The sequence below is a fragment of the Quercus lobata genome, chromosome 11 (genome assembly GCF_001633185.2).
Source record: "Quercus lobata isolate SW786 chromosome 11, ValleyOak3.0 Primary Assembly, whole genome shotgun sequence".
In the NCBI taxonomy this organism is placed as follows: domain Eukaryota; kingdom Viridiplantae; phylum Streptophyta; class Magnoliopsida; order Fagales; family Fagaceae; genus Quercus; species Quercus lobata.
Genome location: NC_044914.1, coordinates 53,220,669 through 53,292,757, shown reverse-complemented (window position 1 = coordinate 53,292,757; position 72,089 = coordinate 53,220,669). Strand labels below are relative to the sequence as shown.

At 37.1% G+C, this 72,089-nt stretch overlaps 6 protein-coding genes across 6 annotated transcripts in view; 2 read left to right on the top strand and 4 right to left on the bottom strand.

Annotated features, from left to right (window-relative positions):
- Nucleotides 1-647, bottom strand: part of LOC115969616 (coiled-coil domain-containing protein 124) — a 3,413-nt gene extending 2,766 nt beyond the window's left edge. Inside the window, exon 1 of the mRNA XM_031089304.1 lies at nt 1-647. This exon is cut by the window's left edge and continues 41 nt beyond it. Coding sequence (XP_030945164.1) covers nt 1-520 — 520 coding nt within the window. The 5' untranslated portion in view covers nt 521-647.
- An 18,607-nt stretch (nt 648-19,254) lies between these two features.
- Nucleotides 19,255-24,698, top strand: LOC115968766 (rop guanine nucleotide exchange factor 1). Its single transcript, XM_031088264.1, has 5 exons — nt 19,255-19,876; nt 20,373-20,489; nt 20,580-21,112; nt 23,110-23,463; nt 23,934-24,698. Exons 1-5 carry the CDS (start codon nt 19,561-19,563, stop codon nt 24,366-24,368), a joined length of 1,755 nt encoding a protein of 584 aa, XP_030944124.1. The 5' UTR covers nt 19,255-19,560; the 3' UTR covers nt 24,369-24,698.
- Nucleotides 24,699-27,503: 2,805 nt separating this feature from the next.
- LOC115968727 (rop guanine nucleotide exchange factor 1-like) lies at nt 27,504-29,480 on the top strand. Its single transcript, XM_031088216.1, has 2 exons — nt 27,504-28,245; nt 28,716-29,480. The coding sequence occupies exons 1-2, from the start codon at nt 28,075-28,077 to the stop codon at nt 29,148-29,150; spliced, it is 606 nt and encodes a 201-aa protein (XP_030944076.1). The 5' UTR covers nt 27,504-28,074; the 3' UTR covers nt 29,151-29,480.
- A 366-nt stretch (nt 29,481-29,846) lies between these two features.
- LOC115967133 lies at nt 29,847-31,590 on the bottom strand. Its single transcript, XM_031086212.1, has 4 exons — nt 31,314-31,590; nt 30,485-30,974; nt 30,044-30,183; nt 29,847-29,886 (listed from the first exon to the last, which is right to left on the bottom strand). The coding sequence occupies exons 1-4, from the start codon at nt 31,565-31,567 to the stop codon at nt 29,847-29,849; spliced, it is 924 nt and encodes a 307-aa protein (XP_030942072.1). The 5' UTR covers nt 31,568-31,590.
- An 18,621-nt stretch (nt 31,591-50,211) lies between these two features.
- Nucleotides 50,212-50,874, bottom strand: LOC115967132 (putative F-box protein At2g16290). The gene has a single exon (XM_031086210.1). It carries the CDS (start codon nt 50,872-50,874, stop codon nt 50,212-50,214), a length of 663 nt encoding a protein of 220 aa, XP_030942070.1.
- An 18,211-nt stretch (nt 50,875-69,085) lies between these two features.
- On the bottom strand, nt 69,086-70,212 carry LOC115967131 (F-box protein SKIP23-like). The gene is made up of 2 exons (XM_031086209.1): nt 69,813-70,212; nt 69,086-69,735 (listed from the first exon to the last, which is right to left on the bottom strand). Exons 1-2 carry the CDS (start codon nt 70,210-70,212, stop codon nt 69,086-69,088), a joined length of 1,050 nt encoding a protein of 349 aa, XP_030942069.1.
- Nucleotides 70,213-72,089: the final 1,877 nt, after the last annotated feature.

Sequence of the window (72,089 nt, the reverse complement as noted above, 5' to 3'; positions counted from 1 at the left end):
CCGGCAAGGTATCCGCAACACTGATCTGAGCAATCGCCTCTTCAACCGACCTCGCCTCAATGATCGAATCATCGCGATTTGTATTCGAAACAAGAACCGTCCTCTCATACTCCTCCTCCTCCGCCGTACGGCTCTGTTTCTTCTTCCCCTCTTCAGCTTTCTTCTGCATCTCCGCTTGCTCCTCCTCGCGCCGCCGCCGCAGCTCAGCCTCGGTCACTTTCGAGACCGGAATCGAAACTCGGCTCGCTTTCTTGTCCACCTTCTTGCTCGCCGCCTTCTCCAGCTCCTTCTCTTCCAATTCCGCTTGCTTCTTCGCCTCGGCCCGCCGCGCCGCCGCTTCGGCCTTCTTCTCGGCTTCCTCCTCCCTCTTCTTGGCGGCGCGTGACTTCGCTCCCTCGGCTTCGCGCCAGTACTGCTCCTCCTTCTCACGCGCCTCCCGGTCTTTGCGCTCCGATTCGGTGGCGCTCTTCCGAGCCCTAGCCGCCTCGGCTTTGCTGTTCACTCCCATCTTCTTCGGCATCGTTTCGATCGCGAAACAACGTCGTCGAGAGGATAATCTCTCTCTCCGTTTGTGTGTTTTTGTGAGAACTCACCGACTGGTAAAAAGGGCGGTTTTGGATTTTAGAAAAAGTGGTGACTCTGGTTAAAAACTTAAAATGAAACAATAAAAAATGTTCTAATTTTTGGGCCAAAAATGTTACTTTTAATGGGCCTTTATTGGGCCTCTTATAATGAAGAGTTTATTCTTAATTTTATGGTTTTTTTTTTTTTTTGGGTAAATTCCATTAACCTACTACTCTGAGTTTTCGGCCGATGCCAAACAAGTCCAAGATATTTTAAAACTAATTAATTTGTTCTTTCCCTTCTGTTCTTTTTTGTTGGGTGCGCAGATGCTGCAATTCAGCAGCTCATTTGGCCACTAAATACGCAGTTTAATCTAAGCTATCTTTCTTTTTCAACAATGGCAATCTTTCACATGTCATTGAGTTAATCTATAAGGAAGATCGCCCTCCTTGTATTCCTTTTTTTTTTTTTTTTTCTTAATATCATTGTAGATTATCAAAAAAAAAAAAAAAAACTAATTTGGTCCCTAAGAGAGAAGAGAAAACTGACTATCAGGTCTAATAGTGTTTAGGGACTAAATTGAGTTTATAGACCAAATTGGTCAATTTTAAAATGTCTTGAACTTGTTTGGCATTAGCCCAAACCTCAGGGTAGGTGTCGGGGGCATTTTTTTTGTTGCCCACATGATATTTGGGAAGTCAAGACCGAGACATGAGGGCTGAGTACTTCAATGGGCCTTTGACTTGGTGGTTCTCTCTACTTGGGCCTATCCCTTTGCTTTCTCATTGTGAACCCTACAAAATGGACAAAGCTACCATATATTGCCATGGATTTTTATTCCATGTAGGCTTTAGTTGTTAGTAAAAATGAAATGTATTTGTGAGCTTTAATAAATATTTATGATAGATTTTGGGTAATAATTTCCATGGGCTTTCAATATCAATTTGTATAGTTTCTCATCATTTTTGCCATGCATTATTTTGTAAATGATATTTTCTTTGGGGCTTTTAAATAGTAACCTCCAATGTTTCTTGTGAATAATATTTACCATGGGTTTTAATAGAGGCAATATCCATGGGTTTCAAATAAAATATGGTAGCAACCACTATAATGGAATAATGTGATATTCTCATGGGTTTTTCTATAGATAATCATAATGGGTTTGTAAGGAGAATAATCACCATGAGTTTTGTAAATAAATATTATGAATATTGTGCTATAAATAGTGACCATGGGTTCTTATTATATAAATTCCATGGGTTTATAATATGGTTGAAATAAATAAATGTCATAAGTCTAAAATAAATAATCAGAACTTTTCATTTGATTTTATATTAGTAACACAAATTCATAATTCTCTATGGGCTTGATATATGTTTGCCATGGGATTTGGTAAAATGAATAATGTTACGTAACATAAATAATTACCATGGATTTATAATATAGTATGAAATAAATAAATGTCATGGGTTTAAAATAAATAATCATAATTTTTCATGGGCTTTTATATTAGTAACACAAATTCATAATTCTCCGTGGGTTTGATATATGTTTGCCATGGGTTTTGGAAAAATGAATAGTGTTACGTAACATAAATTGTTACCATGAGTTTTAAAAGATAGGTTCCATGGGCTTGTAATATTATAGTAATGAGATTAAGAATTAAAGCATTGTTTATCATTGGACTTTAAGTGAAATACTTATGATATAGTATTTTTCCAAGTATTGATAACCTTGGGCTTTTTACTATATAGTGCCAAGTAGCTAGCTTGGGCTTTTAATAGTACCAACGTAAATTGGACTTAGTTAAATAATTATAATAAAATTGGATAAGATATGAGTTTTTTAGATTTTTTGTGATAGTTTATATCATAACCCAATTTAGATAATAAAATATGAAATATTTGTGGTTAACATAATAATAGGGCAAAAAGTATATGTGAAAGCCCAATAACTTATTAGTAGTGTTTAAAAATAAATAGATAGTTCTTAAATAAAATTAGGTGTAAAAAAAGATTTACCCTAACAATAGGTTAATGAAATTTACCTTTTTCTTTTTTTCAAGAATATTATAAACACGTCCAATTTTATATAATGTTGATGTGATTGAGTGTAAGTGGTTGGTCCATGTAAATGAAAATAGACAAAAGATGACCACTTCTTACAATCAATCACATTAATATGTTGTGAAATTATGTGTTTTTTATTATTATTGTTTTTTCTTCTCTTTTCCTTCTTTGCTAGAGAAGTAAATGAAGAGGATTGATTGATGAGGGTTATAGGTGTTGTCGTTCTTAAGCCTTTTTACTAGGTAAGTATTTGAAGGGGATTAACTGATAAGGTTTATTTGTTGTTCTCAATGCCTACTTAGCTTGGCCACAAACTCAACAAAGATAGTCCAACTCGGTTAATACTCCGAACCCATTATTTTATATAATGCTACATCCAAAATAAGGCTACATGGTTGTTTATAATGCTGGGAGCAACCTTAGTGCTAGAGCTATAGTGTTATCTTTTATGGCCATTGGTGTTCTGTGTCAACAAGATCTAAAGCTCTAGTTAACATTCAAATTAAAGTGCATCAGGTAATCTGGTACATTCATTTGTGCAGAAAATTCAGAAGCTAGTAGATCAAAGCAGCCAGTAGTTGATTCGTGGAGGATTGCATGGAATTATCCTATTATTCCAAGACATGCTTTCATATGCTGTTTGGCACTAAGAATCAAATTGATAACCCATGACAGACTCATATGACTATCACTATAAGTGCTTTTTGTAGAGGCAGTGCTGGTCTGAAATCTTAAGTTGGGTTTTCAAAGCTTTGAGGGGAAAGAGTCTTAGATTCTTTTGTTTGCAAGGTGGCTTGGGCAGCTTCTGTGCATCACATATGGTTGCAAATAAATTTTGGAGAGAGCATCATTCAAACCATCAAATGGGATGTGAAATCTAGAGCTGGTTGCTGCATGAAGTCTTAAGACTCTGCCGATAGAATAGGACCAAATATGACTAAATTGGACTGAATAGAAGCAAAGTTGACCACATATGACCAAATTGGACTGAATATGACCAAATTGGACTGCATGGAAGCAAAGTTGACCGAATATGACCAAATTCGCCGAATAGAACTAAATTGGACCTAATAGGACCAACGTGGACTGAATTGAACCAAAGTAGAAAGAATAGACTGAATAGGACCGAATATGACCAAATTGGACAGAATAGAACTAAATTGGACCGAATAGGACCAAATTGGAGTGAAGAGAGCAGAATAAACCGAATTGGACCGAATAGAACCAAAGTGGACCAAAATAAGACCGAATAAGACCACACTGGACCGGAGAGATCATGATGGACCGAATTAGACCAAAGTGGACTGAATAAGACCAATGTGAACTGAATAGGACTGATGTGGACCGAATAAGACTGAAATGAACCAAATAGGACCAAAATTGAGATAAATGACCAAATGGAACCAAAGTGGACAATGCTTGAAGCAAATGTTACATTTTGTATATTACATTATTATACCTTATTACAAAATAATTATAAATCTATTACAGGAAGATTTAGCTATTTCTCTCTCTCTCCGCACATTACTTGTATCATATATCCAATGAATCATTAATTATTATATACCATTATTTGGGGAAGCGAAATTTTTAATTATCAATTTTGAAAAAATGCAGAATTTTTGAATGAGAAAATTTGACTAATATTTTTTCTTTCAAATATTTCAATAAGGAATACAATATAGTTCATTTCTTAAATCAAATAGTTGGAATTATTGAATAAAATTTTGCACGAAAAATAATATATTTTATAAATAACAGTTTTATACTAGTCAATTAAAAGTTCACTCACATAAATCTACGCCTAGTAAAAAACTCCTTTAACTCCCGAAGAAAACTCCAAATTATTCTCAAGATTTTCAAAAATCTTCAACCCTCCTCCAGTCCTCTTGGAATCCATAGGCAATATTCTCTTTGGGGTTATATGAGGTAGAAACAACTAATAAGTCTAAGGATAATTAGGGTTTTTTTTTTTTTTTACTATGGAGTGTCTATATATATATAACCAAACTGCACTTTTATTTTTTGTTGGGTTAAGATTTCTTCAACCCGATTAATTAATTCAATTACCTAAGTTAATTAATTAGGTTCAATTACATGCAAATCGTGGAGGCACCAAAATACTAAATGCAGCGGAAAATAAATTTGACATGATGATTTGTTGACAAATAAGGCAAACCTCGCAACGTAAAAACCCTACCGGGTGATTTTAAGATCACCACTCCCAAAAATCCACTAATAAACAATTAAGCAGTTACAAGTATAAGAAATCTTACTAACTATCCTTGGCCTATCCCGAAATACCAACCTACAGTTGAACCTTTAGTCCAATACCTAATTAGACTTGATCTTGTAGTAGCCTTCCTTCCCTTAATGCACAAACCTCTAATTTGTGACTAACCATCTTGCACAGATCCCAAGTACGTGACTAACTCCAGCAACTTGAACAGATGTTGTTGGCTGCAAAGTTTTTCACTTCATCAACAATAAAGATCTAGAAGCACTCGGTTACAAAATCCTATAGCGTACAAATACAATAGCTTCACATAGAGAAAATAAGTCTCTTGATCTTTGTATCCTTGTGAGATGGCCTTTAAAATAAGCCTTATATATGTCTAGGGTTGTGAGAAAAGAAAACCCAAACAAATATACAAGACTGGGCTGAATTTCAGATCTGGAAATTCTGAATTCGTAATTCTCGATAGATCAAGCTGCTGTCGAGCTATCTATCGAGCTTCACATTAAGTCTCGATAGTAGGCATCTATCAAGCTATCCGTCGAGCTATCTGTCGAGACTTAATGAACAGCTTTTATTCACTTATTTCTTTGACCAATCTTCATGTCTTTAATACTTGACTTGAACAACATGTTTCTTGAAGTACTAAACTCATCTTAGATTTACCCAATTACAAGTAAAGTGCATTTTGTCAAAGAATTAGCCAATTACACAAAATATGACCCTGACATTTTTTTTTTTTTTTTTTGAGAGAGTTTCAACCTATGGCGTTCGTTCCTGATGATAGTTCTTTATCATCAGACCAAGATACTAATCGGTTTTTGGTGTATGCAGAGATTGAACCTTAAATCTCTTATTTAACAATCATAAACTTTACTAATTAAGCTAACTGAAACTCACAAAACCGCCCTTTTATTGTTACCTCTATTTCATTTTCTTTTCTTTTCCTTTATCATTGGATTTGGGTATTACAATTTACACATGTAGATGATCCAAGTCCAAAGTTTTTGCAGTGTGGGCCAAACGTAGCCCTCATTAGTTGACATGGGGCACTTTGCTCTTTTACAATAGTTTGGGCTTCAGCAAATTGGGACAAAACCATTAAGTTTGGCGCTTTTGTTATTCTAATGATTGGAGAAATGAATATATATTTGGGCCCCTGGGGGAATATATTAGATTTTGCTATTGTTGTGAACTGATTTGGGTATTTGAAGAGTCTGTTTAGGTGATGATTGTTGATTTGGATAAATATTGATTTTCATCTTGATTTGTGTTAAATATTAGCAACGAGATGTGTTATACCATGTTATGTATGCTAGAGTAGATGCGGAAGGGGAAGCATAGCAGAGGAACACCGAGAACACGAGGGTTACGTGGTTCAGTCTTGACGGCCTACATCCACGGAGGAATCCCTTAAGGGCTACATCTTTATTATATGAGAGTGTAGTACAATAACTTCCTGTGTTACAATGAACCCTAACATGAGTATATATAGGCGACTAAACCCTAGATTACTAGTACAAGCAGGAATGGGCTTGGGCCTATTACATTGGGCTAATATGTCTAATATATATCTCTAACACCCTCCCTCAAACTCAAGACGGAAGCTCGATGAAGACTTGAGGTTGGATAAGCATGAGAAGATCACTTGAAGATGCCTTGTAGAATGCCTTTGAAGAAACCACAATCAAGAATGTGCTAATTATCCAATTTTGGAGCTTCAAATGAAGAAACGGAGGCCAAAATCGGAATCTACGCGAAAAACTGAGCAAGATAGGCCCTTTTGGAAATTTTGACTTTTGGTCAAAAGTCAACGCAAAAGTCAAAGTCAAAGTCAAAGTCAAAGTCAACTGGTCCAGAGTCAAGTCAACAGTCAAAGTGCTCACGGGTCAGATCCGGGTGGTCCGGGTCGGGTCGGTCCGGGTCGAGTTGCTGACGAGACGACACTGCTGACGTGGCTGATGACGTGTCGATGACGTGGATTAGGGCTGACGTGGACATGCTTGCGTGGCTGCTGACGTGGAGTGATGACGTCATCCAATGACGTCAGATGACAACAGTGGCAGTCTTCGGCGCGTGGCAGGCGCGTGGCAGGCGCGTGGGTGTTCTGCCGGCGCGTGGAGGAGAAGCCAGAAACTAGGGAGGCGCGTGAAGGCGCGTGTTATCTCGGTTGAGGCCCGTAATTTCAGGTTTCGTAGATCGGCGGACGAGGAGGCCGACAGGGCGGCGCGTGTACCAAGAACACGATCCGGAGGTCAGAATCTGAGGCGGCGCGTGGATGATTTTCCGAAGACAACTGTGGCGCGTGGAGGCGCGTGGCAGGGCTTCTGGTGACCGGATTTCTAGGTTTTCCTCACGGGAGGCCGAGGAGCACGTCTGTGGTGTCGGTTTCGACAGGCGAAGGCTTGATGTGCACAGATCTGAAAAGTTAAGTCACGGCTTTGCTTGAGTTTGTAGATCTTGGACACAGCACTGCGCCACGGTGGCTGCGAGATGCCGTGGAGTCTAGATCCAGCAGACAAGCATATGTGACTTTTGATGGTGATGTGCACGTGAGAATCTTCTTTGTTGTGTAGAGATGTTTGTTTGATGCCAAGAACGAAGTTTGGCTCTGATACCATGTTGAATATTAGCAACGCGATGTGTTATACCATATTGTGTATGCTAGAATGGATGCGGAAAGGGGAAGCATAGAATAGGAACACTGAGAACACGAGGGTTACGTGGTTCAGCCTTGCGGCCTACATCCACGGAGGAATCCCTTAAGGGCTACATCTTTATTATGTATAAGAGTGTAGTACAATAACTTCCTATGTTACAATGAACCCTAACATGAGTATATATAGGCGACTAAACCCTAGACTACTAGTACAAGCAGGAATGGGCTTAGGCCTATTATATTGGGCTAATATGTCTAATATATATCTCTAACACCCTCCCTTAAACTCAAGGCGGAAACTTGATGAAGACTTGAGGTTGGATAAGCATGAGAAGATCACTTGAAGATGCCTTGTAGAATGCCTTTGAAGAAACCACAATGAAGAATGTGCCAATTGTCCAATTTCGAAGCTTCAAATTAAGAAACGGAGGCCAAAATCGGAATCTACGCGAAAAACTGAGCAAGATAGGCCCTTTCGGAACTTTTGACTTTTGGTCAAAAGTCAACGCAAAAAGTCAAAGTCAACTGGTCAAAGTCAACTGGTCCATAGTCAAGTCAACAGTCAAAGTGCTCACGGGTCAGATCCGGGTGGTCCGGGTCGGGTCGGTCTGGTCGTGGTGCTGACGAGACGACACTGCTAACGTGGCTGATGACGTGTCGCTGACGTGGACTAGGGCTGACGTGGACATGCTTGCGTGGCTGCTGACGTGGAGTGATGACGTCATCCAATGACATCAGATGACAACAGCGGAATTCTTCGGCGCGTGGCGGGCGCGTGGAGGAGAAGCCAGAAACTAGGGAGGCGCATGATGGCGCGTGTTATCTCGGTTGAGGCCCGTAATTTCAGGTTTCGTAGATCGGCGGACGAGGAGGCCGACAGGGCGGCGCGTGCTCCCGGAAGACGATCTAGAAATCAAGAATCTATGGCGGCGCGTGGAAGATTTTTCAGAGGCTACTGCGGCGCGTGGAGGCGCGTGAGAGCTTGTATGATTACCAGATTCTCAGGCCAAGTGGATCGGTGGACGACAAGGCCGGCTTGACGGCGCGTGTGACTGAGATCCGAGCTGGGAGTCGAGAATCTTCGGCGGCGCGTGTGAGAGTTCCAGGAGCCATTGGTCGCGCGTGGTGGCGCGTGCGGCTGCCGTTGGAGGTCGGGTTTCTGGGTTTTGGTCGCGATATGCCATGGAGCACGTATGTCTTGTTGGTTTCATTAGGCGAAGGCTTGATGTGCACAGATCTGATAGGGAGAGACACTGATTGCTTGGGTTTAAGATCTGAACACAGCAGTGAGAGCCATAGCGGCTGCGAGATGCCGTGGAGTCTAGATCCAGCTGACAAGCATATGACTTTTGATGGCATTGTGCACATAAGAATCTTCTTTGTTTGCTAGAGATATTTGTTTGATGCTAAGAACGAAGTTTGACTCTGATACCATGTTAAATATTAGCAACGAGATGTGTTATACCATGTTATGTATGCTAGAGTAGATGCGGAAGGGGAAGCATAGCAGAGGAACACCGAGAACACGAGGGTTACGTGGTTCAGTCTTGACGGCCTACATCCACGGAGGAATCCCTTAAGGGCTACATCTTTATTATATGAGAATGTAGTACAATAACTTCCTGTGTTACAATGAACCCTAACATGAGTATATATAGGCTACTAAACCCTAGATTACTAGTACAAGCAGGAATGGGCTTGGGCCTATTACATTGGGCTAATATGTCTAATATATATCTCTAACAATTTGTAATTGGAATCTGTATTCGTTTGTTTGATTTTGTTATTGGAAATGGAGGACATGACCAACATGAGAACAGAATCAAACATAAATCGAAGAGGATTGATTGATGAGGCTTATAGGTGTGGTTCTCAAGCCTTTTTACTAGGTAAGTATTTGAAGGGGATTAACTGTTAAGGCTTATGTGTTGTTATCAAGCCCTTCTAGAAATTAACTTTAATTCTATGAGCTTTTTGATACACTGGATAAAATTAAATTATAGAACTAGAAGGAAAAGTTATTGCCCATAAATTTTCTATTTAGTTCTAGCCTTTCAAATCTATAGTCCATACTTGCTAAAGTGACCAAAGTACACTCTTCTTTTGCTATGTGAAAATAAAATATGGTTGAACTATATGTTCAAATCAGAACAGGTCATCTGCCCAGCTTTACCAAACCTTATCACCACAATACCTACTTAGCTTGGCCACAAACTCAGCAAAGATAGTCCAACTCGGGAAAGTCATGAGCAAGAATGACCTAATATGGACTTACCCAAAAAGCAATTAATTCATATAGTAATCACATTTCTAAAAGACTCTAATCACCTTAGTTTAAATCTTGTCTGCATAAAAAACTCGAATTATACCTTATAATAAAAATAAAATTATTATGGAAGGAAAGGCATAGACTCAAATCTCAACCCAAAAGAATATTTTTCATCTATTTATTTTATTTTTATAATGGTTGAAACTTAAATAGACCCATCATGTGGATCTATAGCCCAAATAGTAAAGGAGCCCTTTCAAAGCAATAGCTATTGGCACCTTGTAAATTGTAATGATCGTAGTCTAAATATTGATGCTTTGAATTAATTAGCTCAACTAGTAAAATCACTTATGGTTGAATAAGAAATTTAAGTTCAATTCTTGCTTACACTAAAAACTGATTGGTGTCTTAGTTTGATGATAAAGAGTTATCATTAAAAAATGACGTCATCGGTTAAAACTCTCTAAAAAAAATTGAGCATTATTTGGATGTCATTAGTTCTTTGATTATCATGGTATAATGTGTCTCAGTGTTCATTTTATTTGATTTTTTCTTGCATTTAATTTTGTAATATTTTGTTTCTCAAAAAAAAAATTTGTAATATTTTTAATGAGGATTTTGTGAACAGGGATGAGATTGGAGTTCTTGTTTATACAAAGGGTATATGCAGGGAGATATTGGGCTAGCTTTTGGTTTTCAGGATTATGGAATTTATGATGATGAGTCATGATTGACACTCTTATAGAACCAGGAAGTGCTGCAAGCCTTTATTGAGTTTGGGCCCCAAAGAAATGAACTTTCATTTTCATTTTTCATGAACTTTCTAAAATGTTTGTAGGCCTTCAATCCAGAGCCCATATTTGTTGAAGTGACCAAAGCTAGCTAGCTAGCAATGTTTGTTGAGCTAGATGTGTTCAAATAGATAGGTTTCTTGTTATCTACAACCCAAAGATACTATTTTGTACGGGTACAGTCTAACACCTGGTCCACTGGATCTAACTAGCTAGCTCGACCTTTTTCACCAAGTTACCTATTTAGCTCGACCACAAACTCACCAAAGACAACCCAATTTGGGATAGTCTTGAACGAGCAGGAAAGACCTTAGCTCGGTTTACCCAAAAACTTGTCAAGTTATATGGTATTAATTATGTTCCTATATTTATTTATTTCTTAAAATTATAACTAACAAAATACTTGCTAAAGTCTAAAACATAGAAAATCGTAGATTGGATAGGCCAACAAAATATTAATCATGTTCCTATGACCACACTAGCTAGTAGTTACCATTGTTAATTATTTTACACTAGTATATAACCCGTGCACATACACTGGTACATTTAAAAAAAAATTACAATTACATAGATATGTGAGTTCAAATTAAACTTAGTGTAAGAATTACAACTTCCACATTTTTTGAGCTATGAATTTTTAAAATATGTAATGGTTTCTCATTTTTTCAGTTTTTGCACCCAATAATTCATTTACCACAAAAATTAAAAAATTAAATGGGACACATGACGCAAAATTGAACTCTAGTTAAAATTCAATTTAGAATCTAATTAAATTTAGATTTTTTAATTTTTGCACATAATAATTTATTTTAAACAAAAATTTAAAAATTAAATGAGACATGTTGCTCAAAATTAGACTCCAATTTAAAATTTAATTGAATTTTCTCTTAATTTTGACTATTAATATATATATTTATTTATTTATTTATTTATTTATTTATCGATTAACCATAACAACCAAGATTCTAAAAAATGGTCCTCCATATTTATAGTGCCACTGCCATATATTTTTAGTTTTTATTACCATAACAAGCAATAATTATTATGTTCCCTACCAAGAAAGCTGCAGCTAGCCTCTCTGCTAATTAATGGAAGTTTAATTTTATCATTAAAAAGAAAAAGCTTATCTGCTCAATGATTTACTGCGCGCAACACGAAACATAGGCGTACGTTGCCAGCACCCCTAGAGCAACACTATAGGCAACGGCTAATAGTCAAGCAATATTTATATACCTATTATATACCTATTACGTACCTAGCTATATATGAATATATAAATTATATAGTTAATATATATCTTGCATAATTTAAGAGAGAGAAAAAGATAGATGCAGAATTTTCTTTTCTTTTTTTTTTTTTCTTTTTTTAAGGGAGAGACTAAACTATAAAACAATCTTTGGATACACACAGTTTCATACCTTGCTAAATTATTAATTTTAGAGGAGAATAATATTATATTATCACTTTTATATGGATTTATTTTATATGCTATTTTTATTATGCATTAATCACTAATTAATAATATATTAATTAGGTGTCAATGTAGTGTAAACCTACATTTATCAACAATAGAAGGGTGCCAGCAAAATCAAGTATATGCATGTACCCTCAAGATATTAGTTATGCTCATACATATTGTTATCAACGTGGTTTTTAAAAAGTTCAATTAACTAAGTAAAAGATTTTGAAGCTGATTTTCAAAAGATTTAAGTCTTTTTTTTATAGAGAATTTAAGTCTTTTAAAAAAAAATAGAATATACATTTTAAGTAATTAAAAATTATACGATATAAAACAAGTAAGAAAATTAAACTTTGTTATTAGTTTTATAGTTTAACTGACATCTTTTGATGTTTAAATGTTTTTAACAAAAAAATTTATTACTCGAATATATTTTCCTTTATTGTAAGTTTGTAGTGGTTGAATTATGAAATAACAAAGAGAAGAAAAAAAAAAGGAAAAATAAACCTCAAGAAAGGAAAGGATTATGAAACGAAATAATTTCAAAGGGATGTTACTGTTATTGAAACAAAATATTAGTAGAAGTAAAAGTTTCATTAATGAAAAAAAAAACAAAACAAAACAAAACAAAAAAGCTTAGAGAAATAAAATACTAGTAGAGTATTGAGTAAAAGTTTCGTTTAATCAATGTGATAATTAATATACTAAAGCATGCATGTGATAATTAATATACTAAGGCATGCACTTTGCACACCCAGATTAGTTTTTGTATCCATAATCACGAGAGAGTTTAAAGCATGCATTGACCAACAACGTTAGGTGTGCATCATGTTTTTTTTTTTTTTTGCTGAATAGATGTGCATCATGCATATTAATCAACAACTGTGGTGATATTCACATTATTCCCGTAAACGTTGTTGGGATTGTTAATTCTTTAATTCTCTTCGTAATCAGCAGCAGCAGCTCCAAAATTTGTAACTCACAAACTAATTAACTAAGCACAGAGACTCAGCGTTTGAGGTCAACTATTCTGTGGTCGTGGGCCCCCAATAAAGATCACAGGCTAAGATTCAACTTGAAGATCACAACTTAATATATTATACTCTTTTTCCCCCTTTTATAATAGCTAGTGGTTGAACTCACTTGATATTGAAATTGTGATTTCGATTGCCTTTGGTTCAATGTAAAATTACTAAAATTCTTTCTAGTGAAAATATTTATAAAGTACTTAGTTGTATTCCAAAAATTTGCTCTAGAAAAAACACATCTGCCTAACTTCCAAACAAATATTATAATTAAAAATTTCTAATATAAAAATCCAAAGAAAAAAAAAAGATACAAAAAATAAGAGATTCAAACCAAATTGATTGTGAGAGAGGGAGCGAGAGAGAGGTAGATCGAGAAAGAGAGAGATCAGTTCATGGGTGGGTCGGATGACTATAGTGGCTTGGTGGCGGCGACTTGGACACGGTGGTTTGATCTAGAGGCGGTAGTGACAAGTTGGGTGGATGGTCGGTGTTAGTAGTTGGGTGCAAAGTTGTCAAAATCGAGATTCTACGTAGGATCATAGGAGGTAGGTATGATCGTAGATCGTAGGATTGGATCGTAGATCGTAAAATCCTACTTATTTTCAAATTTGAAGCAAAAAACACATTGATAGTGACTTTATATATTGAATAATCACGTAAATTATGAATCTTCTATAAAAAAAATAAAGATTTTGATCATATGATATAATTTGCATGTCCTACATCACTATGTTTATACTAATGAAACAAATATATTTAAGTTTTAACGCAATGTATTTAAAAAGTTCTGTGAATATTTAATTAGAAACCAACCAAGTACCAAAATACTAGCAAACTTTTTCCTTCAGCAGTAGCTCTTGAACCTTTATCATCACCTAGCATTGATAACCAAATGATACAATAGTGATCACACATTCACACTATACACATGTAACTTTTTTTTTTAAAAAAAAAAAAATCTATAAAGGAAGGCATTAGACTTGTTACTTCATTATCTTCATCAAAATCTATACCATCATCTTCTGGTCGATACCCTTTGCTAACCACTCATCATCCGAAGACAAGTTCTTCAAACCAATTTCTTCTTTTGCACTTGATGGTTTAGGTATTTTCTCTTTTATCTTCAAGTTTTACATAACAAATACCAACTCATTCTTTTTTCTTTTCTTTTTTTCCTTTTCTTTTTTGGTTTAAACAATTTTCTCCTTTTTTAGTGTACTTAAAGTTGTACCAATTTTAATAGAGAATTCTCAATTGGGGGATAATATTCCAAAGTCATTTGGTCTTATTATTCCAAATGTACTCCAATTACTTTCACAATCTGAAAAGCTATATGTTAAGCTCAATATTCTTATAGCAAAAATCTTCAATTCAAGAAAGTCATCTCCATATGAGTCCCACCACTTAGTTGATACATTTATGAAGATAAACTTAAAATAAATAAATAAATACATAAAAACTGATTTTTATGTTTTGGTAGGATTGGTAGGATCCCATACAATCCTATGATCCTATACGATTCTACAATGAGATCTTACAATATTAATGATTCTTGTGCGATTCTAAACGTTTTGGTGAGGTGGGATCGTAAAATCGTGCAATCTTATGATTCAGATCGCGATTTTGACAACCATGGTTAGGCACAGTAGTTCGATCGATTCATGGGAGGGTTGCTTAACTTGGTCATGGTGGTTTGATCAGTTCATGGGTGGATCACTTGATTGGGTCACGATGGTCCAATCAGTTCATAGGTGGCTCCTCTTTGCTCTCTATGTGCTACTTCACGATGGTCCAATCAGTTCATAGGTGGCTCCTCTTTGCTCTCTATGTGCTACTTCATTTATGTTCAAAACTCTCATCTCTCTCTCTCTCTCTCTCTCTCTCTCTCTCTCTCTCTCTCTCTCTCTCTCTCTCTCTCTCTCTCTCAAAGAAGTGTGAGTGAGAAGTGAGGTTGAAAATAACATGTATGAAAATAAAAGTGTAATTCATTTTACACCAAAACCGGCCCTATTTTATAGTCAAAGGGAAATGATTTTAGGTTAACCATGTTTTTAGTCCACCCAAACACTCGTAAAGTTGTAAAACTTTTTTCGTAAAATTTTTTAGTTGAACCATACGTAGCCTTAGAGAAATATTAGTAGAAGTAAAGTTCGTGTGCGTACGGTTACCCTCCCTAGCTAATTGTTACAAATTTCAATGCGTAGTGTGTGTGGCTGAGTGCAATAAGCGAGTGTGTACTAGTATTTAGCCTTTATAATATTCCATTATCTAAACTAATTCCACTAATTAAATTCATGATAGTATCTACATGAATATAAAAGAAGAAAATATCACGTTATTATAGGCATCTAATAATTTTTTTCTTAAGCACACTCCAAATTTCACAACTTGTTGATTTGTGTAATTGTGAGTGACATACATTTTCTATCCATTACTAATTACATGGATTTATTACTTTTAGTTGATCACTCACAATCTCACAAATTTAATAGGTTGAGAAATTAGCTATGACCCACAACTAATTATATGGACCTAACAACTCTTGTTCAGTAATTACAGTGGCATACATCAACAATTTGGGTGAAAATGAATTAAAGACTCTCTTTTTTTGGAAAAACGTTAAGACTTTTTTTCCCAAGAAAGTCTAATAGACACAAAAATAAAAAATTACAAAAAAACTACACATTGTTGGATTGCTATTTTTTTGGCTTATGTTCTCAATTATAAACTTTGTTTTTTAGTTTTACATTTTTTTTTAAATATTAAGTATTTTTAACACACATATGAAAAAAGGAGATAAATTTTTTAAAAAACTTATGATAATATATATCTAAAAGTACCTTAACTTTACGTTTGTATATACTCAATTATACATTTATAAGTTATAAATGATTCTCAAAAAGAAAAAAAGAAAAAAAAAGAAAGGGTTATAAATGATGATTGAATAGTAATATCTTTCTTCTCTGTTCTGAGTGAAAATAATACACACGTACCATCACACACACACAGACACACAACAGACTACACTATGCTTAAATTATCCAATAATCGCACACCCGACCAGCCGACCTACAGTTAATAGCCCTGTTGGTTTCATCACGAGTATGGGCCTCTGTGGTGGTCCTCACATAGTCCAAAAAAAGCCTCCTCCTTTCGACTTTTCTAATCTATAATCATAGGCACCTGGACCCACAAGTAGGTTCGAGGATCAAAACTATGATAACTCAATTTCAACCATCCGATCCATTGAAAAATCAGTGAAATCAGGGCGTGACACGTGGCCATTTGATCTGTTTTGGGCCAGACATTTTTGCAATTTTTTTTAGAGAGTTTCAACTCAAAAGCACTCGTTATTAATAATAACTTTTTATCTTTATTATCAGATTAAAATACCAATCAATTTTTCGTATTAATGAAGATTAAATCCCGAAACTCTTATTCAATTATTAAAAATTTTATTAATTAAATTAATCGAAACATAATAAAATAATCAGCTTAATAGCATGAGATTCCTCAGACCTGTTAATAATGCCATGTTTGAATCTGAGACCACACATCAGGTTGAAAGCTTAATATGGAAAAAAGTGATTAACGTACGTAGGAACGATTGTTATACGTAAACAGGAGAGGGGGAATAGAATACTTGTGTTCTACACAATGTCAGATTTATCAGCAAACTGATGGGAAATTTAAAGTTTTGAAACAACAACAATAGTACTCAGAATCTCAGAGAGACCACGGTGAGTGGGAACCGGAAAGTCCAGTGGGACCGACCTGGCCTGTCCATAAGATACAAAGTATCTCACATACTTGGTGAGCGTGCCATGTCCTTCGACTGTCCAAAATTGTACCAACGGTTTGTAACAAGGGTTTTATGAGGCATAGCGTTCTTTTAGATAGCAACGTGTTTGTGTTTTTTTTTAAAAGAACCTTGTGCACTATTTATGAGATTGTACGAAATTTAGTAAATTTTAAGTTAAAATTAAGTCTTATGATGCTATTTGTACTATTAAAAATTATTATACCAGACACATAAGATGATAGAAAATAAATATTCATTTAAGAGATTTGATAAACATTTCATTAGATACATTTTTACAAAAAAAGAATTTCATTACTAGTGTCCTACTGTGGAACGACATTAAAGGTTTAAATTCTTACTTATTTATAAAAATATTATATTGATAAAACATAGATACAATTCATTAGGTACAAAATATTAAAAGTGTTAAATCCCAACAGGTGTGTCTATGGGGCTGGCGGTGGAGAGAGGAGAAGGGGTAAAATATAGTGGTAGTTTATGAGGTGTTAGACGTTAGGTCCATTAATTAAATTCAAACTTATAATAAGTGATTACATTTTTTTTTGAAGGCATGACTATAATGAATTATTTTTAAAGAGTATAGCATTGGACATTGGTTAGTGTAGTTATGTGTTTGAATTGAAGAGCATAAGTTGTAGTATAAATGCGCTCTCATTTAATACCTTAAATTTCTTAATTAAATGTGAGACACATGACATTTATTTGATTTTGTATGATTTAAATAAATTTTTTAAGACCTTTAGAGGTCTATGCGTCTTACATCTAGATTAAATTGAAAAAAAATTAGAGAATTTAAATGAGAGAAGATCCCTTCCTAATACAGGATTTTAAAATTTTCTTAAGTTTTAACTATAATTTATTACATTTACATGATAAAAAATTATCAACCAATTTCCAATATATGCTTACCCTTTTTTTTTTTAAAAAAAAAACAGTATTTGTTTGCTCTATTGTTTATATAAAAGTTATGCCCTTGGATCAACTAATCCCAAAAAAAAAACAAAAAAATTGTTAACTAAAAGCAAATTTCTAATTCGCATTAAATGAAGTTGCACCGAAAAGCATCTTGATTAAAAAAGAAAAGCATATGACTTTGCACTGAAAATGATGAAATCAATCAAAACCCCAAAACAAACTTTAATAAAACAAATAAAACAAATCAATCAACATTCCAAAAACCACGCTTAGAAAGGCGAGCCCACGGCACGTAATCTAAGAACACCCGCTTCGTAACTCTACCTCCCCTCCCTGACCCGCCAAAACAAAAATAAAAATTAACCGCCGTTTCGTCTTTTTCCCACTAGCAAAAATTAACGGCCATCCTAATCCGTTTTTGTCCACGTCAGCCACTCGCCCAGTTAGTACGTTACAATCTCACAGAGAGTATTGTGTGGGTCCCACAGAAAAAGGCCGTGTCGGGTGCTAAACCCAGCTGTTACGGAAAGACAGCCCACACTCCAGAAGAAGACGACGCCGTCTCTTTCTTTTCCTAGTCTTTTTTGCCTTTTGTTTTTTTCGCCTTTAGTTTGCCTCATTATCAAATCAACTTATGATCACAAATAGGAATAGAGTTTTGTCTTTGTGTTGTAGTTAGCTTAGCTTAGTTTGTTTTGTTTTGTTTTTTTCTTTTTGAGAAAAGCTTAGCGATAATGTACTAAAGTGACTTGTGCTTCCGTGAGCTGAATTGATAAACTGTTTTGTCGACGAATAAGACATTTAGATTTCGAACTCAACAAATATTCAAATTAAACCAGTGTTTTCATTTAATAATAAAAACCAATTGTTATGAAGCAAGTCCCATATATTAAAAGTGAAGTGTTATATTTACGACATTTTTATAACATTTTTACAAAAATTATAAGTAATCAGAATTTATTAGTTCTAATTTAAATTTACTACTAAAATTACTTTTTTCCTTACTTAAAACTTAAAACAATCTACTCTTTATAATTTATTATGAAAATATTGTGAACATAACATAACATTTTATCTACGTTAAAATGTTATCATAGCTATTAAAAAAAAAGTTATAGCACTATTATATTTAGAGTGGTGTTTATTTCACACACAAAATACACAGATCACACGATTTTGCACAGAACTCTTGAGTCTTGATTTTGCAAAATTTTGTAGGTGTGTACTTCATATACAACTGTGTGTGCACTAGTTATTACCCTCGTATTTATAAACCCATACTCATTGCATTTTGAAATAAAAATACGACTTTAGTTGCATAACAATATGTGTACGGTAAGTGTGTAACATGAGTATTGTGTAATACAAGTGTGGCACTATCATTACAGTCTACAGATACCATACAGTTTCTTAAAAAAAAAAACACAAATATTCAGTTTATACATTTCTCTCACATATAAAAGCAGAGAGAGAGAGAGCGAAAGAGAGAAAGAGACACAACAAAAAGCAACTATAGTATCTTCTGCTTTTTCTCTTTATCCCTCACCACCACCACTACTGCTACAAACTCTCTTACTATTTCAGAATTCAGAAACCACGCGAGCGAACTCTCTTTTTCTTTTTTTCTTTGCTTTCTTTTTTCCACTGTAATCACCTGCGCCGCGTTTCACTATAGCGAATGTGCAACTGAACTGGTGCTGAGAGTTGAGAGAGATCACTGGTGACCGTTCGATCTTTTTCCAGATCAATGGCCAGCCTTTCGTCGGAGGAAGCCTCCGGCTCTGGCTCTGGCTCTGGCTCCGGCTCCGACCAGGAGCAGAGCGAGCGGTGCGGAAGCTACAGCCTGAGCGCTGACGTCAGCGAGTCGGAGAGCTGTAGCAGTAGCTTCTCGTGTCGGCGGTTCGAGACTGAGTGTGGAGCTTCGAGCTCCATGACGTCATCTCCTCGTCCGGTGGAACGTAATTTCCTTTTTCCGGCGCCGGTGATGCTGCCGGTGATCGGAGGGAAGGACGTGGTGGTTTGGGACGAGAAGAAGCCCGAGAAACCGGAAACCGATTTGTCCGGTACGTTGTATTTTTCATTTTTATTTATTTATTTTCAGTATTTATTTTTGTTTTCTAAATTTGGTGCTAAATTGACTGTGGGTGAGAACAAAGAGAAATTGAACCTTTTGAGTCTGAGAAGTGAGACTGAGAAGTCTTTGGTGTTTGGCTCTATGGGCTGAAAAATGAGAAACCCAATAGAAAATGTGGGTATTTTGCTTTTTCATCAATACCCATTTCCTTTAATTTCTCTGTTACCAAACAGGGCATTGCTGTGTATTGTTAAGCTGAGATCTAAGTTTGTGTATTGTACAGTTTTAAAAAAATAAGTTTTGTAATGGGAAATTAATAAATTTGCTCTATTTTGATAAACATGGGGCACTAGATGCAACAAAGATGATTTATTTTGTTACCCCATTTGGAATTTGAATTAATAACAAATAAACTTTGAGTTTGGACAGTTTTTCTTATCAGTTAATGTTAATATATGTACTTATTTTGGGTGTAATTGCTATAGAGGTTGAGATGATGAAGGAGAGGTTCGGTAAGCTTCTTCTCGGGGAAGACATGTCTGGAGGAGGGAAAGGAGTTTGCACTGCCCTTGCCATTTCAAATGCCATCACCAATCTCTCTGGTTAGTCGTCTCTGCCTCTTCGTGTGTTTATGTGTGTTATAAGTTTGGGTAATTATTTTGTACTGAAGTTTAGTTTTGTTGAGATGGCAGCGACTGTGTTTGGTGAGCTGTGGAGGTTAGAGCCGTTGGCGCAACAGAAGAAGGCAATGTGGCGCCGTGAAATGCAATGGTTGTTGTGTGTGAGTGATTCGATTGTTGAGCTTGTGCCTTCGATACAACAGTTCCCTGGTGGGGGCACGTATGAAGTCATGGCAACGCGGCCACGCTCGGATTTGTATGTGAATTTGCCTGCGTTGAAAAAGCTTGATGCGATGTTGCTTAGTATGCTTGATGGGTTTTGTGATACGGAGTTTTGGTATGTTGATCGGGGGATAATTGTGGGTGAAACGAATGACCGTGATGCTTATGGATCGTGTGGTGGGAGGCCTTCGATTAGGCAGGAAGAGAAGTGGTGGTTGCCCTGTCCAAAAGTACCACAGGATGGGTTGTCAGAGGATGCCAGGAAGAGGTTGCAGCAGTGCAGGGACTGTGCAAATCAGATATTGAAGGCGGCTTTGGCAATTAATGGTAGTGTGCTAGCTGAGATGGAGATCCCCAGTCCTTACTTGGATACCTTGCCCAAGGTACAGGTTTCTATTTCTATGCTGATTTACTTATAGTGTTAAACATGACACAGCTGAAGACTAAAGAAGCTATCACATGTTCATTAGTTTTCTTTCTATGTTATCCTATTGGTTGAAATGGTAGCAAACTAAAGGAGATTTAGGTGCTTGTGGACATGTGGTCTTCGAAGAATGCTTACCCTAGATGGGGATCATTTGATTTTTTATGGTGTAAGTAGTTAACAATTAAATCTGGGGTTATCTATTTTCTTCGTATATCAATGTCCCTTGGCAATCCTGTTGGATTTGTCATCATATAATGTCCCTTAAAATTGGTGAACCTTTGATTTTAAAATTTGATTACCAATTGGCTGTTGATCTTGGAGAAATGTCTACTTTGCATGACTATGTTGTTTACTTGTTTTTTGTTGGTGTTGCATGCTTTAATGGTGTCAGTTAAGTTTTAACTCTCTTTTAAAGAAAGATAAAGATATCATAAATTGCATAATTTATGAGACTATATCTTTGATGTAAATTGAAGCTACCTGCAGTGTATCAAATACTTAACAAATAAAAAAGTTACCAGCAGTGTAATGAATGCTGGGGTAGTGGGGACTAGAGTGTTTAAAGAATATGGTTTTGCATTTCCTCTAGGAATAATTTGTCTTTTGGCAAAAGATAGCTGAGCCTTCTGAAAGTGAAGGATCAAATGTCTGCATTCCATTCCTAATAGAGTGACTAAATTTTATGCTAGTTGTCAACCTATAGAAACCCTCCTACTTTTTTCGGGTATGAGACCAGATGTGAATAAAATATATAACACTAAGCACAAATATAGCTGGAGTTGATCAGATGACTGGATTGTTTATGAAAAATAAAGAAGCATAAGTGCCAGACCATTTAGCTATATCCATTGGTCTAGGATTCTGGTCAGTTGTGGTATTTGTCACATTATGTCTATGCTGGAACCCGGTAATTGACTATTCCACTTACTATAAGATAAGTCATATCTAAATGTGTTTCTCTTTTCTCTGTGCATCTTGGAATTGTTAATCATTGTTGGTTTCTTTCTTCTTACACTTGGTTGTTAGCAGGCCATACATTGAAGTATATTTTAATTTCCAAGATTTGTCCTAAGCATCTCTTATTTGTCCATTCAATACGCCATTAGATATATATATATATATAATCCTAAAGTAAACCAAGTAAACCAATGGGTCCACAAAACAGCTTCACCCCTACCAGGAAAAAGAAAAAACCGAACAAGGCTATAAGGGATTCTTTTCTATTTTCATGAGAACCACAAAATTTTTCAATGTTTAACATACCTACTCTGTTTAGAGGAGATTTCTTTTTTGAGTAAATTAATCTCATTCTCACAGTGAACACTATCAGTTGTTGCTTAAATGCTTTTCTTTTCAATTGTTCAACTATGGTTTGGGCTAGATATTTAAGATTTAATTTTTCTCTGTGAAAAAAGCAATAAGTTATGAATCTGAATATCATAGTCATCACATGGCAGCTATATATAAATTAATATTAAATGGTAAATCCAATCTAACCTTAGTCCCAAAATTTTTGGCTATGGATCCTCGATAGACTAGTTAGGGTTAGCCACATGTTTTCTTTTTTGCCAAATCTATTCTGTCCGAAGTTAGATTCTTTTTTACTACCTTAATTGACATGTCCTCTTTTACTAATACTATTGCTGTTATTTTAGGTCTTCTACCTTCTTCGAGATGGTAAAGCAAGAAATAATATATGTACAGAATAAAATAGATGGGTAAATCACGTTGGTATGCGTTTTTATATTTTAATAGTAGAAGGTGTGTATGATGCCTTTAAATAATTGTAGGGCTTAAGGGAATTTAACATGTCAGATCAATAGTAAATTAGAATATCACTCAATCTTTGGTAATTACTGATTCATTACATGTATGAACATATATTCAACGTTTTTATAGTTTATTTATCTCAACATTTTATTTGATTCCTTAATTGTCTGATTTCCATTGTAGAGGGGAAAAGATTGTCTTGGTGACATCATTTATCGCTACATAACTGCTGACCAGTTCTCACCAGAATGTTTACTTGATTGCCTGGACCTGTCATCTGAACATCACACTCTGGAAATAGCTAATCGGATAGAGGCATCAGTTCATGTCTGGAAGCAAAAAGACCAGAGGAAACTTGAAAAAAAAATGAAGGCTAGGCGTTCGTCTTGGGGTGGCAAAGTCAAGGGCCTTATAGCTGATTGCGAAAAGAATAATTTTTTGGCCCAAAGAGCAGAGACCCTCTTACAGAGTTTAAGGCTTCGCTTCCCTGGCCTCCCGCAAACTGCATTGGATATGAATAAGATCCAATACAATAAGGTATTATGTTCTGGCAACCTTTTATTTTATCCATTACACTTGACATTACAAGCACAGGCATTACTTTGGATAGTGATGCCAAATATGTGATGACTCACTTTTTGGGCATATATCACAAGAAGTAGCTAATCTCTGTTAGTTGCCAGTGAAAAGTAGTTGACATGGTGGAGTGCGAAAAATTGGTTTCTTGGAAATTTAGGGGCATTGTGATATGTAGGTTCAGTGCATCCTTGTGCCCGTACAATCTGTCAACCATCATGCTCTAAGCATATTCATAATGTGTGGGCTGTACCAAAAAATAGTTCTAGGTAATGGATGGGAAATTTGATCTGTAGATTATCTGCGTACATTTTGTCTGTTTAATGAAGGTTCCCTCCTTGTCTTTACCATGCTATGGCCATACAGTGTATTTCAGTAAAAGACAATGAGAACTTTCCAGTGAGTGTTGAAACAGAAATTTTTTCTTGCAGGATGTTGGGCAGTCAATTCTTGAAAGCTACTCAAGAGTAATGGAAAGCTTGGCCTTTAACATAATGGCCAGGATAGATGATGTCCTTTATGTGGATGATGCGACTAAGCGTTGTGCTGCTGCAGAATCATTGTCCCTTTTCAGCAGGGGAGGACTAGGTGGTCTTCCTATTCAGAAACGAATGTCTCCTAGCCCCTTCTCAATCCACCACACTCCATTTGCCTCTCCATTTGGAACTCCAACCTTTTGTTCTTCTACTCCCATAATGGGAAGCCCGGGGAGGGCACCTTCCTCTCTAAGGAGGACCAGTTTTAAGGAAGCAACGGACCCGAAGTCAGAAAAATTAGTAGTCCCTGCAGATTATGATAAGGTGTGGTCATATGCTGGGAATCTCAGTTCAAGAAGGGTTTCAGGAGATGCTCCAGAGCGAGATTGAGTTCAAGTAAAGTTATCCTTCTAGGGTGAAATTAAGTTCAAACAGTTAACTGAAATTAACTAAAGAGTTGCATAGCTAGTCTGGAAGCCTTAAGGCTGTGGGGAACAAAAAAATGGCAGGGTGTAATATTGTATATTCTGTTAGCAATATAATCAGGAAGGTTTAAAGTTTTGACTTCAGATCATGGTTTTCACCAGGTGATAGGTGAAGAGCGAAGATTATTTTTTCTTATATTTTGGATGCTTTCTGAACCTTTCTTTTTCCATGTCAAAGCCAATATGACGTTCCCACTGAGAGCATGATTGATTCCTAACTATTGACAGTTTTAAATCTAATCTATGGTTCCACTTTTAACATGACCTTTGTATTCTAGAATCATGAATGAGCTTAAAATCCTTAGGCACTTCAGCTTCTCAGCAATATAAGAATGCTATGTTGATGTATTTTGTATTCTCTACTTTTTCCCCTTTCATTAGAAGATTTTATTCAATTGGAGTACAAGTTTAGAGCACCATACAAAACACAAGCAGCTAGAGGCTGCATACGAGAGACTACACTACAGTAGGAACAGACTAAACTCCAGCAGCACCAAACTACATTCAGTAGCACCCGCCAATGATGCATCATCTAACAAACCTTAAGAGTAGACCGTGACAAACACCCAACTATATACATACTACAAGCAACTGAAAACTACTAACCATAGATTACATCAAACTTGGCACTAGTAACCAGACTATTAAACATCATCAAACACATAAAGAGGAATTCTCCAAATGCAGCACAGTACTTTATTTTGAATGGTATTGACTTAGATACCTCATCAAATTTCTCATGAAGGTTCACTTATCAATAAAGAACAACACATGCGCATTCCATGTGAAAGGAAATACCATCCAACTGAATTAGATACAGCAGCCAGTATTCTGCCACCATAGATGATCAATCCTAACAAGATGTCGAACTTTGTAAGCACATATGATCCCTTCTGAAGTTCTAAAATAGGTGACGCAGCTTTTCGGTGATTTTGTTCCTGTTGAATTCAACAATTTAGGTTTTCAAATGCCAAAATGGATAGGGGAAAAACACCAGAGAATTGATAATGACAAAATCAAAGTTAAATAAACTTAAAGAGAGAAACATGCCGAGCAATATAGAATGAAAGTAGAACAACAAATCTACTTAAAGCAAGCCTTAGTAATGCAAAAAGAGTAACACTTACTTCCAACAATAATGATAAGTAAATGCTTTTGGAGGTGGTGGGAACAAGTTGAAATAACCTGGGGACTTTTCTAAGGGTAGAATTTTATGAGTTTGCAATCAGCTACATATACATTGAGACCCGTTTGGTGGTTACCACCCGGCAGAAACATTGATTCCCGGCTTGGCACGCAAAAAACTATGCAATTCCCCTTGCACCCGGAAAGATTAGAAACGTTGGCATAAAATGAACAGTGAGAATTACTATCCAAAAATAGCACTATTTCCCCCAAGCTCTTCACACTCACCCATCCGTTTTCCCATGTAAAAATTGGAAAACGAAGCCTCTTCCCATTGGGCATGATGCAATACAAGTAGTTTTCTGGTGATGTTGGATCCTCAGGCACATTGTCATAAATTTGCATGTGTTTGTGAATAAACATCAACTCATTGTCATTCAACTCGATTAAGAACACCTCATGCAAGCAGTCTTTAAAGAAAGACTCCCCACAAAATGTATCAATACTTGCTCCTGAAGTTGGATGAATGGCGATAGTTTTTCTGCACTCATCAACCGCAAAAAGCCTCTCACTAAATCGAGCCACATCGTAACAATAAGAATACCTTTCGATTTTTGTTCATTCCAGTGTGCTTGACTTGAATAAAAACGCAAATTTCCTAGGAACACCTGATGCAAGCAATACAAAATCCTCACTGCCCGGACTCGAGCTCATGAAAGCAACCTTTTGGACCATCAAGTTTCTCTCTTCATGGTATGCTCAATCAATACAAGTTTTGTCCTTCGGTGTATACTGAAGAACATATTCTGTACTCCATTCATGCACTTGGAACTTTGAACAGCTCAAATATACCTTCCGAAATACAGTACTTGTTATTTTGAAAATTGTAAGTGGATGCAGTGGGTACTTTCTGCCAAATTTATCTTCCTTTATCTTTATAAACCAGCATTCTGGAGGAGTCGTTTGGTCTGGATTTTCTCGCGATTCAATAAGGTATATTGTGCGTTCTAAAAGGTAGAAATGATCAGCAACTTGGGTGTCATATGTCGGGATTTTTAACCAATGAGGTTTTCGTGGAGATACAGATGATTGCCATGAAGTGCAAACTGATCTGAAGCGGAGGAGATCCATGTGAGTCTCCAGGCGTTTGGCAATTAAGAGCAGGATATCATTTGGGAGTTTGGACCATTCAGCCATTGATGAGGGTGGGAGAAGTAAGAGCTTATCAATGCAATGTCAAAACTGTGCACAAAATATATGCAGGTAACTCTAAAGAGAAAAGATAGTTAGCTGGGATGGGTTTGACTGAGCTAGGACAAAGAACTATTTGCATTTTGCTACACAAGCATTCAGATTTATAGATGTCAAAGTCAAGTGTCCATGAGATTTATGCATGAACCATGTGCACTGTTTTTTTATTTTATTTTAGATAATATAGAATTTCAACTTATGTAAGAGACTTTACTAGTTGAGCTAATTGGAACTCACAAGTGGTAAGATTTTATACTAATAAAATTGATAGGAATCCAAATATTCTAACTGTTATTGGGAAAAAGATTATTATATTTTTGCTGAATTGGAATAATTTTTGAAAACTACATTCCTCCAGATTTCCACCCAACTTCTGGACTTTGTTATCCGTTAGTGGCTGTTGACGACGACATATCCAAGAATATTACATGCTGTTTAGTATTTATCAGACATTAAAAAGAAAAAGAAAAAAGTAAACTAGACAAGAGAAATATCAAATTGGTCTCCGCCAAGTTTCTAGCAAATCAAATGTTTGTTAGCATTTGTCGCACAAATAGAGAAGACAAAAGAAAAGAACAAAAAAATAAAATAATAATCAGCATCCTCTAAAGTCAAGTTATTAAGGTACGATAGACTAGTTAGGGTTAGCCACATGTTTTCTTTTTTGCCAAATCTATTCTGTCCGAAGTTAGATTCTTTTTTACTACCTTAATTGACATGTCCTCTTTTACTAATACTATTGCTGTTATTTTAGGTCTTCTACCTTCTTCGAGATGGTAAAGCAAGAAATAATATATGTACAGAATAAAATAGATGGGTAAATCACGTTGGTATGCGTTTTTATATTTTAATAGTAGAAGGTGTGTATGATGCCTTTAAATAATTGTAGGGCTTAAGGGAATTTAACATGTCAGATCAATAGTAAATTAGAATATCACTCAATCTTTGGTAATTACTGATTCATTACATGTATGAACATATATTCAACGTTTTTATAGTTTATTTATCTCAACATTTTATTTGATTCCTTAATTGTCTGATTTCCATTGTAGAGGGGAAAAGATTGTCTTGGTGACATCATTTATCGCTACATAACTGCTGACCAGTTCTCACCAGAATGTTTACTTGATTGCCTGGACCTGTCATCTGAACATCACACTCTGGAAATAGCTAATCGGATAGAGGCATCAGTTCATGTCTGGAAGCAAAAAGACCAGAGGAAACTTGAAAAAAAAATGAAGGCTAGGCGTTCGTCTTGGGGTGGCAAAGTCAAGGGCCTTATAGCTGATTGCGAAAAGAATAATTTTTTGGCCCAAAGAGCAGAGACCCTCTTACAGAGTTTAAGGCTTCGCTTCCCTGGCCTCCCGCAAACTGCATTGGATATGAATAAGATCCAATACAATAAGGTATTATGTTCTGGCAACCTTTTATTTTATCCATTACACTTGACATTACAAGCACAGGCATTACTTTGGATAGTGATGCCAAATATGTGATGACTCACTTTTTGGGCATATATCACAAGAAGTAGCTAATCTCTGTTAGTTGCCAGTGAAAAGTAGTTGACATGGTGGAGTGCGAAAAATTGGTTTCTTGGAAATTTAGGGGCATTGTGATATGTAGGTTCAGTGCATCCTTGTGCCCGTACAATCTGTCAACCATCATGCTCTAAGCATATTCATAATGTGTGGGCTGTACCAAAAAATAGTTCTAGGTAATGGATGGGAAATTTGATCTGTAGATTATCTGCGTACATTTTTTCTGTTTAATGAAGGTTCCCTCCTTGTCTTTACCATGCTATGGCCATACAGTGTATTTCAGTAAAAGACAATGAGAACTTTCCAGTGAGTGTTGAAACAGAAATTTTTTCTTGCAGGATGTTGGGCAGTCAATTCTTGAAAGCTACTCAAGAGTAATGGAAAGCTTGGCCTTTAACATAATGGCCAGGATAGATGATGTCCTTTATGTGGATGATGCGAATAAGCGTTGTGCTGCTGCAGAATCATTGTCCCTTTTCAGCAGGGGAGGACTAGGTGGTCTTCCTATTCAGAAACGAATGTCTCCTAGCCCCTTCTCAATCCACCACACTCCATTTGCCTCTCCATTTGGAACTCCAACCTTTTGTTCTTCTACTCCCATAATGGGAAGCCCGGGGAGGGCACCTTCCTCTCTAAGGAGGACCAGTTTTAAGGAAGCAACGGACCCGAAGTCAGAAAAATTAGTAGTCCCTGCAGATTATGATAAGGTGTGGTCATATGCTGGGAATCTCAGTTCAAGAAGGGTTTCAGGAGATGCTCCAGAGCGAGATTGAGTTCAAGTAAAGTTATCCTTCTAGGGTGAAATTAAGTTCAAACAGTTAACTGAAATTAACTAAAGAGTTGCATAGCTAGTCTGGAAGCCTTAAGGCTGTGGGGAACAAAAAAATGGCAGGGTGTAATATTGTATATTCTGTTAGCAATATAATCAGGAAGGTTTAAAGTTTTGACTTCAGATCATGGTTTTCACCAGGTGATAGGTGAAGAGCGAAGATTATTTTTTCTTATATTTTGGATGCTTTCTGAACCTTTCTTTTTCCATGTCAAAGCCAATATGACGTTCCCACTGAGAGCATGATTGATTCCTAACTATTGACAGTTTTAAATCTAATCTATGGTTCCACTTTTAACATGACCTTTGTATTCTAGAATCATGAATGAGCTTAAAATCCTTAGGCACTTCAGCTTCTCAGCAATATAAGAATGCTATGTTGATGTATTTTGTATTCTCTACTTTTTCCCCTTTCATTAGAAGATTTTATTCAATTGGAGTACAAGTTTAGAGCACCATACAAAACACAAGCAGCTAGAGGCTGCATACGAGAGACTACACTACAGTAGGAACAGACTAAACTCCAGCAGCACCAAACTACATTCAGTAGCACCCGCCAATGATGCATCATCTAACAAACCTTAAGAGTAGACCGTGACAAACACCCAACTATATACATACTACAAGCAACTGAAAACTACTAACCATAGATTACATCAAACTTGGCACTAGTAACCAGACTATTAAACATCATCAAACACATAAAGAGGAATTCTCCAAATGCAGCACAGTACTTTATTTTGAATGGTATTGACTTAGATACCTCATCAAATTTCTCATGAAGGTTCACTTATCAATAAAGAACAACACATGCGCATTCCATGTGAAAGGAAATACCATCCAACTGAATTAGATACAGCAGCCAGTATTCTGCCACCATAGATGATCAATCCTAACAAGATGTCGAACTTTGTAAGCACATATGATCCCTTCTGAAGTTCTAAAATAGGTGACGCAGCTTTTCGGTGATTTTGTTCCTGTTGAATTCAACAATTTAGGTTTTCAAATGCCAAAATGGATAGGGGAAAAACACCAGAGAATTGATAATGACAAAATCAAAGTTAAATAAACTTAAAGAGAGAAACATGCCGAGCAATATAGAATGAAAGTAGAACAACAAATCTACTTAAAGCAAGCCTTAGTAATGCAAAAAGAGTAACACTTACTTCCAACAATAATGATAAGTAAATGCTTTTGGAGGTGGTGGGAACAAGTTGAAATAACCTGGGGACTTTTCTAAGGGTAGAATTTTATGAGTTTGCAATCAGCTACATATACATTGAGACCCGTTTGGTGGTTACCACCCGGCAGAAACATTGATTCCCGGCTTGGCACGCAAAAAACTATGCAATTCCCCTTGCACCCGGAAAGATTAGAAACGTTGGCATAAAATGAACAGTGAGAATTACTATCCAAAAATAGCACTATTTCCCCCAAGCTCTTCACACTCACCCATCCGTTTTCCCATGTAAAAATTGGAAAACGAAGCCTCTTCCCATTGGGCATGATGCAATACAAGTAGTTTTCTGGTGATGTTGGATCCTCAGGCACATTGTCATAAATTTGCATGTGTTTGTGAATAAACATCAACTCATTGTCATTCAACTCGATTAAGAACACCTCATGCAAGCAGTCTTTAAAGAAAGACTCCCCACAAAATGTATCAATACTTGCTCCTGAAGTTGGATGAATGGCGATAGTTTTTCTGCACTCATCAACCGCAAAAAGCCTCTCACTAAATCGAGCCACATCGTAACAATAAGAATACCTTTCGATTTTTGTTCATTCCAGTGTGCTTGACTTGAATAAAAACGCAAATTTCCTAGGAACACCTGATGCAAGCAATACAAAATCCTCACTGCCCGGACTCGAGCTCATGAAAGCAACCTTTTGGACCATCAAGTTTCTCTCTTCATGGTATGCTCAATCAATACAAGTTTTGTCCTTCGGTGTATACTGAAGAACATATTCTGTACTCCATTCATGCACTTGGAACTTTGAACAGCTCAAATATACCTTCCGAAATACAGTACTTGTTATTTTGAAAATTGTAAGTGGATGCAGTGGGTACTTTCTGCCAAATTTATCTTCCTTTATCTTTATAAACCAGCATTCTGGAGGAGTCGTTTGGTCTGGATTTTCTCGCGATTCAATAAGGTATATTGTGCGTTCTAAAAGGTAGAAATGATCAGCAACTTGGGTGTCATATGTCGGGATTTTTAACCAATGAGGTTTTCGTGGAGATACAGATGATTGCCATGAAGTGCAAACTGATCTGAAGCGGAGGAGATCCATGTGAGTCTCCAGGCGTTTGGCAATTAAGAGCAGGATATCATTTGGGAGTTTGGACCATTCAGCCATTGATGAGGGTGGGAGAAGTAAGAGCTTATCAATGCAATGTCAAAACTGTGCACAAAATATATGCAGGTAACTCTAAAGAGAAAAGATAGTTAGCTGGGATGGGTTTGACTGAGCTAGGACAAAGAACTATTTGCATTTTGCTACACAAGCATTCAGATTTATAGATGTCAAAGTCAAGTGTCCATGAGATTTATGCATGAACCATGTGCACTGTTTTTTTATTTTATTTTAGATAATATAGAATTTCAACTTATGTAAGAGACTTTACTAGTTGAGCTAATTGGAACTCACAAGTGGTAAGATTTTATACTAATAAAATTGATAGGAATCCAAATATTCTAACTGTTATTGGGAAAAAGATTATTATATTTTTGCTGAATTGGAATAATTTTTGAAAACTACATTCCTCCAGATTTCCACCCAACTTCTGGACTTTGTTATCCGTTAGTGGCTGTTGACGACGACATATCCAAGAATATTACATGCTGTTTAGTATTTATCAGACATTAAAAAGAAAAAGAAAAAAGTAAACTAGACAAGAGAAATATCAAATTGGTCTCCGCCAAGTTTCTAGCAAATCAAATGTTTGTTAGCATTTGTCGCACAAATAGAGAAGACAAAAGAAAAGAACAAAAAAATAAAATAATAATCAGCATCCTCTAAAGTCAAGTTATTAAGGTAATTCTAGTAGTTGTCCGGGAAAAAAAATTCAATAAAGATTATAATCTTCTGAAGTTATTTATTTATTTATTATTTTTTACGTTGACAGTAGTGAAGGAATTAAAAATTTAGAACCTGAATTTCTCAATTGGAAAAATAAAATAAGAAGTGTTAATTAAGTTATAAGGCTCTCAGTGAATCTTCTAAAATTCTTGGAATAGATGCTAGCCATCCGTGGTTTTTTCACCTCACTACCAAGTAATTAACCTAATTTGAAGGTGGTCAGAACAACTTGAAATAACCTAGAGAGATTTTTCTTTAGAAGTTCTGGCCTCAAGAATATTTGAATTTAAGATGAGAGGTTTATGTTTAGATCCATTGATTAATTACTGTGGAATTAAGGGTTGATTAATTAACCAGTTTTGAGAATGAACAGTTAATTATATTATCATAACAACAAATCACAATAATATAAGTGCAAAAATATAAACATTGTTTGCCACACAAGACATATAACTTGCTCACAATTTGTCAACCTACACAACTATAGACCTAACATAAGAGATTTGAAACTTTCCTTTCAAGCAAGAGGGGGGGGCTTATAATTTATGAGGGGCAAAGACACAAAAAAGTTTATTTTATATCTATATTTATATTAGGAATTAGAAAATTTTTTTCAAAGATTTGGGATGACCATGGTCCTCTCACCCTTCTACCTAGCTCCCACCCTGAATGTTCCCAAACACATTGTAAGTGGTAATAAAACAAAATGACATGTTTTTCTCCATTTCAAATTGGGTTGTTCACTGTAGTCTCAAATAAGAGAGATGCAATATTCAAAATTTATAGACATTTTTATGTAGATGATGTGACTGTGTTTGTGATGTAGGACAACCTAGGCTTTCCACCTAGATTAATCCTATTGTAGACCTTAGGCTTCACCACCTAAGGTTGTTTGGATTCACCACCAAACAAACGCAATGCAAACTTTGCAAATAATCTGAATAATATTGATCATAGTCTGAATACAAAAGAAATTGTTTGGAGCTTTATATATGTGCAGCTTCTAGGAATCACAATGACAAAAATAAGTGAATCCTAAAAATTCTCAAATACTAATCCAATAATCTTAAACAATCTCAAATACTAATCAAATGCTAAAGATAAACAACTAATCCTAATTAAACTCAAATACTAACCCAAACTAAACAAATATGAACATTACAATATGAAATAATCCACTGAAAATCCCAAAAAGAAATATTAAAATAACTTCTGATTATGCTCCTGCATCAGTTTAGATAGAGAAACTATCTCATTTATGGTATATATGCATCTTAATTTTACAATGTATGGGTCCCATAAAATTGTGGTCCTCGTGGAGTCCACACATGTGAGAAGTATGATGATATATCTTATGCATAATATACTTAATTCCAATTGAATTCAATCTTACTCTGGAGCATCTTTTGAAACTCTTCTTGCATTAAGGTTACTAGCATATGACCACATCTCAATGCAATAAGAGTGTTACATCTTTTCTAAAATAATTAAATTAAATAATGTGTTTCATTGGTCAATGCAACTATATGGTTGAATTTAATTAGAAAACTTATGTAAAGTAACTAAGGCCTTGTTTGGTTTAAAAAAATGGTCACTCATCACTCAGTTTTCATCACCCATCACCCATCACTCATCACTCAGCTTTCATCACTCATCACTTATTACTTATCACTCATCACTTAAAACACCCCACCCTGTTTGGCACCATTACTCACTTGTCATCACTCAATATTTTTCAATTATTTGTGGGCCCCATACTTGTACCTTGTGTAGCTTTTACTTTTTTTTTTTTTCCCTTCAACCCCCAGTAGCTAAATTCACCGAACCCAGTGAGAAAAAAAAAATTAAAAAAAAAAAAACCAAACTCACTGAACCCAACAAAAAAAAAAAAAAAAAAAAGGATGAACTGAAGACCGAACAGTGAAAAAAAAAAAAAAAAAAAAAGAGAAAGAGACGAAGAACTGAAGAAAGAATCAATGAAGAGAAAAAAAAAAAAAAATTAAAATTAAAACCGAATAGTTAAAAAAAAAAAAAAAGAACGGAAGACCAACCAGTGAAAAAAAAAACAAAGTAGTCAAAGGTCAAAAATTGCGGCTGTGGGTCCCTCCATGTGTGTATAATTACAAAAATGCCATTGAGTTATGAGTTATGAAAATTGAAAACAGCTAAAATGTGTTTTCAGTTTCCATAACTCATAACTCAAAAATCAAAGAATTGAGTGATGGAAACTGAGTCACGGATCATGAGTGATGGTATCCAAACAAAAAATTTTCCGTGGGTCCCACAAATTTTGGATGATGAGTGATGAAAACAAAATCATATCACTCAAAACTCACTCATCCAAACAACACCTAAGCAACTTGGCAAAAGTTTTACACTTAAAACACAAAACAAAATACAAGCAGCTAAGGCTGCACACTGTAGAATACACTACAGAAGCCAGCAAGACCAGACACAACAACAGCACCAACCACTGATAAAACATCTAATAAAAACTGTAGACCAACATTTACATTTCAAACACCAAGCTACAAACATACCATAACACAAGCTACTGAAAACTGCAAAACAAATATTACAACATCAGCAGAAGACTATTGAACATTATATACAGAAAGAGGAATCCCCAGTGCTTCATGATACTGTATGAATGGAGTTTCTGACTTTTTTGCCAGTTGAAATCCAACTTCAAAATTCCTCATGAAGATTCCATTACCAATAAAGAGTGACATAATCATCCATTGTGAAAGATCCTCTATGTGAAGGAAATACACATTCAACTGATCTAGATTCAATAGCCAGTTTTCTACCACCAAATGAGCAATCGCAGCATGATGTGGAATCCTATACTCACAACTCAAAACTTCTAAAATAGGCGACTCAGCTGTTTGGTGATCTTGCTCCTGTTGCATCCAACAACTCAAAACTTCAGATGCCTTAATGGATAGGAAAGACAAAAAAGTTCCAAAGATTTGGTAATGACAATATCAAAGCTAATTAATAAAAGGAATACTAGTTTTATAGGCAATATGCTTATTTTATGTACGATTTTAAGTCACGCAAAATTCAATTGTTGATCAACTTATTTAGTCCACAGCACCTAATAAAAAACTAGTACATCCCAAGGATAATCAAGCAGATTAGAAATTGCCAGTTTGGCATTCTATTAATAACCTATTTTAACTACTAGAATGGTAAAAATTGATGGGACAAGTAATATTGCCTCAAGACTGTATACTGCAACCTTTGTTAAACGTCGACCGTTGCATTCATAGTCTGAAGGTCATTTATATGGTTTGTCAAGAAATTTTAATTAGATTTTATTGCTTAGTTTATACGAATATTTTATAAATAAAGATGCCAACATAAAATAAATAGGGAAATATAGTGACGTTGGAAGTAAGATTAGATATGGCAACGTCAGTGCTTAAATGGAAAAACAATACCACATCAGCACTTAATATTATATATTTTTTTGTACCAATTTTTTTCTTTTAATATTCTTACAATCTTTTTATCCAAACAGGATTTCATTTTTATTTTCTGAATATTATTATTTGGTTTCTTGCAATTTCTTGCTAACCAAACATAATTTCATTCTAATTCTTTTCTTGCAATTTCATGATAATCAAGCACTAACTAGTCCAACAATTTCAAATCAACACAGATCACGTTGTTTCTAAATTCTAACATTCTATTTGGCTTTCAATCACAGTGAATGTTATACCATCAATCAAGAAAGATTAGATAAATTCCATAAATTTTAGCCAAAATCTCCAAATTCAAACTAAAACCCAAACCCAGATTTACTAAACCCATATTCACCACAACCCAATCGCCTGTTGGGGATATTACACAAAGCAATAATGGAAGAACAAGATTAATACAAAAGACAAACAGAAAATAAATAACTTGGAGGTACTATATCGTTTTCCTTAGACAATATTTGTCCCTCATACTTTTGTTGCTAAAGGGTTATCACAAATTTGTCTCCAGGATACAACCAAGATGTTAGGTTCTATAGATAGCAATTATGGAGAATAACCATAGGATTTCTTGTATTTCTCTCTAACTTACTGCTTTTCAAGTGAACAGAAGCCTTTATTTATATCCATAGGGGCATATTTCATTAAAAGGCATGTATGGAGAGTTAAAATGTTTCATAAAACCATTCACAAATCTTGAAACCTCTTCAACCTTTTCGAACAGTCACCAGAAAACTTTTGCAAAACCATTAGCGATCAAACCATCCAGAAACTCCAGGATTATTTTTCTTACTATTTTGATCAATCGAGCCAAAGCTTTGACCGATTGAAAATACTGATTTTTAAATTTTCACTTAGAAAATTCCAGAACTTGAATTTTCACTTTATGAAACGATATATACCTATATATACAACATAGAGCGCCTCATGACTTGCATTGACTCGTCTTAAATATTAGTATTGATACACCATGTTGAATATGCAAGTATGGATGTGGAAGCGAAAACATAAAGTATAGAACACAGTAACACATGAGAGTTATGTGGTTCAGCCTAACGGCCTATATCCACGGAAGAAATCCTAAAGGGTTATATCAATAATATATTATAGTGTAATACAAATCATGTGTTACAGTGAATCATAACATGTGTGTATATAGTAAACTAAACCCTAGACTAATAGATTTTAGTACAAATAGGAGACTTGGTTTGCACACAAAATAGAATTAGGCTTAGTCTTATGCTAATGGGCTAATATATCTCTAACACCCCCTCTTAAACTCAAGATGGAAGCTTGATGAAATCTTAAGATTTGATAAGGTTGAGAAGATCACTTGAATGAAGTTTGGCTCTGTGACGGTAGTTTGAGGAAGGCAATGGTCTTGCAGTGTTGATGCGACTTCTAACGGTGGCTTGACTATATCGGAAAGTTTTGACGACAGCAGTAGGAAGCCAAAAAAGATGAATGCAGCGAAAAAATACCGAGGAAGACAAAGATTGCTCTTGAATATACTGTAAGGATAGAAAACCATGGCCACAGGAAGGTGGCTCTGATACCATGTTAGATATTAGCATTGATCCATCATGTTGAATATGTTAGTATGGATGCGGAAACGAAAGCATAAAGTATAGAATACAGTAACACATGAGAGTTACGTGATTCAGCCTAATGACTTACATCCACGGAGGAAACTCTAAAGGGTTACATCAATAATATATTATAGTATAGTACAAATCATGTGTTACAATGAATCATAACATGTGTATATATAGTAGACTAAACTCTAGACTAATAGACTTTAGTATAAGTAGGAAACTTGGCTTGCACACAAAGCAGAATTAGACTTGGGCTTGGTTATGGTGAAACTCAAAAGGGGTATCGGTGTTATGATCCTATCTCTCATCATCTTCGTATCTCCCACAATGTTGTCTTTTGGGAACATCGCTTCTTTGTTGAGCTCTCTCATTTCCGTACCTCCTTATCTTCCTCCTCTGTCTTAGATTTTTTTCCAAATAAGGCACATATTCCCTCTGTAGCTACTCTTGATCCTCTTTTAGTTACTCCTGATTCTCTTATAGACTTCTCTATTCAACCACCAGATATCATTGATCCATTTCCTAGTTCACCCTTTAATGAACAGGTGAAAAATGAACAGGTCGAAGACGAGCTACCCAACCCCAACCCTGAGCTTGGGTCCCCTGCTCCTGCTCCGCTTGAAGATCTTGCACAAGACATTCCACCTCGTCACTCAACTCTGGTAAGATCCATTCCTGCACATTTACTTGACTATTATTGTTATACTACCCTTGCTACACTACACGAGCTTCATACCTATCGTGAGGCTTCCACTGACCCTTTATGGCAGATTGCAATAAAAGAGGAACTTGATGCATTATTTAAAAACCATACTTGGGATTTGGTGACACTTCCTCCTGGGAAATCTGTGGTTAGTTGTAAGTGGATCTACAAGATTAAGACTCGCTCTGATGGGTCCATTGATGTAAGTGGGTCCATTGTCAATGATTTCTCTCCCCATCCAAACTTACTTCAATTGTTGGATGAAGTGTGTAGGTGTTTCTGTTGTATCCCTCAACCACATAAAAACTCCCAATAAAGGGAATCATAGAGCAGCTCTAATAAAGCAATATATCAACATTAGTCCATTGTGAATTTGTTGCCCTATAAAAGTGTCCCTCATTCTAATACAAAACAAAATCCTCACTTCTCGAACACATACTCATGAAAGCAACATCTTTGACAACCATGTTACTCTCACTATCATTTAGTGCTCCATCAGCAGAAACTGGTAGGTACTGAAGGACATATTCTTTACTCCATTCATGCACTTGTAAGTTCGAAGAGTCCAATACTTTTTGAAAGGGAGCAATTGTTAATTTGGAATTTGTAAGTGGATGGAGTAGGTGGTGTACTGCATGTTCATCTTCCTCTACCTTCACAAACCATTGTTTTAGAGGAGCTGTTTTATCAGGAGTTCTAGGCAATTCAATAACATATATGATGCGTTCAAAAAGGTATACATGATCAATGACCAAGGTGTTATATGTGGGGATTTTTAAGACACAAGGTCTACATGGAAGAACCAAGGATTGGTATGAGGCACTCTATGTTGTATATATAGGTATATATCGTTTCATAAAGTGAAAATTCAAGTTCTGGAATTTTTTAAGTGAAAATTTAAAAATCAGTATTTTCAATCGGTCAAAGCTTTGGCTCGATTGATCAAAATAGTAAGAAAAATAATCCTGGAGTTTCTGGATGGTTTGATCGCTAATGGTTTTGCAAAAATTTTCTGGTGACTGTTCGAAAAGGTTGAAGAGGTTTCAAGATTTGTGAATGGTTTTATGAAACATTTTAACTCTCCATACATGCCTTTTAATGAAATATGCCCCTATGGATATAAATAAAGGCTTCTGTTCACTTGAAAAGCAGTAAGTTAGAGAGAAATACAAGAAATCCTATGGTTATTCTCCATAATTGCTATCTATAGAACCTAACATCTTGGTTGTATCCTGGAGACAAATTTGTGATAACCCTTTAGCAACAAAAGTATGAGGGACAAATATTGTCTAAGGAAAACGATATAGTACCTCCAAGTTATTTATTTTCTGTTTGTCTTTTGTATTAATCTTGTTCTTCCATTATTGCTTTGTGTAATATCCCCAACAGGCGATTGGGTTGTGGTGAATATGGGTTTAGTAAATCTGGGTTTGGGTTTTAGTTTGAATTTGGAGATTTTGGCTAAAATTTATGGAATTTATCTAATCTTTCTTGATTGATGGTATAACATTCACTGTGATTGAAAGCCAAATAGAATGTTAGAATTTAGAAACAACGTGATCTGTGTTGATTTGAAATTGTTGGACTAGTTAGTGCTTGATTATCATGAAATTGCAAGAAAAGAATTAGAATGAAATTATGTTTGGTTAGCAAGAAATTGCAAGAAACCAAATAATAATATTCAGAAAATAAAAATGAAATCCTGTTTGGATAAAAAGATTGTAAGAATATTAAAAGAAAAAAATTGGTACAAAAAAATATATATTATTAAGTGCTGATGTGGTATTGTTTTTCCATTTAAGCACTGACGTTGCCATATCAACCGCTCAAATTTAGACACATCAGCATCTAATTTAATATTTTAATATTTGGCATGCCAACTATACAAACCGTTTGCCATGTAAGCATTTTCTGTTAGTGAGTTAATAGTAGAGACTAAATTGAGTGTAAGTTGAAAATAGCAGGGACCAAATTGACTGCTATCAAAATGTAGGGATTAAAATGGTGTTTTTGCAAAAAAAGAAAAAGAAAAAAAGAAAAGGTAATTATTTTATCATATGCTTGCAATACTAATTTGTCTGCCAATAAAAGCATTCTCATCAAAGGTGGGATAAATGCTAAAAACTATTTTTAGCAACAAAACCACTAAAAAAGCCCCTACCTCAATGGTGCTAAATTTTAAATTTTTTAGCACCTTGCTAAAGTAGGATGTTATTACTAACACCCTACTGTAGCAAGTTGTTACTCATTTTTTATTATTATTTATTCCCCTTCTCTCTCTCCCCTCAGATCTTACTCTCTACTCTCTCTCAAAAAGAATAAAAAATGATAAATAAATAATATTTTAATGAAGTAGTAAAAAAAAAAAAAAAAAGTTTTGATGTTAGGTGTATTGTAAAGTGATGTGTTAAATGTTATAAAGTTGATTTTTAGGTGCTAAATGCTAAATTTGATTTTTAGGTGCTAAATGCTAAATTTTTTTAAACTATGCTCTAGGTCTTCAAAATAAAGGACGAAAAGCAGAAAAGAAAGAGAGAAGACACAGCGAAGTAGTGCCACACGCCCACACTGGTGTTGAACAAAAAGCCTCAATAATATTAAGACAACCTTTTTTGTTATCATTTTTTTTTCATTACAATATATTTTTCTATTATTCAGTAAATGTTTCTCGTACAGGTTTTCTTCTCCAAGTTGCCTGAACATGAAAGGCATAGGGACTCCTTCAACCTTCAAGGAATAGCCAATTATGATTAGATATAATTTGGAAAATATGGATATAGAACTAAAAATAAAAATATATCAATCATTAATATTCATACAAGAATAAAGGTAGGAAGAGACATTTTAAAACATAATCAATTACCCGTCGATGGTATGGGAGACACTCTTGATATTCTATCATGAATAATGACCTTTTTTTTTGGGCCATTATCATCATTGATACAAAAATGGTTGAACCCAAAAATCTCGTTGATAACTGGATAGCTCACCACAAAAATGAACATTTTCAGAAAAGAGGGATACACCATCACAATTGTTTTTTCCTCACAAAATCGCTTTTATTATATTGATTTTTTTTTTTGTTATACAAGATAGAAATTCTACTCTAGCCTAATCTAAGTGTATATGTGTGTGAAACTCTCTTCTAGAGACTTAAACCCCAGCCCTTACCGTCCATATCTCATTAGCACTTATACTTGTGGAGTGACTATCGCACCAAGGGTGTGCGATGGTTCTTTTATTGAAAATTGACTAGGACCCATTAGATATTGAGTTTATATAGGCATAGATATATAAATGCTTCCTACGGGGCACTTATTTTTAAATATTATCAAATATATTCTTCATAATTATTAGTGTATGATGTGCACAACTCTTCTAGATATTATCACTCTTCCCATCTCTTGTGAACCCTCTTTTCTTTTCTTTTTTTGGTAAGCAAACCCAACCAATCATGCAACAACTAATAAACATCCATATTTTCATTAATACATGAAAATTTACAAAGATATTACTAAGAAAATTTGCTGAATTTAGCTAAGACACAACTATCATTATTACATTTTGCAAATGCTCACAAATGTTTTCTTTTTTGAGCATATATACATAGAAGACAATTAATCTTAATTACTTTCCAAATAAGTTGTTTCTAATGTTCTACAAAGATATTGCTAAAATCATTGGGTAAATTTAGCTATGACTCATCATCTGATTTAATTTTGGAGATGCTCAAATATGTGTTCTTTCTTATTAAGCAAATGTGGAAGACAAGTAATCTTGATTTCCTTCTTAGCCTTATGTGGGGTTTATCTCATGGATACATTCCTTAAGACATTGCTTGGAAGCATTGATAAGTTTTTAATACTTATGGATACATTCATAAATTAGTTGTAACCAAACCATTTGAAGCTTGAGTTCTATTGGGCATCCAGGAACACTTGATTAAAGATTTAATACTCTTTGGAAACACCTAACATTATTAGTTACCAACCTTCTTTTTTGATGCCTGTCTTGTTCTTTTTAGTGCTTTTTATGTGAATTACCTCAACTCAATTGATTCAAATTTCCATGTTGCTAAACTACATAGAAATGTAACTGAATTAAGGGTGAGGAGAGGAAAGTATCTCTCCTTGCTAAAAATAATCATTTCAATTTTTAGCAAGGTAAGTCTAGTGGTTTATTGTATGCTTTTAAAAACTGGATTGGACTATCTAGTTCAAATGATAACTGGACCCTAAATCAGTCCAATAAAAACCATTGGTTCAACTGGTAAAAACTAGGAACTGAACCCATTTCCAGTTCTTAATTCTCCAATTTCATTAAAAGTCACATGCAACTTACATGAGTATAAAATGCTAACAACATCTACATAAGAAATGGTTAGCATTAAGTGATTAATAAATAATAATTTATGTGAAGAGAGAGAGGAAACGTTGATTAAACTCTTCAATAAGGATGGAAAAACGGAAATTCAATAAATGAGCTCTTTAGTGTGTTCGCAAGAGTTTCCTTATCAAAATTAATATTTCACCTATTTATGAATACAACTATTTTCACTTAGTTATACTGATTCCATATTTTTTTCTATAAAAAAGTTACATATCTTTCATTCTACAACTGAAGACGATTAACACTTGCTATCTGAAGAATTTCAAGAGTAAGTGTCAATGGAAGGCTACAAAAAATTTGTTGTGAAGGCTTTTATCATTGTATCAATGGCATTCTTAGCTTTTATTGGAAGCACACAAGGGCAACCAATTTGTTGCTTTCGTGACGCTTGTTGCTGCCAAACTTGTAGGAATCCTCCGCCCCACCATCATTGAAATTTGCAAAAACATATAAAATGTATGAGTGAAGTATGAATAACATATGAAATATATGAGTATTTTAACTTTTGGTATATGAGTATAGTATTCTCTCTCTCTCTCTCCATGTAGCATGGGACAAACATAAAACACCACAAGAGCTACAATTTTTGACATGACAAACTCCTTAAATGAGGAATTTTAGAACTTCAACTTGGCAAAAATAAAAATTGAGATTTAATGAAATTGAGTTTTCTTTCAAAGTATGAATTTTTTTTTTGTCATTTTATGGACTGTAGATCGATTGGAAGTTGCTTATGGATGAAACACAGTGACGGAGTTACACTATGCTCACGGGGCCATAACTTTTGCTTAGACCAATAACTGTGTTTCTTCACAACTTTGTTCATACTAACAAAAAATGGTTCCAACTTCATATATTTGATAAATTGGGAAAAAAAAATAAAAAATAAAAGAAGCTCTGTCAAACAAAATAAACAAAGGGTGCACTATTCATATATGATATTTATTTTCTTCTTTTAATTAGAATGCTAATTTCAACACTCAACTAGTACATAATCATACCACCACACTTCTTAGGCTAGTATATATAAAACTGAAGATATTTGGCTTTTGAATGACCTCTTCAAATTATGAGGCATCTGCTTTAAAGGTTTTGCAATTTTCACCTCAGCATTATTATTATTAACTAGTAAGTTGCCCGTGTGATGCACAAATAATTTTGTAATATTTTATGTAAGATAGTTTTGGAAAATATTGTACATATATTTATTAAAAAAAAAGAGTAAACTAAATTAGAGTACTCAAGCCTAAATCATATTTAAGTCCTTAATTTAAAAAGAAAAAGGGAAAAAAAATATTACCCGAAGGGGTTTTGGCAACTTGATAGTGGTGGGAGGTCAGTATGTCAGAAGTGATGGCCCCTAAAATTCCTCTTTCTCTCTCTTACAAATATTTTGTCAATCTCAAATATTTTATTTTGGTAATAGTGAAACAATATGTTTCATTTAACAATCCACAACATTTTTGTGTCCCTCTCTCTCTCCTCAATGCCTTATTTGATTAGTTATTACTATTATTCCTTAATTATTATTATTTTTGCTTTTGTTTTTAATACTAAAACGGTGGGTATGGTAAAAGATATGAAGAAGAGAGAAATGTGTGGTGTAAGCTCAAACAATTAATGATAGATTAATGAAATAATAGTAAAAATAAGTTAAAGTGAAATTTTGGGTAATATTAAAAAAAAAAAATTAATGAAAAGAGGTAAAAAAAAGGCTAAATGCAAAATTTGAGTACCACTTGGCAATATCTCATGCACTTACATGAGGTCTCTGCTTTTATATATATATATATATATATATATATAGATTTGGTTGAAAATCTATGTTATGAGAAATATTGTATTAGGATAATAATTTTTAGTTGAATGTATAATTGATTTTTGTGGAAGAATTTGTGTACAAATTTTGGAATATTCTGGGTTTTTATTCTTCTGTTCTTGTTATTGAATATTATCGGTTTGTTGTTCTTGTGTGTTCATGACCAAGATGAACACAAATCTCAATATATGTGTTTTTTGGTTCTCAATTTGTTTTTCTCATTTTTATTTGGTTAAAATTGATAATTTTTTTTTTAATTTAGAAAATTATGTGTAGCCGACATGGAATTTTAAAAAATCAAATAAATTTATTATTATTATTTTATTAGCCACGTCAGCATTTACTATGCAAATAGTGCACTCCGTTTGCTACATAGGACTTTTCTATTAGTGGGTTGATAGCAGGGACCAAAACGGAAACAGTTATATGATTTTAGGGACTGATGTAGGCTCGAAATCAATTTAGGGACTAGAATGAGAATTGGCCCAAAATGTCAGGACTAAAAGTGTATTTTCACCTAACTTCTTTGCTTATTCAACCCAATAAACCCAAAGTAACAATGCATCTTCTCCACTTCTCATTCTCAAATTTCTCACTAGGACTTTTTTTTTTGGGTTGTTGTAGTTGTATTGGTACGTTTGTTCATTTCTTTCTTTCCATATATATATATATATATATATATTTTTTTTTTTTTTCTTTTGGGTTTTTAGGTGTACAGATTCTATAGAATATAGATTCATTTCGGTTTTAAGATTTTTTTTTTTTTTAAGTAAAAACTTAAAACTTCATGCCGATCGAAATCTTAAATTTCGACCGGTATTTAAAGAAACAGACTGATTCGAAGCCTATTTCGGCCCGTTTCGGACTGAACCGGACCATATTGTCCCAAATCAGACCGTATCGGGCCAAATTGAAAAACCAAAAAAATAAATAAAAAGGGACTCACCACAGACACCTATGTAGCCACATCAACAGCCGCACGCCTTGTCAATGTGAGTCAAACGTGGGTGCGGCACCCCTGGAGCTGCACCCATGCTTTCCTATTCAAAACTCGTAAGTTTGGTTACTATGATTTTAAGTAGTAGCAAATTCAGTGTCAAGGGCTGGCACAACCTAGTGTTTCCAATTAAGACATTCAAGATTCAAATCTTCCCTCCCCAACTATTGATTATCAAAAAAAAAAAATTATAAGCAGATTCAGTGAGTTTTAGGCTCACATTGGAGTTTTTTTCCTTCTTTTTTTTTTAGGATCAATGTCTTGAATTCAAACCCTTGAGGTGGACGTGATGTTGGTTCTTTCATGATGCCCATCGGTGCTATACGATTTCATTGTCATTTGACGTAAGGTTATGACTAAATCCACAAGACGTCAAAGCATATGGCCCCATATTGTTTGTGCCCTGTAGGTTCTTCAATGAGTATGGCCTACTATAAACAATTTCAAATTAGTCTTTATCAGTTCCCTTTATCTCTCTTCTCACTCTCTTTTTAATTTATTTTCCCATTAAGGTATTTGAAGAGCTAATGTTTAATCTTTCTAGCCGTTAAGGTGTCCCTATAATACATTTCCAATGTAATTGGGTTGGCTATGATTTTTTTAATAAAATTTTAAAATAAATAAATCTTTCTAGCTGTTAAGCGTTTGAAGAGTTAATTTGGTGAATATAATTAACTGCCATAGCAGCTATAAAATCAGTACCCTCCTGGATTCTCTTCATTTCAAATGGATCAATTATTTTATGGTCCAAATTAATATATCCTTTCCAACTTCTTCCACTTCTATTGCCCTCAACCATGGTGAAATAGTCCAAACTCTCAAAAGAACTCTTGCGCTTAATAGTAGAGTGTTATGGATATTACACAAAACAATAATGGAAGAACAAGATTAACACAAAATACAAGTAGAAAATAGATAACCTGAAGACACTATATCATTTCTTGTATTTCTCTCTAACTTACTATTTTGTGGAGAATGACCACAAGATTTCTTGTGTTTCAAGTGAACATAAGCATCTATTTATACCCATAGGGTTATATTTCATTAACAAGCACATATGAAGAGTTGAAATGTTTCATAAAACCGTTCACAAGGCTTGAAACCTCTTCAACCTTTCCAAACAGTCACCAGAAAAATTTTGCAGAAAATTCAGTTTTCGAGTTTTGATCGGTCGAGAGGTCCTTTCGATCGATCGAATGCTCTTTTCGATCGATCGTGTTAAAACATATGTGAATCATGTTAGAAACATATGTCAATATAGAATTGGCTAATCTTTTGACAAAATGCACTTTACTTGTAATTGGGTAGATCTAGGATGTGTTTAATACTTCAAGGAACAAGGTTTCAAGTCCAAGTGTTAGAGCTATGCAAATCTGTCCAAGAATCAAGTGAAGAAGTGCTGGATTTTAAAGCTCGACAGCTAGCTCGACAGATATCATCTATCAAGGTTTTAAAAGGTAGCTTTAGCTCGATACTCGATAGCTGCTCGATAGATACCCTATCTATCGAGATTTATGAAAATTAGATTTTTAGTTATGATTTTCATCCAATCCGTGTATACATGTTTGGACTTTCTTTTCTCACAACCCTAAACATATATAAGGATTATTTTAAAGGCCGTCACAGTTGATACAAGTGAGTGCAATTTGATGCAAAAGTTTTTCACAAGCATATTGTGACTGGAGACAATTTGCTCTAATTCATCTTTCTCTTCAAAAAGCAGCTGCATTTGTACGCCATAGGGTTTTGTAACCAAGGAGTTTCGTGATCTTCATCATGTTGATGAACTGAATAACTTTGCAGCCAACATCCTTCTCAAGTTGGTGGTTAGTCACGTATTTGGATTCGTGCATCAATTGATTAGTCACGTACTAGGAGCCGTGCATTGAAAAGGAGAGATTGTCATTATAGAACAAGTCCAATTGGGTATTGGGGTAAGGGTTCAACTGTAGGTTGGTATAAGGTATTGGGATTCCTTTACTTGTAACCGCTTGCTGTGATAATAGTGGATTCTCAGAAGTGGTGACTTTAAAATCACTCGGTGGGATTTTTGCCTTAGAGGTTTTCCCCATTCATAAACAAATCATCGTGTCAACTTTATTTTCCACTGCATATTAATTTAGTTGGATTAATTAATTAATCGGATTAATTAATTAATTGGTTAATTCATTACAAGGGGTCAATACATTCTGGCTTATCATATCGAACAAGAATCAAATAATGATCGAACCATCTAGAAACTCCAGGATTATTTTTCTTACTATTTTGACCGATTGAGCCAAAATTTTGACCGATCGAAAATACTGATTTTCGAATTTTCACTTAGAAAATTCTAGAACTTGAATTTTCACTTTATGAAACCATATTCTCCAAACTCAAACATCATTATTACAACCTATCCTTGTATATACTTATATATACAACACTACCCAACACCACAGATCCACCACAGAGCTTGGACCATGGCCACATATCGACTGCAACTCCTCTAATCCAGATTTCCTTGTCTCAAGCTTGTCCATAAGGATCCAGCCTCGCATTGTCGCCGCATTGCGTGTGAACTCGTTCTAGATGTTGTAATTGGCGAGAGTACATTCTGATTGCTTTCCAGTGAAGATTAAACACTATTGATTGGGGGGATGACTTCTTCATCTTGGATCTTGGCCTTCACGTTGTCGATCGAATCGAGCTTTCCATCTCCAAATGGATGGTCTTTACCAGTTAGGACTTTCACAAAGATCAGCTTTAACAGAAAAGGGAAGAGAATGGTGGAAGAAGACATAATTGATTCAATGGAGATGAAGGGGACTGGCTTGGTGGACTTAGGTTTAGTTTGAATTTGGAATTTGGCTTCTTTGTCCATAGGCCAAAGAGAATAAAAGATTAATCACTGAGATAAAAGGAAAAAAAAAAAAAAATTCATACGTGTTTTTAAGTTTTTGTGAAGCTGTGGGTTTCCAAAAGAAAAAGGAAAAAATAAAGAAAAGGAAAAAAATTGGTAAAAAATATATATTATTAAAAGTTGATGTGGTATTTTTTCCCCCCATTTAAACGCTAATGTGGCCATATCAACCACTCAAATTTAGACCCATCATCATCTAATTTAATATTTTAATATTATGCATGCCAATTGTACAAACAGTTTGTCATGTAGGCATTTTCTGTTAGTGAATTAACGATAGGGACTAAATTGAGTGCAAGTTGAAAACAGCGGAGACCAAATTGACTGCTACCAAAATGTAGAAACCAAATTAATTGTGGCCACAAAATATAAAGACCAAAATAGTGTTTTCGCATTTTTTTTATAGACACACAATAGAATTCAGACATATAGTGTCTACTCTATGATGATAGTTCTTATTATCAAGTTAAGACATCAATTGGTTTTTGGACAAAAGACTTCACTAGTTAAGATAACTAGAACCCACAATTCCTACCTACAATGGCTTGGTATTTAATAGTTTTGCAAAGGTCCAATGGATGTTCAATAATCGTGTATAATTTCCATCTTTCACCAACCATGATGTGTTTTAATCAAATTTCTCATCATAACAAGGGGCAATAAAATATTGTTTTATATCAAGAGATCTGGAGTTTAGACCTCGCTTACACCATAAACTAATTAATGTCTTGGCTTCATAATAAAGAACAATCATTATGAATAATAAAGGTTAAAAGGTAAGGTTGGGAATTGGAATGAAAGATAGAAGGAAGATTAGGAATCTTCGATTCTTTTATAGTACTCCTAGTCTTTGTTGGTATGCGTAAAGGATCCTTGGGCCTTAACATACTAGGCTAATTAGCTACATTATTCAGGAATGGGCTTCTTCCTATATATTCTATTTGACTAAGTTCTAGTTCTTTTGTTTTTTATTTTTTTGTTTTGTTTTTTTCTAAAGAGAAAGATAGAGTTTTGTTTCAAGTAATTGGGTTCTAAAGCTATGCATCGGGTCCACTCAAAAGGGATAAGAAATTGAAAACACAATTGTTGTTGACAAGAATTTTGTAGTTCAACAAATACTTCAAGCTGTTTCTAACGAAAATATCTAGGATTCTAATTTCTCTTCTTAATTGTTGTGACTATTATATAGATGAAAAAAAAAAAACATTTTTTTTGATAATTTTTTGTTGTTTAACATTTTAACTATGGTTCTAACTTCTAGGTTCTAACTGCTTCATATTTTTTTTTATAATTGGAATTCTCTTTGCGTACTATAATTGGCCACCAAAAGTCTAATTCATTTTATTATTATCATAATTGCCATAGAAGGAGGAACACTTCTCTAAATCTCTAAGACCTCTTCAGGTCTTATAGTTTCTGTGGAAGCCACTTTACTTGTGGGTATGCAAGCCTGATTCAGTTCCCATATGTAGGCCTTTTCGAGGATTTGAACCAGCTGATTTCAAGAAAATATTGCAATGAGTAGGGTGTTGCATTTTTTTTATTTTAGCCATAGGCTCACAAATTTCTTTGGATGATTTATCAAGTATCTTTACAATAGATTATTAAAACTGCTTTTGCTTTTGATTATGTAATTTGAGAGGGGGAGTAGTAATTGAAATAACAACAACATATACAACAGCACACAGCAAAGAAAATAATAAAAAAACAAACATTTGTCCATCTAAAATAGCATAAGCCTCACAATTTGCTGAGCCAATACCAAAAAACACCCACATTAGTTCATGTAAAATGGCATTCTAGCTACTAAAACCGACTACTTTGCAAATATACATAATTACTGTTCATAGACAAATTTATTTTTTTTATATTATACATAAAGAGAGATAAAATAAATAAAAAAATTTGTATGAACTGATGCCAAATGCTTGCAATGAAAATGCCAAGCCATAAACCCAAGGAAAATAGCGAAAAGTTACCTTACATGCATATAATAATACAAAGAACAAACACTTACTTCCAACTTTAAATTCAAGAGGAAGAAGTACCCATACCACCAGGAAAAAACAACAACTTGGAAAAATCTGGGTAATTCTCCAAGGGTCCAGATCTACCACTTTCCAATTCAACTACATTCGTATCATGACCATCCAGATTAAATTCTTTCCACCTTGGCTGAGTCACAACTATGCAATTCCTCTTGCAGCCTGGAAGCTCAGAAGCTAACACAGAAAACGAAGAATAAATTCCCAAAAACAACACCCAATCCCCCAAGCTGTTGACCTTAACCCATTTACCCCCTTCTTTGTTCAACTTAGAGACCTCAAAATAATCAATACACAAACCCCTATAGCTCTCACTGCCAATGAATCCCTCAGCATTAGGGAAAGGAATATATGCTTCAACCACCAACAATTCACCACCTGCTTCAACTAAGTACTTCATGTACGCATCAGACCCCAAATTAGTGACCACTTTTGAATCTAAAAATTGATCAAGACTAATTGTTCTTCCTTTGGTATCCACAGCATAGAACTTTCCCTCAAAGTGAGTCACTGCTATGCATGATGACGTGGCAGGGTGGGACCCAATAGTGATCCATTGCTGGATTCTCGAGTTGAAGAAAGCCAATCCTCCACCATCTCGATGTGGGGTCACCAACGCAAAATCATTGTTTTCTGGGCCCACACACATGAGAGCAATCTTGTCAACCTCGACAACTGGACGACTCCTCCAAGGTGGACTCCATACGTTGCGGTACGATGAAGAACATGTTCTTGACACAACTCAAACACTTTAAACTCTCTTAAATCTAATAACAAGTTGTCGAATCCAACAACCTTGGAGCGTGAAAGTGGGTCAAGCAAGTGCATTCGACCATGTTGGTCCTGGAAAACCTTGACCAACCAGCGTTTTGGGGGAGACCCTTGTTGTTGTGATTCGATGAGATAAACGGTGTGTTCGGATAGGTCGAGACTGTGGTGGGAATTGGAGTGTGACGGTGTTGTTTGGGTGGAAGAGAAATAGAGGAGCGCCATGAAGAGCAAATGGAGCGAAGGCGGAAGAGATCGATGCGGGTCTTGAGGCGTTTGGCTATTAGGTGTAAGAGATCTTGGGGGAGCTGAGACCAATCCGCCATGGAAGTACACAAAGCTTGGTGAAGGTTCACTAACAAAGCTATGAAATATTTAGTGTTGAAATGGGTCACTTATACTCACTTTTGTTAAGTGAGAAGGGTGGTCACAACTTTTTCACAGTTATTCTAAATTTTAAAATATATATATATATATATATAAAGTATTATTGTGGGTGTCATCAAGCTTGCTGTTCAAGTATACGACTTTGGTCCAATGCGATAAATATGATGCAGACAGGGACGTAGCTAACTTTCGATGAGGGGGGCAATGGCTGCCCCTAATTTTTTTTTTAAAAAAAAAAATTATTATTATTATTATTATTATTATTATATATAGAGGTTTGTACAAATTTTAGTAATTTTATTATATAAAATTACACTTTTTCCCCTTAAACAATATTGTTGATTCTTTTAAAAGTAATGCTATACTCACAAACCATTTTATAATATTTTTGCAAATTATTTTAGTAGCAAATTCTTATTGGTTGGCACATGAACCCATTACTCATATCATTTGTTTACTTATTAGTAACCACTTATTACATCAATAATTTATAAAAAAAAAGTTTGTAGCACTAGTATTTCCTTCATTTTAGTGACTATGTATACGTTTGGATATGAATTATTTTTCTGCGTCAGGCGTTTTGCGTTTTCCTTTTTTTTTTTTTTTTTTTGATGCACGCATTTCAGCTTTTATGAGACAAAGTGCACTGTTTATGCACTTGTACGGCACCGAGATCCCAGGCCCATACAGACCCCGGGCCAACCTCATGCCGTCCTTGAGCACAGGTCCATACAGGCCCTGGGCCCAGTCCTGTGCCGGCCTTAGGCACAGGCCCATCAAAAAGGTCCAGTTCTCCTGCTCCCTTCTTGAAGCTTCTTTGATGAACAAACAAGTGTAAGATATTGGGATCCAAGTGGTGGTCGGTCAAAAGTTCCCGGTCATGTATATAAACCTTTCCCGGGAAGGTGCGATTTGCACAGGAAACTGAATTGCCGAACATAATCGGGCAAGATGGAACCAAGTTCCAAGATCATAAATGCCGCACCGCCCTCCCACCTGAACATCCACTTTAATCAGAAAACATTGGACCTTCAGTAGCACTAACGGTGGCTGTAATCATAACCACCCCACTAACCTTGGCTATAAATAGAAGAAAGTTGGGAGAAGATGGGGGTTCAGAAAATTTGGGGGAAAAGAGTGAAAGAGTGAACATCAACTGGGCGTTGCTTTGAGTCTCTCTGCCGAGAACGACCCATAGTAGGAAATCTTCAAGCCCACTACAAATAGATTGTGAGCCCATAGTAATCCAAGGCCCATAGGTCTTATACTTGGTTCTTACAATTGGCGCCCACCGTGGGGCCCTCCTACAAAGCTGTGGTTCGACTGAGACTCAAACGACGAGGATGTCTGAGGAGCGTTCAGGAGAGCGTGCACCAAGCGGCTCCATGGGATCTTCTCGGGGGTCAACATGGAGGGAGAGAAGGCAAAAAAGGCGGGAAGATAGGGAGCACTCAAGAAGGGAGGAAGGGTCCGGACAAGGAGAAGGGTCGACTCAGACACACTGGACGGTTTCGGACGTCTCGGCGCATCGGCAGCATGACGAAAGGGACCGAGAGCTGGAACGGTTACGCAGACTGGTAATGGACTTAGAGCTGGAAGCAAGGGGTCGGCGAGATGAAAGGAATCGCAACTCCCAGCAAAGGAGAAACCAGGGTGAGGCCTCCAGCCGGTCTAATACGCATCGATCCCGAGACCGGTCGCGCTCCCAAGAGTCGCACCGGCAATCACGGGAACCACGCCATCGGCGGAACCGCTCACGGTCGCACGGTTATGATCACCAAGGATCAGAATCACCGGAAGAACGACTGCACCACAATGCCTCCATGGACGCAATGAGCCGGGCTCTGCGGATGGCGGCCCGGTCACCGTTCTCCGATGACATTGAACGGGCCCCTATGCCGAGCAGATTCACACGACCACCATTCAATTCGTATGAGGGAAGGACAGACCCCGTGGAGCATGTTAGCCATTACATCCACATGATGTCCTTGCATGCGCACAACGATGCATTAATGTGTAAGGTTTTCCCCTCTAGTCTCGGTTCCACGGCACTGAGATGGTTCAATGGTTTGCGGAAGGGTTCCATACACAGCTTTGCCGAGCTGATTCAAGAATTCGGCAGCAGGTTCGTGACATGTAGCCGGGTGCAACAGCCGGTCGACGCACTACTTTCCATGAAGATGAGGGTTGGGGAAACCCTTCGGAGTTATGCCAGCCGATACTGGGAACTCTACAACGAGATTGGTGGAGGAAACGAGAAAATTGCGGCAAGTACCTTCAGAATGGGGCTCCTTGAGGATTCTGAATTACGGGAGTCACTGACGAGAAGACCCCCCGAGGACATGAGGCAACTGATGAGACGCATAGAGGAGTACAAACGCCTGGAAGATGACCGGCTGCAAAGCAGGGGGAAAGCTCCTTTAGTGGGGAGATCTCGGCAAAGCGTTTTGCCGGCAAAACCGAAACGAGACTTCAGAATGCAGGGACCAGAGGTGCAGATCGACGGGGTCAATGTGGTGTTTAAAGAGCCAGTGCACAAGATCCTGGAACGGATCAAAAACGAGCCATTCTTCAGGTGGCCGAACAAAATGGGGGGCGACCCATCTCGGAGGAACCAAAACCTATACTGCACCTATCACAGAGACAAGGGGCACACGACCGAACAGTGCCGGGTATTAAAAGATCATCTCGGACAGCTAGCAAGGGCCGGGTACTTGAAAGAGTTTGTAACAGATTCCGTTGACCGAGAAACCGGGCAGGGAGCCCAACAGAAAAGGAATCCCCTTCCACCACCCCTGGGGGTAATCGAAGTCATCCATGCCGCACCAAGAAGGGCAGCAGCGGCAAAAAGGATACTGACAGTGGCCTGCGCGGAAGGAGAATCATCCAAGAAGAAGAAGAAAGGTGGACGGCCGACCATCTCGTTCGGAGAAGACGATTTCGAGGGGACGGTCCAACCCCACGACGATGCTTTGGTGGTGACAGCCCGGATAGGCGGATTCCTGGTGAAGAGGGTAATGATTGATCAAGGAAGCGGAGCCGACGTCATGTACCCGGATCTCTTTGAAGGGCTAGGGTTAAAGACCCAGGATTTGGCGAAGTATGACACGCCGTTGGTCTCGTTTGATGGGAGGGTTGTAATTCCCGAGGGGCAGATCTCTCTCCCAGTGGACATGGAAGGCAAGAAAGTTATAGTTACATTTATAGTAGTCCGATCATTCGCACCGTACACCGCAATCCTGGGAAGGCCGTGGATTCACGCCATGGGGGCTGTCCCGTCCACCCTTCACGTGAAAGTGAAATTTCCTACCGAGAATGGAGTTGCCGTGGTAAGGGGGAATCAACAGGTGGCGAGGCAGTGCCTTGTCGCCGCGGTCCGGTGGGAGAAGGAACAGCTCGGTCGAACTGAGGAGAACGAGAAAGAAAATTCATAGCAATTACAGAAGCCCCAGGGGGAAGCTGGGGCGGACGTTGCCGAGGAGGTGCTGAAGGTAAGAATTCTCCCAGATGCTGACAAGTATTTCTAGATAGGTACAAGCATGAACGACCGGGAAAAGGTAGATATGTTGCTATTCCTATTGCAGAACGTGGATGTTTTTGCATGGAGCCCGTATGAAGTGCCCGGCGTAGATCCCGAGTTCATTGTCCACAGACTCAACGTGGATCCGTTATTCCCCCCAAAGAAGCAGAAACCGAGAAGAGCGTCGAGGGAACACGTTGATGCAGTAAACCTAGAGGTACAGTGGCTGAAGGATGCCGGAGCCATAAAGGAGATATTCTTCCCGAAGTGGTTGGCAAACACTGTCGTGGTGAAGAAGAAGAACGGGAAATGGAGAGTTTGTGTGGATTTCACAGACTTGAACAAGGCATGTCCCAAGGACCCATTCCCGATGCCCAAGATTGACCAGCTAGTAGATGCGACGTACGGGCATCCGAGGATGAGCTTCCTAGATGCCTTCCAAGGCTACCACCAGATTGCCTTGGCGCCCGAAGACCAAGAAAAGACAACATTTATCTCCCCGAATGCAAATTATCACTACGAGGTCATGCCGTTCGGATTAAAGAACGCCGGGGCTACGTATCAGCGAATGATGACGAGAATGTTCCGAGAGAAAATTGGATGCACGGTTGAAGTTTATATCGATGATATGGTGGTGAAAAGCAGAATTGAGTCGCAGCACACCGAAGACCTCCGGGGAGTGTTTGAGATACTACGTCGGCACAAATTGCGCTTGAATGCCGAGAAGTGCACTTTCGGAGTGGGGGCTGGTAAGTTCCTGGGATATCTGATCTCTACTCGGGGAATAGAAGCTAACCCCGACCAGATAGAAGCCGTGAACCGCCTCAAACCACCAAGCAATCCCAAAGAGGTGCAAGTGCTCACTGGAATGTTAGCGGCCCCGAACAGATTCATCTCCAAGTCTGCCGACCGTTGCCGGCCTTTTTATCAGCTTCTGAAAAAGTGGAAGGGGTTTCGATGGGACGAGAGCTGCGATGAAGCCTTTCGAGAGCTAAAGGAGTATTTGGCAAAGGCGCCGAGGTTGACGGCCCCGGAGCCCGGGGAGGATCTGTTTATGTATCTCGCTGTCACCGACCATGCAGTAAGTGCTGTGTTGCTAAGAGACCGGGGAGTGCAGATGCCGGTGTATTACGTGAGCAAAACCTTGGTCGATGCCGAGACAAGGTACCTGCCTCTCGAGAAGTTAGTTTTGGCTCTGGTGCACGCCACGAGAAAGTTGCCACATTACTTCCAGGCACACACAGTGTTCGTCCTCACCGAGTATCCATTGCAGTCACTATTGAAGAGATCAGACTTCACAGGGCGGATTGCCAAGTGGGGGACTCGGTTGGGATCGTTTGACATAAGCTACCGGCCTAGAAGCTCAGTGAAGGGACAGGTTCTGGCTGACTTCATCGCAGAGTTTACACCCAAGGATGAAGGTAAGATAATCTGTAGTACGGAGATTCGCCCGTGGAGGTTATTTGTGGACGGCGCATCGAATGCTATGGGGGCCGGGGTTGGTATAGTCATAGTCACCCCTGAGGGTATACGACTGGAACACTCCCTCAGATTGGGGTTCAAAGCCTCGAACAACGAAGCCGAGTACGAAGCCATGCTGGCCGGGTTAAGGGCAGTATTACATCTGGGCGCAAAGGACGTAGAGATCTACTCTGATTCTCGACTGGTGGTTTATCAGATCACTGGGGACTTCGAAGCTCGGGACCCCAGAATGAAAGCTTATCTCAGTACGGCAAAGCAGATTATCGGTCAGTTTAAAACGGCAAAGATATCCCAGGTAGCCCGGTCACAAAACAAGCACGCTGATTCTCTTGCCACGTTAGCCTCATCGGCTACTGAGGATACGCCGAGGCTCATCACGGTAGAACTTGTAAGGGAGCCAAGCATCCATGTGAAGAATGTTCCCGACCAAGCCGGAGTAGAGATTGCGCAGGTGACAGTGGCTGGTCCAAATTGGATGAGCCCGATCATGGACTTCCTTGCCGAAGATAAAGTTCCGGAGAATGAGGCCGAGGCCAACAAGATTCGACGAATGGCTCCCAGATTCTGGCTGTCTTCAGACCGAAAACTGTACCGAAGATCCTTCGCAGGCCCTTACCTCTTGTGCCTACATCCGGAAAGAGTCAAAGAGCTTCTAACCGAGCTGCATGAGGGAGTGTGCGGCGGGCATGCCGGGGGACGATCTTTAGCACACCGAGCAATGACACAGGGGTTTTGGTGGCCACAGATGCAGAAGGATGCCGCCGAATACGTTCGAAGTTGCGAACAGTGTCAAAAGCACGCCCCAATGATCCATCAGCCTGCAGGGCAGCTAAATCCTGTCAGCAGCCCATGGCCATTTGCACAATGGGGGCTTGACATCCTTGGGCCATTCCCCCGGGCAACGGGGAACTGCCGTTTTGTATTGGTGGCTGTAGATTACTTCACAAAGTGGGCTGAAGCTGAAGCCTTGGCTAATATCCGAGATGCTGACGTGAAAAAGTTTGTATGGAAAAACATAGTTACACGGTTTGGGGTGCCGAATTCGCTAGTGACGGACAATGGGCTGCAGTTCGACAGCAATGCTTTCCGGAGCTTTTGTAGTAAGCTTGGCATCAAGAACAAATATTCAACCCCGACGTACCCACAAGGCAACGGCCAAGCTGAAGCGGTAAACAAGACTATTTTGAACGAGCTCAAGAGAAGGTTGGACGGAGCGAAGGGAAGATGGGTGGAAGAGCTACCCAGTGTATTGTGGGCCTATCGTACGACCCCCAGGAGATCCACGGGTGAAACCCCATTTTCCCTGACATACGGTCAGAAGCAGTAATACCAACCGAGGTGAGCTTATGCAGTGCACGAGTTGCCGGGTTTGACCCCATACAGAACGCCGACCTGATGATGGAACAATTGGATTGGCTAGAAGAACGCAGGGAGGCCGCGACCATACGTCTTGCCGAGTATCAGCAGAAGCTAGCCCAAAGGTACAACCGAAACGTGAAAAGTAGGGAATTCAGTGCCGGGGAACTAGTTTTAAGACAAGTAGTAGGGAACATGCAGGACTTGGCTGCAGGGAAGCTCGCTCAGAGTTGGGAAGGACCATACAGAGTCACAGCCATTGCGGGTGCAGGGGCCTACTACTTGGAAGACCTTGACGAGAGGCCGCTCCCCCGACCATGGAACGCCAACAACTTGAAGAAATTCTACGCATAATCATCGGTGTAAGCCAGAACTTGTATTCCATTAAAATTAAGAGCATGATGAACTTTTTTGTAGATGCTGTTTTTGATACCTTAACCGCGCACTAAGAGAATTACAGTTAAATCTCTAAGGACAGAAACCTGACCCTCGGCTCGATCAATATCGCCGAGCAGGTGGAAACCTTACACATAAATCTCTAAGGACAGAAACCTGACCCTCGGCTCGATCAATATCGCCGAGCAGGTGAAAACCTACAAATGAATCTCTAAGGGCAGAAACCTGACCCTCGGCTCAATCAATATCGCCGAGCAGGTGGAAACCTTACACATAAATCTCTAAGGACAGAAACCTGACCCTCGGCTCGATCAATATCGCCGAGTAGGTGGAAACCTTACACATAAATCTCTAAGGACAGAAACTTGACCCTCGGCTCGATCAATATCGCCGAGCAGGTGGAAACCTACAAATGAATCTCTAAGGGCAGAAACCTGACCCTCGGCTCGATCAATATCGCCGAGCAGGTGGAAACCTTACACATGAATCTCTAAAGACAGAAACCTGGCTCTCGGTTAAACTCAACTTAACAAGCAAATAATCTTAAGACGAAAGCACGATTCCCGGTTCATCGAAGCCTGATGAAAACCTAACCCTTTTTACAAATACTAAGTCAAATAGCGCTCTTAAATTGCACAAAGCGCCGCACAGTAGGTTCTCGGGGGTATCATTCTATTAAGCAGCCATAGCATTGACGTGATTCAAGCAAAACACATAAATAGATGTAAACTCACTCAACAAATTGAGACGGAAAAAGAAAACGGACTGCTAATTAAATAAAGCAGTTGTGCAATCACCACATCCCAGTGACATGGACAAATAAAACCAACAAAATAAAGCAATTGTTCGGTCACCACATCCCGGTGACATAAGCAAATAAAACTAATAAAATAAAAATAAGCAAAAAATAAAAGTAAAATTAGCTGGGAGGTTGAGTCGGCGGAGTCACGTCCTGCTGGACGGTCAGAGGAAAGGGCGGGGCCTTACCGAGAAGCTCTTGCACAGTCGGGATACTGGTGACTTCCATCTCTTCGGGCTCGGCGTGAGCATCGATTTGTTCAACCAACTCCCTCATGCTAGCCGTCTCCTCCTCGTCAATAGCAACCGGGGCTTCCTTGGCGGCAGATGCAGGGCTCGGGAATGGAATCTGGCCGGGGTCTCTCAGATGGGAATTTTCGGGAACTCCCAGTGCTTGGAGAGCGGCAAACCACCCGGCCTCAAAACCCATATTCCGAGCACGAGCCACCACCGGCTCTGCGGAATTCTCGGCATCGGCAAAACCGACATCATACCATTTTTGCTCCGCTGCAGCCAAGCCTGCCCTGAGGTCGGCAATCTCCTCGGCGTTGGAAGTGTTAAGGCTGATGGCTTCCGCTAGCTTGAGCTCCGTGTCATTCTGCTTAGTCAAGAGCTCTGCGTACCTCTTCTCGGCTAACGCCTGGTTCTTCTCTGCAGCAGCCTTCAGTTTTTCCTTAGCCGATTTCACAGCTGACTCCCGCGCCCCCCTTTCGAGCTCATTTTCCTCGGCAAGCTCCCGTGCGCGGGCAGCCACAATGTGAGCCATTTGAGCGGCCTAGGAGGCAAAAAGGTTAGAAAGGAAGCAAAAGGAAATCTAATTGGAGTAAATAAGACAAAAAAGTTACCGCAATGGCGTGCCACTCTAACCGACGCCCCACAGACTCCTCGGATCCATCCTCGAAAGCATGCACGTCCTCGGGGAGCAGGAGAGCTTCGGCCAAAGTTTGGGCAATACGGCCACCCTCGCCCTTGTCCCACATCCGAACAGAGGCAGTTGAGGGCAAAGGCTTGCCGTCCAAGATGAACTTTGGCTTCCACGCTGGAGCCACTTGGGAAGAGGACGCTCCCCCCGTGATAGCTTCGGTTTGCGGCTCACGGATAACGACTGAACCTGCCGGACGGGGAGGAGTCTGGACAGCGGCATCCCCCGGGACCGTGTGAGGTTGGTCGGTAACTTTCTGCTTCTTCTTGGCACGACCAGCCTGCGAGGGGGATGGGGGCTGGGGCAATTGACCCCGTCCCTGAGAAGGCGGGGGCTGATTGGGTTGCCGAGCACCGGGCACGAATCGTTCTATTGACATCACCTTCCTCGATACCATCTCTCCGCTAGACTGGACAGCTTCAGCTAGCAGGGCAGCCGCTTCTATCGCTTGTTGTTGAGGCACAGCGGCTGGGTTCTCGGGAATGAGCTGCTCTTGTGCTTGTTCTTCCTGCTGTATGGGTTCGTGGGCTAACTCCCTGAGGCGCCGGGATGCTTGCTCTGCGGATTCGTCTCGCAAAGGGGCTAGCTCGTCCGCGCAAGTATACCGCGGTCCAAATTCTCTCGCTTCCCCGGTTGTAAGCTTCGGCGGCAAAAAGTTGACGTACCGGACGTCTATATACGATAGCAGGGGGCTGTCAACTATCAGTGCCTGCTTGAAAGGTTGCCAGGTAGAATAAACAGGCTCCACTCCGAGGATCAAGTGAGAAGCCCGTAGTTGCCCGTCCCAATGCACGTATATCTCGGAACGGAGGACGAAGTTTAAATCCTTGGCGTGAACGGGCCTGAGATCCTGCACAAACACTTTGCCGTCTGCAAAAGAACAGGTGACATATTAGTCTCTTATAATGAAGATTGTACGGGGGAAAGAAAATAATTGTATGAAGGGGATGGTACGAACCCATTTCACGCTTTGTAAGGGGGCAAGGGATATCCCCGGCAAACCAATTGCCGCGCACCCTAACGAAATCCCCGGCGGAGTTCCTGTTCGAATCAGGTAGGCATGATATCAGCCGTACCCGAGCATCTCTTGTCTTTAGGTAATAATTGGTGGCCTTGCTCCCACAGAGCCTATACATTTGGTTAATATCGTGGTGGTCTAACTGTAAGTTAAAGGTGTGGTTTAGCTTACTGACACAACTAACTACCCGGTAAAAATTGGGGGGAAGCTGGTCGGGGCACAGCCCATAGTAAGTAAGTGCGTTTACCAGGAGGGGATCTACGGGGAATCTGACCCCACCTTCTAAAATGGACATCAAAGGAAAGAAGGCTGTACCCCGTCCTCGGTGGAGTTCAATATCACTCTCATGGCAGTAGGCCACATCCACGTCACTAGGAATGTTAAATTTACTCCTAAAGGTGGCCAAGGCAGCAGGGGATTCTAAGAGGTAAGAGTAACCCATATCTAACGCCTAAAAACTACGAAAGTGAACTCAAAGAAATAAAGCCGAAGGAACAGGAAAGGGAAGAAAAACTTACTTTGGGTTCTAAGGAGGAAAAGAACACTGAGCAGGCAAGCGCACAGAAATGTGGTCGGCAGAGAGTAAGCACTAAAGATCGGAGGCAAAGGAAAAATAGAATAGTGTTCAGAGGGGGACTATTTATAGAACCAGAAGGAGGTGGGGAAGAAGAAACGCCTAATCGAACAATAAATGGGCACAGTGTACGAGCGACCCAGCGAATGCCAAGCGTAACTGATTCGCATGCCGCTTCGGTTCACGAACCGTCAGGCAATGATGACGACTGCGCCTGGCACCGCGAAACGGCGCGTCTTTTGAGATGAATATTAATGAGAAGAGACAGTCCGAAGTCCCAGGCTAGAAGATCCCCGAGGTCAAAAGGCCCAGGTAGCTCCTTGATTCTTCTCGGCGACCGAGTATGAATCAAGGGGGGGCTATTGTACGGCACCGAGATCCCAGGCCCATACAGACCCCGGGCCAACCTCATGCCGTCCTTGAGCACAGGTCCATACAGGCCCTGGGCCCAGTCCTGTGCCGGCCTTAGGCACAGGCCCATCAAAAAGGTCCAGTTCTCCTGCTCCCTTCTTGAAGTTTCTTTGATGAACAAACAAGTGTAAGATATTGGGATCCAAGTGGTGGTCGGTCAAAAGTTCCCGGTCATGTATATAAACCTTTCCCGAGAAGGTACGATTTGCACAGGAAACTAAATTGCCGAACATAATCGGGCAAGATGGAACCAAGTTCCAAGATCATAAATGCCGCACCGCCCTCCCACCTGAACATCCACTTTAATCAAAAAACATTGGACCTTCAGTAGCACTAACGGTGGCTGTAATCATAACCACCCCACTAACCTTGGCTATAAATAGAAGAAAGTTGGGAGAAGATGGGGGTTCAGAAAATTTGGGGGAAAAGAGTGAAAGAGTGAACATCAACTGGGCGTTGCTTTGAGTCTCTCTGCCGAGAACGACCCATAGTAGGAAATCTTCAAGCCCACTACAAATAGATTGTGAGCCCATAGTAATCCAAGGCCCATAGGTCTTATACTTGGTTCTTACAGCACTGTTTACGGAACCCACAATCACTTTATTCAGAAAAAAATAAATACATAAAAAATGGGTCCCATGACACTATTCACATATTTAAAAATTATTTTGTTACAGTATTTTCAGTTTTTAGTAAAATAAGTTGTATCCAAATGGACCCTATAAAAAAATTTATAGATCTAAAATCTAAAACAAAATATACAAGCCCAAAAAAAATAGCTCAACAACAAAAATTATTAATAGTAAAACTTTTAAAAAAATTAAGCTCAATTAACTAATTTTATTTAAAATAAACAACCCTGTCATTTAAAAAATTATAAACAAAAATAATTTTGTTTTTACCGACACCAAAAAGAAAAAAATCTCGACAGCTAAATAGTAGTAAAGTCAAAGTTTGAAACCGCTGCACACAACCAACAGTAAAATTGTTCCCCTTAACTCAAAATTTTGGCTCCGTCACTAGATGCAGACATGTGTCCAAAAGTTATCACGTGTTCAAATCCTATTGAGACCAGTGCACAATAATATTGAACACATGCATAGTTCATGGCTCGAGAGTATTGTATGATCTTCTTTATGAGACGATATAAGAAAAATAATGTTTCTTCAATCATAATAAATCACATAAATAATTATGAAAAGTATTGTATTGTATCCCTAATAGTATTACTCTAAGAAATATGCTAAAATTATTGGTAATGAATATGATTGATGGCACATCACAAACCTATATATATATAAAAATTATAATAAATATATATAATAAAATTTGATACATCAATTCATAATTCTCATGTAATAAAATTTGTGGTATTCATAGCATTATAAGCTAAAAATGAATATACTAAATTTTGCACAAATATATAGACCACTTTACATAGCATCACATGCTTTTCAGCCATAACAAAAGTCTAAAGAGAAAACGAAGAAAAAAAAGGCTTAACAAAAGATGCAATGAACATTTAAAAAAAAAGAAAAAAGGAAATGAAAATCTGAGTACGTATTTGTCGTATATAATTGTAGTATATGTGAAAAGAAGAGTTTCGAGCTGTGAGAAAGTGAAGGTTGCACATGGGATTCGAGTTGGCAAAGCTTTCTGAGGTGTTTTTACTTCCTAGTGTGTACAACATGCTTTACACCTAGTCCCATTGCACTCACACCGCCCCCATCTTCTTTCTCCACCTTAGAAAATTTAACTCAACATTTTTAAAGAAGCTTTATTTTGTGTGTTGTATGGTTATGTTAGGTAAAAAAACAAAAGATGTTAACTTTTTTAATAAAGAAAAAGACGTATTAAGAAAAATTATTAAAATTGTGTTTCTTAGCTTCTAAGGATGTAGACTTGTCAATATAAAACAGTAAACAACCAACTCGAACAAGAAAAGACTCATTTGAGCACGTGGAGTTTAAAGGCAGCTCATGGGGCTGAGCTTGGAGATCTCACGTTTTGTAGGCTTGGGACAAAATTTTTGTAACCACAAATTCACAATGATCTTCTTCTTCTTTCTTTTTTAGTAAAAAAAAATTCCATTTAAACAAGAGAACGAAAAAAAAAAAAAAAGGCCTCAAACAGAGCCATCCTAGAGGATGGCCTCCACTACCTCACTAGGAAAAGACTATGGCTAAATCCATCCATTAACATTACACTATTATTCACAGTGAGATGCCCACATAAGGAAAATAGAGATGCAAATAAAAATATCCACAATATATATATATATATATATATAGAGAGAGAGAGAGAGAGAGAGAGAGGCAACATACAAAAAATGAAGCAAATCAACCAAAAGTTAAAATACTATACTCATATATTCATATGTTATTCATACTTCACTCATACATTTTATATATTATCAGGGTGGGGGTGCGGAAACTTTGTACAAGTTTGGCAACAACAAGCATTACGAAAGCAACAAATTGGTTGCCCTTGTGTGCTTCCGATAAAAGCTAAGAATGCCATTAATATGATCATAAAAGCCTTAACAACAAATTGTTTGTAGCCTTCCATTAACACTTACTCTTGAAATTCTTCAGATAGTAAGGGTTAATCGTCTTCAATTGTAGAATGAAAGATATGTAACTTTTTGATAGAAAAATATGTAATCGGCACAACTAATTGAAAATACTTGTGTTCATAAATAGGTGAAATATTAAATTTGATATGCAAACTCTTGGGAACACACTAAAGAGCTCATTTATTGAATTTCAGTTTTTCCACCCTTTTTAAAGAGTTTGATGAACGTTTCCTCTCTCTCTCCACATAAATTGTTATTTATTAGTTAGTTATTCTTATATAGATGTCTTTAGCATTTTATACTCATGTAAGTTGCATGTGACTTTTAATGAAATTGGAGGATTAAGAACCGGAAAAGGGTTCTATTCCCGGTTTTTACCAGTTGAACCAATGGTTTTTATTGGACCAGTTTAGGGTCCGTTATCATTTGAACTAGCTAGTCTAATCCAGTTTTTAAAAGCATATATACAATAAACCACTAGATCTACCCCGCTAAAAATTGATATGATTATATTCAGCAAGGAGAGATACTTTCCTATCATCACCCATAATTCAGTTACATTTCTATGTAGTTTAGCAATATGGAAATTTGGATTAGTTTTTTTTTTATTTTTTTTATTTTTTTGGAAATTTGGATTAGTTGAGTTGAGGAAGTTTACAAAAAAGGAATAAAGAGAACAATACATGCATTAGAAAATAAGGTTGGCAACTAATAATGTTAGGTGTTTCCAAAGAGTATTAAATCATTGATCAAGAGTTCCTCGATGACCAACGGAACTTGTGCTTCAAATGGTTTGGTTACAACTAACTTACAAATGTATCCATAAATATTAAAAACTTATCAATGCTTCCAAGCAATGTCTTAAGGAATGTTTCCTTGAGATAAACCCCACATAAGGCATTATCTAAAAAGGAAATCGAGATTACTTGTCTTCCACGTTTGCTTAAAAAGAAAGAACACATTTGTGAGCATCTCCAAAATTTATTCATAATTGTGAGTAATAGCTAAATTTACCCAATGATTTTAGCAATATCTTTGTAGAAAATTAGAAACGCCTTATTTGAAAAGAAAGTAAGATTACTTGGCTTCTACGTATGCTCAAAAAAGAAAACATTTGTGAGCATTTGCAAAATGTAATAGTAATAGGCTTGTCCAAGCTAAATTTAGCAAATTTTCTAAGTAAATTTCAAGATTTAATGAAAATATGGATGTTTATTTGTTGTTGCATGATTGGTTGGGTTTGCTTACCAAAAACAAAAAAGAGGGTTCACAAGAGATGGGAAGAATGATAAATTGATAATATCTAGAAGAGTTGTGCACATCGTACACTAATAATTATGAAGAATATAATATTTCATAATATTTAAAAATAAATGCCTTGTAGGAAGCATTTATATCTTTATGCCTATATAAACTCAATGTCTAAAGGGCTTCAAGTGAATTTTCAATATAAGAAAAGCAATTTTGTGAGTATATAACAATTGTGATGGAGTATCTCTCTTTATTGAAAATGTTCATTTTTGTGATGAGCTATCCAGTTATCAAAGAGATATTTGGGTTTAATCATCTTTGTTTCAATGATACTAATGGCCCAAGAAAAAAAAAAAAAAACAAAAGATCATTATTCATTATAGAATACCAAGAGTGTCTCCTATAATATGGTTTTCATACCATCAACGGGTAATTGATTATGTTTCAAAATGTCTCTTCCGACCTTTATTCTTGTATGAAGATTACTGATTGATATATATTTATTTTTAGTTCTTGATCCATATTTTCCAAATTATATCTAATCATAGTTGGTTATTCCTTGAAGGTTGGAGGAGCCCCTATGTCTTTCATGTTCAGGCAACTTGGAGAAGAAAACCAGTACGAGAAACATTTCCTGAATAATAGAAACAAATATTGTAATGAAAAAAAAAAAAAAGGTTGTCTTAATATTATTGAGGCCTTTTGTTCAACACCAGTGTGGCACTACTTCGCTGTGTCTTTTATTTTTCTTTTTCAGCTTTTCGCCCTTTATTATGAAGACCTTACTGGCCGGTGGACAAATTAGCATTTCAAGCATCTGATAAAATAATTACTTTTTTTTTTTATAGATACAAAATAGAATTCAGACCTATAATGTCTACTCCATGATAATTGTCTTTATTATCAAGCTAAGATACTAGTTAATTTTTAGACAAAAAACTACACCTTAAGCTAACTATGACTCACAAGTCCTACCTACTATGGCATGGTTTTAATAGTTTTGCAAAGGTCCAATGGATGTGCAATAATCATGAATAATTCCCATCTTTCATCTCCCACAATGTGTTTTAATCAAATTTCTCGTCATGACAAGGGGCAATAAAATATTGTTCTATATCATCCCAATTGTTTGTGTTTCTCTTTATAGGTTATATTTTTCCAATTATAACTTGTCGTGTATTATTATTATTTTTTATATAAATAAAATCAACAAATTTTTTTAATTTAAAAAAGAAAAATCGTCAACATCAACATGAGCACTAAATGAATTAAATTTCTCTTATTTCTTTCTTTTTTTTTCCTGGTCTTCTTCCAACTGCAACAGCTCATTATCAAAAGCAAAAGCAGCTATAATATTTTAACTGTAACTATACATCATTGAAAGAAATTCGTGAGCCAGGCACACCACATGGTGCGAGTATATATCTTCCAAATTTGAACTCTGTTGGTCAAGATATCTTTAGGATCCATTAGATTTGAGCACTCTCTTGCCTACTATACTACTCCATCTGTGATTGTATCCCCCACAAAACCATCTCAGAAGATCAAGTTCCACTTCTTGCTTGACCCACCTGGCACTTTCACTACAATCTGCAAAAGAAAATATATTTACTTGCTTATGAATAAATTACTTGTTGAAATAACACATCCAAATCAAACGGTAGGAACCAAATTGATTGCTACCAAAATGTTGGGACCAAATTGATTGTGGCCACAAAATATAAAGACCAAAATAATGTTTTCGCATTTTTTTTTTTTTATAGACACACAATAGAATTCAGACATATAGTGTCTACTCTATGATGATAGTTCTTATTATCAAGTTAAGACACCAATTGGTTTTTGGACAAAAGACTTCACTAGTTAAGATAACTAGAACCCATAATTCCTACCTACAATGGCTTGGTATTTAATAGTTTTGCAAAGGTCCAATGGATGTTCAATAATCGTGTATAATTTCCATCTTTCACCAACCACGATGTGTTTTAATCAAATTTCTCATCATAACAAGGGGCAATAAAATATTGTTTTATATCAAGAGATCTGGAGTGTAGATCTCGTTTACACCATAAATTAATTGATATCTTAGCTTCATAATAAAGAACAATCATTATGAATAATAAAGGTTAAAAGGTAAGGTTGGGAGTTGGAACGAAAGATAGAAGAAAGATTAGGAATCTCCGATTCTTTTATAGTACTCCTAGTCTTTGTTTGGTACGCATAAAGGATCCTCGGGCCTTAACGTAATAGGCTAATTAGCTACATTATTCAGGAATGGGCTTCTTCCTATATACTCTATTTGACTAAGTTCTAGAATTTTTTTTTTTTTTTCTCTAAAGAGAAAGATAGAGTTTTGTTTCAAGTAATTGGGTTCTAAAGCTATGCATCGGGTCCACTCAAAAGAGATAAGAAATTGAAAATACAATTGTTGTTGACAAGAATTTTGTAGTTCAACAAACACTTCAAGGTGTTTCTAACGAAAATATTTAGGATTCTAATTTCTCTTCTTAATTGTTGTGACTATTATATTGATGAAAAAAAAAACATTTTTTTTGATAATTTTTTGTTGTTTAACATTTTAACTAGGGTTCTAACTTCTAGGTTCTAACTGCTTCATTTTTTTATAATTGGAATTCTCTTTGCGTACTATAATTGGCCACCAAAAGTCTAATTCATTTTATTATTATCATAATTGCCATAGAAGGAGGAACGCTTCTCTAAAACCCTAAAACCTCTTCAGGTCTTAAAGTTTCTGTGGAAGCCACTTTACTTGTGGGTATGCAAGCCTGATTCAGTTCCCATATGTGGGCCTTTTCGAGGATTTGAACCAGCTGATTTCAAGAAAATATTGCAATGAGTAGAGTGTTGCATTTTTTTTCTTTTAGCCATAGGCTCACAAATTTCTTTGGATGATTTATCTAAAGTATCTTTACAATAGATTATTAAAGCTGCTTTTGCTTTTGATTATGTAATTTGAGAGGGGGAGAAGTAATTGAAATAACAACAACATATACAACAGCACACAGCAAAGAAAATAATAAAAAAAACAAACACTTGTCCATCTAAAATAGCATAAGCCTCATAATTTGCCAAGCCAATACCAAAAAACACCCACATTAGTTCATGTAAAATGGCATTCTAGCTACTAAAACCGACTACTTTGCAAATATACATTATTACTGTGCATATACAAATTTATTTTTTATATTATACATGTTCATATACAAATTTATTTTTTATATTATACATAAAGAGAGATAAAATAAATAAATAAATTTGTATGAACTGATGCCGAATGCTTGTGATGAAAATGCCAAGCCATAAACCCGAGGAAAATAGCGAAAAGTTACCTTACATGCATATAATAATACAAAGAACAAACACTTACTTCCAACTTTAAATTCAAGTGGAAGAAGTACCCATACCACCAGGAAACAACAACTTGGAAAAATCTGGGTAATTCCCCAAAGGTCCAGATCTACCACTTTCCAATTCAACTACATACGTATCATGACCATCCAGATTAAATTCTTTCCACCTTGGCTGAGTCACAACTATGCAATTCCCCTTGCAGCCTGGAAGCTCAGAAGCTAACACAGAAAACGAAGAATAAATTCCCAAAAACAACACCCAATCCCCCAAGCTGTTGACCTTAACCCATTTATCCCCTTCTTTGTTCAACTTAGAGACCTCAAAATAATCAATACACAAACCCCTATGGCTCTCACTGCCAATGAGTCCCTCAGCATTAGGAAAAGGAAGATATGCTTCAACCACCAACAATTCACCACCTGCTTCAACTAAGTACTTCATGTACGCATCAGACCCCAAATTAGTGACCACTTTTGAATCTAAAAATTGGTCAATACTAATTGTTCTTCCTTTGGTATCCACAGCATAGAACTTTCCCTCAAAGTGAGTCACTGCTATGCATGATGACGTGGCAGGGTGGGACCCAATAGTAATCCATTGCTGGATTCTCGAATTGAAGAAAGCCAATCCTCCACCTCCACCATCTCGATGTGGGGTCACCAACGCAAAATCATTGTTTTCTGGGCCCACACACATGAGAGCAACCTTGTCAACCTCGACAACTGGACGACTCCTCCAAGGTTCATGGACTCCATACGTTGCGGTACGATGAAGAACATGTTCTCAAACACTTTAAACTCTCTCAAATCCAATAACAAGTTGTCGAATCCGACAACCTTGGAGCTTGAAAGTGGGTCAAGCAAGTGCATTCGACCATGTTGGTCTTCGAAAACCTTGACCAACCAGCGTTTTGGAGGAGACCCTTCTTGTTGTGATTCGATAAGATAAACGGTGTGTTCGGATAGGTCGAGACTGAGGGTGGATTTGGAGTCGTCTGTGGTGGGAATTGGGGTGTGACGGTGTTGTTTGGGTGTAAGAGCAATAGAGGAGCGCCATGAAGAGCAAATGGAGCGGAGGCGGAGGAGATCGATGCGGCTCTTGAGGCGTTTGGCTATTAGGTGTAAGAGATCTCGGGGGAGCTGAGACCAATCCGCCATGGAAGTAAACAAAGCTCGGTGAAGGTTCTCAAACAAAGCTATGAAATACAAAGTGTTGAAATGGGTCACTTACTCGCTTTTGTTAGGTGAGAAGGGTGGTCTTATAAGTTAGTATTATTAAGTATTAAGTAAAGGAAACCAATCAGTCCACTCACACAACTTTTTCACAGTTATTCTAATTTTTTTTAAAAAAAAAGAAAAAGAAAAAAAGGAAGATATTGGAGATATATTTTTTGTGATTGGCTTAAATAAAAGTATTATTGTGGATGTCATCAAGTCTTGCTATCCAAGTATACAACTTGGTCCAATGCACTAGACTAGATAAATATGATGTCGATATGTGTCCGAAAGTTATCATGTGTTCAAATCCTATAGAGATCAGTGCATAATAACCAGGAGGGGGGGAGGGTTTGCCTTCTTGACTCCTCCCAAAAAAGTCTTTCATATATTGATAAAGTTGAGTTGTACTCCTAAAGTTAAAATAGAAAAGAAACATCTTCTCTCAAATCGTACTCCTGACATGAAATGATAAATAAATAAAATGCATATTTCTAATTGAGAAAGTTTAGAAACACAATAAAATTTCACAATAGTCTTATTTTTAGTTGGAATAGATCTCAGAATTAATATATTTTATTTTATTTTGACTAATAATGTACTAACACCTCAATTTATTGTAAAAATATTGTGAAATTTTGTGGTGTTACTCAAACAACTCATCCCACTTTAAACAATGAGCCTACACGAAATAAATGCCACCAAACCTGTTTACACTTTTGACCAATATTCAATTTTTTTTTCTTTACTTATCCAAATTTCTTTCCTTTCATTTCAGGCTAAGCAAGTGGAATTAAAATTTTACACAAAATAATAATAAAATATCATGTATGACACTAAAGTTGTAAAACGTCCATTATTTATTTCTCCTTCATTTCTTGCATTTTCATAGTTCAAAATTTAAGTTTTATCATAAATCCAAATTTTAAATAACTAGAAGAATATAGAAAGATAAGTTAAAATTTATTTTCTCAATTTATTTTGAGGAATCAAATTAATTTTCTAAACTTTATGTATATATAGATTAATCTCTTCCTTTGATGATTGATCGTTAGGAATGTTTTACAATTGTTTATTTATCTTACAATTGTTTAAAATTTAATAGATTTTGTATGACAATTATTTTTGTGGGGCCCGAAATTTGGGGTCCCAGCCCACTTTGTATTAGAAGCCCAAGCCCAGGCCGAGGAGCCTTATTGCTAAGGACGCGCAATGAAAGCTTCTCGAAGGTCCAAGGATGTGGCCGAGGAAGACTTTATGCCCAACGTCTTACAGAAAGGCCTGAAGAAAAGGACAAATTCAGTATAAGATAAGCACAAGGGGGAAGGTTGCCAACGCCTTAATGTGGAGCCCATCGCCTGACGAACCCACACTCATATCTTGCTATCCAGCCTTCCCCAACCACTCTGACGTGAGGATTGATAAGACAAGTAACCACCCTGAACAATGAGAAACGGACACGTGGGTTAAGAGTGGGAAGAAAATACTAGTATAAAAGGGAAGCTCGTCGCATTGACAGGGGGGCGGCCAGGAACCAGAGAGGAGGGGGAGAACGAACTCATAAAAAGGAGGATGGTGAGGACGAGACGCTCCTCGGACCAATTCCGAGGAGATAGATCTTCACACCCCATTCGCGTAAGGCTTAGCCACTCAGGCCAAACCCATCTTTGGATGGGCTTCCACGAAAATCCTGACAAAACCGTTGCCCAACGACCAAGGTCTAGCCTTTTCCAAACCCACTCTCTACAAATCATATTGTTTGGACCCTTTACATACAAGCCCAATGTCATCCTTAGGTCGTAAAAATCGTGCCCCTACAA

Bases quoted from the DNA above. Each gene is read 5' to 3' on its own strand.
- LOC115968766 (XM_031088264.1), top strand. From the start codon at position 19,561: ATGGCCAGCCTTTCGTCGGAGGAAGCCTCCGGCTCTGGCTCTGGCTCT. The intron at 20,490-20,579 runs GTTAGTCGTCTC...TTGAGATGGCAG, and splicing joins TGCCATCACCAATCTCTCTG to CGACTGTGTTTGGTGAGCTG. The intron at 23,464-23,933 runs GTATTATGTTCT...TTTTTCTTGCAG, and splicing joins ATAAGATCCAATACAATAAG to GATGTTGGGCAGTCAATTCT.
- LOC115968727 (XM_031088216.1), top strand. From the start codon at position 28,075: ATGAAGGCTAGGCGTTCGTCTTGGGGTGGCAAAGTCAAGGGCCTTATA. The intron at 28,246-28,715 runs GTATTATGTTCT...TTTTTCTTGCAG, and splicing joins ATAAGATCCAATACAATAAG to GATGTTGGGCAGTCAATTCT.
- LOC115967133 (XM_031086212.1), bottom strand. From the start codon at position 31,567: ATGGCTGAATGGTCCAAACTCCCAAATGATATCCTGCTCTTAATTGCC. The intron at 30,975-31,313 runs GTTTATAAAGAT...AAAAATCGAAAG, and splicing joins ACGACTCCTCCAGAATGCTG to GTATTCTTATTGTTACGATG. The intron at 29,887-30,043 runs GTATTTCCTTTC...GATGTTTAATAG, and splicing joins GTATCTAATTCAGTTGGATG to TCTGGTTACTAGTGCCAAGT.
- LOC115967132 (XM_031086210.1), bottom strand. From the start codon at position 50,874: ATGTGTGTGGGCCCAGAAAACAATGATTTTGCGTTGGTGACCCCACAT.
- LOC115967131 (XM_031086209.1), bottom strand. From the start codon at position 70,212: ATGGCGGATTGGTCTCAGCTCCCCCGAGATCTCTTACACCTAATAGCC. The intron at 69,736-69,812 runs GTATGGAGTCCA...GTGTGGGCCCAG, and splicing joins GTTCTTCATCGTACCGCAAC to AAAACAATGATTTTGCGTTG.